The sequence below is a fragment of the Panicum virgatum genome, chromosome 4K, assembly GCF_016808335.1.
Source record: "Panicum virgatum strain AP13 chromosome 4K, P.virgatum_v5, whole genome shotgun sequence".
NCBI lineage: Eukaryota > Viridiplantae > Streptophyta > Magnoliopsida > Poales > Poaceae > Panicum > Panicum virgatum.
In genome coordinates, this window is record NC_053139.1 from 11,963,985 (window position 1) to 12,032,195 (window position 68,211).

The 68,211-nt window shown below is 47.4% G+C and overlaps 8 protein-coding genes and 1 non-coding gene across 19 annotated transcripts; 5 read left to right on the forward strand and 4 right to left on the reverse strand.

The window, feature by feature from the left end:
• Positions 1-11,725: 11,725 nt before the first annotated feature.
• Positions 11,726-15,411, reverse strand: LOC120705060 (agamous-like MADS-box protein AGL104). Its single transcript, XM_039989593.1, has 10 exons — positions 15,117-15,411; positions 14,954-15,007; positions 14,794-14,812; positions 14,596-14,660; positions 14,387-14,414; positions 14,244-14,305; positions 13,989-14,088; positions 13,804-13,861; positions 13,490-13,661; positions 11,726-12,391 (listed from the first exon to the last, which is right to left on the reverse strand). Exons 1-10 carry the CDS (start codon positions 15,299-15,301, stop codon positions 11,911-11,913), a joined length of 1,224 nt encoding a protein of 407 aa, XP_039845527.1. The 5' UTR covers positions 15,302-15,411; the 3' UTR covers positions 11,726-11,910.
• A 4,738-nt stretch (positions 15,412-20,149) lies between these two features.
• LOC120703133 (2,3-bisphosphoglycerate-dependent phosphoglycerate mutase 1-like) lies at positions 20,150-23,188 on the forward strand. Its single transcript, XM_039987144.1, has 9 exons — positions 20,150-20,487; positions 20,809-21,044; positions 21,154-21,377; positions 21,475-21,593; positions 21,701-21,857; positions 22,132-22,233; positions 22,331-22,450; positions 22,768-22,815; positions 22,905-23,188. The coding sequence occupies exons 2-8, from the start codon at positions 20,810-20,812 to the stop codon at positions 22,810-22,812; spliced, it is 1,002 nt and encodes a 333-aa protein (XP_039843078.1). The 5' UTR covers positions 20,150-20,487; position 20,809; the 3' UTR covers positions 22,813-22,815; positions 22,905-23,188.
• A 290-nt stretch (positions 23,189-23,478) lies between these two features.
• On the reverse strand, positions 23,479-24,582 carry LOC120701889 (syntaxin-22-like). The gene has a single exon (XM_039985696.1). The coding sequence runs from the start codon at positions 24,580-24,582 to the stop codon at positions 23,479-23,481; it is 1,104 nt and encodes a 367-aa protein (XP_039841630.1).
• Positions 24,583-24,737: 155 nt separating this feature from the next.
• TRNAM-CAU lies at positions 24,738-24,823 on the reverse strand. Its single transcript is given in 2 exon segments — positions 24,738-24,773; positions 24,786-24,823. It is a non-coding gene; the product is annotated as a tRNA-Met (tRNA).
• Positions 24,824-32,190: 7,367 nt separating this feature from the next.
• Positions 32,191-34,412, forward strand: LOC120701890 (type I inositol polyphosphate 5-phosphatase 5-like). The gene is made up of 7 exons (XM_039985698.1): positions 32,191-32,218; positions 32,448-32,547; positions 32,656-32,760; positions 32,852-33,673; positions 33,793-33,901; positions 33,983-34,131; positions 34,223-34,412. Exons 1-7 carry the CDS (start codon positions 32,191-32,193, stop codon positions 34,410-34,412), a joined length of 1,503 nt encoding a protein of 500 aa, XP_039841632.1.
• Positions 34,413-37,299: 2,887 nt separating this feature from the next.
• LOC120705063 lies at positions 37,300-39,459 on the reverse strand. Of its 9 annotated transcripts, none has more exons than XR_005687768.1 (5): positions 39,104-39,459; positions 38,711-38,970; positions 38,306-38,359; positions 37,740-37,904; positions 37,300-37,563 (listed from the first exon to the last, which is right to left on the reverse strand). XR_005687768.1 is itself a non-coding variant. In XM_039989595.1 (4 exons), exons 2-4 carry the CDS (start codon positions 38,942-38,944, stop codon positions 37,516-37,518), a joined length of 336 nt encoding a protein of 111 aa, XP_039845529.1. In that variant the 5' UTR covers positions 38,945-38,970; positions 39,104-39,459; the 3' UTR covers positions 37,300-37,515. The 9 variants fall into 9 exon arrangements, 2 of the variants coding, with proteins under 2 accessions (XP_039845529.1, XP_039845528.1); XR_005687769.1 differs by having other exon boundaries at positions 37,740-37,849; positions 38,283-38,359; XR_005687765.1 differs by having other exon boundaries at positions 38,283-38,359.
• A 4,421-nt stretch (positions 39,460-43,880) lies between these two features.
• On the forward strand, positions 43,881-48,771 carry LOC120703134 (transcription termination factor MTEF1, chloroplastic-like). Of its 3 annotated transcripts, XM_039987147.1 has the most exons (5): positions 43,881-46,778; positions 46,877-46,948; positions 47,140-47,225; positions 47,312-47,418; positions 48,433-48,771. In XM_039987147.1, exon 1 carries the CDS (start codon positions 44,060-44,062, stop codon positions 45,257-45,259), a length of 1,200 nt encoding a protein of 399 aa, XP_039843081.1. In that variant the 5' UTR covers positions 43,881-44,059; the 3' UTR covers positions 45,260-46,778; positions 46,877-46,948; positions 47,140-47,225; positions 47,312-47,418; positions 48,433-48,771. The 3 variants fall into 3 exon arrangements, with proteins under 3 accessions (XP_039843081.1, XP_039843079.1, XP_039843082.1); XM_039987145.1 differs by having other exon boundaries at positions 47,140-47,418; XM_039987148.1 differs by lacking the exon at positions 47,312-47,418.
• Positions 48,772-49,642: 871 nt separating this feature from the next.
• LOC120703135 (40S ribosomal protein S15a-1-like) lies at positions 49,643-51,847 on the forward strand. The gene is made up of 4 exons (XM_039987149.1): positions 49,643-49,797; positions 50,751-50,885; positions 51,169-51,329; positions 51,434-51,847. The coding sequence occupies exons 2-4, from the start codon at positions 50,753-50,755 to the stop codon at positions 51,530-51,532; spliced, it is 393 nt and encodes a 130-aa protein (XP_039843083.1). The 5' UTR covers positions 49,643-49,797; positions 50,751-50,752; the 3' UTR covers positions 51,533-51,847.
• Positions 51,848-64,405: 12,558 nt separating this feature from the next.
• LOC120703136 (ethylene-responsive transcription factor RAP2-13-like) lies at positions 64,406-66,456 on the forward strand. Its single transcript, XM_039987150.1, has one exon. The coding sequence runs from the start codon at positions 65,055-65,057 to the stop codon at positions 66,087-66,089; it is 1,035 nt and encodes a 344-aa protein (XP_039843084.1). The 5' UTR covers positions 64,406-65,054; the 3' UTR covers positions 66,090-66,456.
• Positions 66,457-68,211: the final 1,755 nt, after the last annotated feature.

Below are 68,211 nucleotides of genomic sequence, written 5' to 3' on the forward strand. Positions count from 1 at the left end.
TCTTGCTTTGTATGCCTTTCAAATGCTTTGTGTGATGTTTTCCTTGAGTTCATACATTTGCATTGTGGCATATCATTTAGGTACGCTAGATGCGCGACGCATGGAACTAAAGGACAAAGTTGAAGCCGAGCTAGAAGATGATGTACTGGTGGGCCGATCCAGAAGATGGAAGTACCGACTTGAGTCATGCTTGGGCCATAGATGCTATCAAGCTGTAGCAACTGAAGCCCCGGCCCAAGGTCGGAAGGGCCCAAGGCCTTGTTTCTACTAACACCGACTTAGTGTTAATCCCAGGCAAGCCCCGGAGTATAACCTTAATTTCAGTATTCAATGTTATATATATATATATGTATATGTATTGTGCATTTACGTTTCTAGGAATTAATTGAAACCCTAGATGCATGATCCATAGATTCCCTCAGTTACCATACTAGTGGGTAAATCGTTAGTACTGTCATGCTTAATCAGGATTCGGTAGAAGTCGAGTGATTCCTGTCACTCACGAGTTATAGGTTCTTATTACTTACGACAAAGTGGCTTGAAAGTGGTTAATGAGAGAAAGGAAGGAATTTGAGACCGGGCGGAGATGAGGTTGGTTATGGATATGGAATGGATGGAAAAATAAGCCTCCGTCTGTGTCGATTGAGGACCGTACCATTGTTGGCAGTGTTGATCGAGGATTGAACATTACTAACCACATGCTGGAAGTAGGAGGTAGTCGAAACCAGTAAGATCAGTACCATATGTGCACCGGTAGGCGGACTTGATACTGTCTTCACCAGTGGAGCTAGTATAGAAACTCATGGCCGACCCTTCATTGGTATCGGTAGGGCTAGCAGTCCCGGGTCGCAGGGCAGTTCGGCTATTCGGGGTGCATATGTGAAGGGTTGGTGTGTATAGTCCGACGGGGTATATACGTGCTGTGTTGGTTAGGTCTACCTTGTAAGGTTAAATCGGATCGATTCGCCGTGACTTGCGGATATTAGAGCCTTGATCTCTTTGTCACATCGTAGTAAGAATTGGAATGAGAATGGAACGATGATGAGATGAATATGATGATGTTATGGTTGAAGGCTTAATGTAGTCCACCATGCTTGTTCTAGATGTTGGTGCAAACCTAATTAGTATTGTATAATAAACTTGAGCTAAAATACTTAAAGTAAAGATCCACTATTAGTAGCTTTTCAGCAAAATAACTCCAGAGTCAAAAAACCATGCATGTCTAGGAGTCGGCTAAGTATATACCACTAGTCGGGTAAGTCTTGTTGAGTATTAGTATACTTAGGGTTTGTTGTTATCCTGTTTTCAGGTAATTGCTGCTGGTTGAAGCTATCTGAGATTCACATCGGTGGCCTCGATGTGACGTCCTCACGTCTTCGTAGTATCGTGGTTTTTAAAATCAAACTTCTATCTAATTTCCTCTGCATTATAAACTCTGATGACTTGATTTAACCTTATTTTGTAAAGCTCTGTTTTGTGATTTAAATTTGAGAAACTTTTGTCTGCTTGTAATCATCTGTGCTCGCCTTCGGGTGAGACTTCCAGTGTTTTCGATCCTTAACCCTACAGGCTGCCGAATTACACCGTTTTAAGTGCGCGGTGACTTGATTAACACTTAAGATGATAGTTAGCGCACTTAATCTGGTTTAACTTAGGCGGTTCTGTCACATTTTGATTTGCAAATGGCCATCGGTGGTTATTAATTTTCTTTCGGGTAAGTACATTCATATGTTAGCCAGCGGTCTCATTGATTGTCTTATATATGCAGTTTCAAGGTGAAGGCTCTTCCAATCAGGATGCTAATGCTAAGTACTTCCTCCGTCCCACAAAACAAGTCACTCTAGGAATTCTAGCACAAATTGACAAGAATATAAAATAATCATGTTTGCCCCTATTTAATACTCATTTGGCACTAATTGATTCTTGCATGTACATACACTTTCTAAATAGGGTAAGATGGTTTGTATTTTTGGACAAATTTTGAATCCTAGAATGACTTATTTTTTTAGATGGAGAGACTAATGACTGCTAATGCTAAAAGGAAAGGCTCTTCCAATCAAGGTGCCCTGCACTGAGTGAGATTTAACCCTAGTACTTTAGGATATCCAATCCGAATCTGGTTTTTTGAAGGAAGCACTAGCTAAAAAAAGAAACACTCATATCCTAATTACCTTCTCCTTTGAAACCCACCACTAGACTAGTAGACTTGCCTCTAACATTAAAAAAGGAAATTACCTTCTCCTTTGAACCCACCACTAGACTGGTAAACTTGCCTTTCTGGCACGAATAATACAATAGATTTGCGGGCCGGGCTATGCATTTTTCTCTCACCGGCATGCTCAAGTTCCCTCGCGCGCCGCGGGAGAGCCGGCCGCCAATCCGGGCTCGAAACGTTGCCATGTTCTTCTTGATCGATCGACCGGTCACACCACATCCACAGTTCCGTCTCGTGCATCAACAGAGACCCAGCAGGGCAGCAGATGATGTCGCGTCGTCACTAACCTAGCTCGCGGTTCGGAGCCGGATTAAATTGCTGCAACTGGCTTAATTAGCTAGCTAACTAGCGGCGCTCGCTTCGATGGGAACGAATCATGGGATTAGCTTTAGCGTAGCTTTTACCTTTGCATCATCGTCGTCGATCGGCAGCTCGTGGTGGGAGGGGTGTCTGGTGCTCCGTGGCTTCCGTCCTGAGGCGGCTGTCCCCCAGCCCGGGGAAGCCATGGATGATCCCTACGCAGCTTTTTAAAATTTATTGACTGTGTGGGTGTGATTTGGGCTCGAGCGCTTATGTGACGAGGCATGGCGACAAATGGCGCCACGACGAGCTAGTGTGCACAACTTGTGTGTCATTGTTGACGGCATATGTAGTAGTACTTGTTTTTCCTCGGTTATTTAGGACGGCATGTCGACATGATTCCTAGCACATCTCTCTCTCTCTCTCTCTCTCTCTCTCTCTCTCTCTCTCTCTCTCAGTATATGGTTATAAAACTTTATGAAAACAGTAAAAAAGTATATAGTAAGTTAAAAGTATTTTGCAAGATAGACATGTAATACCATTTTAAGTGATAGATTGTAATGTTTTTTTACTTGTGTTAGTATGTGAAGTTTTCGATATTTAACTTTTAACATTCTAAGATGTCGTCATCTATTATTAAACAAAGGATCACATGAATTTCGCCTTTGAAAACACTCGTGGTTGCTTTGGTTTGCGGATGGGAGACAAGGACCTTCTTCCTCCCCCGTACGGCTACAACATCGTTATTTTAACTTTTGAGCAGAACATCAAGCAGAGTGACCTCACCTAAAAGAGAGGGTTGGTAATTAACGGGCAATTGGACAGTTAAAAATTGAAGAGATGATGGAGAATGATTGCGGTGAAACATAGCTCTAGCTATTGTATATTGCAGTCCCCACAAAGAAACATAGCTATCATAAGCTCTGCATTATTAGACGTTAGCTGTTGATTGATTTCCCGTTTTGTTAAAATTTGCAATTTGTAATCGCTAGAATTGGCTTCTTATTTTATCGTTGCAATTGGGTAAAAAAAATGAGAGTCTCGCTGGTTATGCATTGCAGCATGTTCGTGAAATCTAGTGGTTGTGGTTGGCTTCTATCTACAACAAAACGGGAACTGCTGGCCATCACGTAGTGTTTCAATGTGCTAAACGGCCGTTTTAGGCGAATATTATGTGTAAGTATGTATGTTTGATTAACTGTGAGCTCTAATATATGAACAACATTATTGCGCATGCCATGCTGATGATTTTCACCGGGTGATTCTTAAATCCACCTCTTTTAGTATCTGTTAACTGTTTTCATGAGGAGAAACATAAAAAGGCACTCATCCCCTGTTTACACTCTCCTATAAATTGAAACCCACTAGAGTTCTAGCACACGAATAGCACACTAGCTTTGTGCACCTTTCTCGACATCCTTTTCAAAATCTTACTATATACTCCTACTGTCTCGCAGCTAAAGGAGGGCGCAGCAGGAAGCCGAGCCGATGCAACCCGTACGTCAAGTTGGAGCACTTTGCTGGCGCTGGTGGCGATGCTTTCCCCTCTTGCCAGGACAAATTCACTCGGGAGAGGGGCCAATCCGGGCTTGAAACGTGTGCTTGGTTGCATCCTCTCCTGCACGGTCACACACCACAAAGACTGCTGGCAAAAATGAACCTCGCAATTCGAAACCTGATTAGATTATTACTGCGGCTGCTTACCGGCGCTCACTTTGATGGGAATCATACGATTAGCTTAAGCGTAGCTTTACTTGGCGCCATCATCGATCGCCAGCATCAGCTCGTGGAGGAGTGGAGTGTTTGGTGCTCCATGGCTTTCGTGCCGTGTGCGTGCCCCCCTCATGATTCAGAAGCTGGTCGAGCCTTTGTCCCCCGGGCTCCGCACCCATGGGCCAGGGCGTGCCCTGCCGTGGATGGGGAAGCCATGCGTGGATCCCGTTTTAAAATTGCTACTAGTCTGATGTGCCATGGTGTGGCGACAGATCGCGTGGAAACAAGTTGTCGCATAGCTCTTTCATTTCTTCCTTGTGTGAAGCATGCATTTTTGTTTCCTTGTTATTAACTATTAAAGGATGGCATGTCGACATGATTCCTATTATGTTCTTAAAAGCTATTATAAAAGCACTATAAACAAAACTCTGCTTATATTGAAAGCAAAATGATGGGCTGCTAGAAATGGATGGGTGATTGTGAGAGATCGAGGAAACATTGCTGCTACAAGCTCTGCGTTGTTAGATTTTATTTGTTGCTTCGTCACGGTCCCATTATTGCTGCACTTTGCCACTTGCAATTTTTTTTAAAGATTACATAGCATGCACACTCACCCCTATAAATACACGTATGCAAATCCTACCCATATGAACATCTTCGAAGATTGAACTAGCAAATCCTCAAAATTGATATATAAAATCACCACAGACGCCTAGCTATCTGCAGGAACATAAAAGAACAACGCCGTTAAACCCTAGAACATTCACTTCCACGGGGAGTCGAACTCAGGACCAGAAGTGCTACTGAAGCTCCTGTAACCACTAAATTACAGGTAAGTACTTACCGTGTCATTTCCTTGATGATACCCTGATACTAGAAATAATAATGTCAGGCATGCACGTACCTCTTACAACGGCTCACTACTGGAAACCTGTTATATGCCGTGTGCCAGAAGGTTTGCCGAGAGCCACAACACGGGCACTCGGCAAAGAACCTCTTTGCCGAGTGCATGGAGCCCAACACTCGGTAAACCAGAGGCACACGCCATAATCCATATTTACCGAGTGCCGGCGCTCGGCAAACAAATGGCACTCGGCAAAATATAGATATGCCGAGTGCCTCGGAGCGGGCACACGGCAAAGCCGGCGCACGTGCTCGTCATGCGCGACGGCCGTCACGTCCGTTTGCTTTGCCGAGTGCTTCCCGTTTGGCACTCGGCAAAATGAGATTTTGTCGAGTGCCTTTTCCAGGCACTCGGCAAAGTCCAGTTTTACCCAAAAAAAAATTGTGGCCGACAGGGGAATCGAGCCCGCAACCTCCCGCATACCAAAAACCCACCCTTACCATCGCGCCGTAGTTTGTTTAGTGTCCAGTTAGGGTTGCGGTTCTTTAAATTATATATTTAAGTTACTGTAAATCGCAAGTTTGAGCGTCTAAAAGGATTCAAAAAAAAACTTTTGAACTACAAAATTTCATATCTTACCTTAGATCTTCAACTTTCATTTTGGTAGAATCTTCATACGAGGTGAATTTGAAATTTTGAATTTTCAAATTTTAAAAGTTCAAACTTAGTTTTCTTTGACAACATGATTTCGAAATAAAAACTTGTGAACTGCAAAGTTTCTTATATTTTCGAGATCTACACATTTTCTTTTGGCTGTTTACCCATCCGAGGTATTTCAAAAGAACTTCAAAATTGAATTTGTTTAAATTCAAACGTAATTTGCGCCGTCAGAATTACTTGAAACAAAAAAGTTTTGAACTACAAAGTTATCAATATTGAGAAGAGGAACAATTTTTATTTTGATATTTTATGCATTCGACAAAATATTGTTGAGATAGTTCACTAATTTTATTGATCTCTGTGTTGATTCTAGAATCATCTCCCAGAGCTATCCGATTTGTGAACAATTTTACGGTCACTTTGTGAAATGAGAAAAAGTTATATAGAAAAGTTGTAGATGTTGACAAGGCAAACAACTTTGTAGTTATTTTTTTTAATTGAGTTTATCTAAAGGGTGTAAATTGCATTTGAAAAATTAATATACCGAGTGTATAGGAAATGGCACTCGGCATCTAGGGATATGCCGAGTGCCAAAATTATGACACTCGGCATACCTAAGTATGCCGAGTGCCTAGGATCCGGCGCTCGGCATATGGTTAGTATGCCGAGTGCCCAGATTCCGCACTCGGCGTAACTGGCACACGGCATTTTAGTGGAAATAAAACCCCCGCGGCCACACACTTAGCCAGTTTTCCTATTCGCACCCCCGCCTCCCAGCCCGCCTCCGCCCCCGCCGCCTTCCTGAACGGACCGCCCCCACGCCGTCGCCCCGCGCCCGTGTCGACGCCGTCCCCGGCCCCGTCGCCCCCGTCCCCGGCCCCGTCGCCCCGGCCCCCGCACCGCCACGCGTCGTCCTCCACGGGGTCGGCGGCCGCCGCCGGGCTTGCTCCTCCCCGACCCCTGACCCCGAGCCTCCTCCCCGACACTGGCCAGACCCCGGCCCTCCTCCCCGTTGCTGGCGGGCCGCTGCCACGCGTTCTCCTCCCCGGCCCCCAACCCCGGCCCCCGACCGTAGCCATCCTCCCCGGCCCCGACGCCGGCGGTCTCCCCATACACTGCTGCTGCCTGCAGTGAGGTAAGGTTTTTTCTTATATATATATATATATATATATATATATATATATATATATATATATATATATATATATATATATATATATATATATATATATATATATAATTAGTAATAATCTATATTAGGTAGTATTAGTTAGAAATAGTTAGAATTGGTTATTAGTTAGTTACAATTAGTTATTAGTTAGTTAGATTTAGTTGGATTTAAATTTAGTTGTAATTAGTATTAATTGAAAATTGGTTAGCCGTATATGTTGTTGCCGGCCATCGTGCCGCTCTTTTGTTGCAGGTTTTGTAACCTCCCCATGCAGGGGAGGTGCTGCCAAAATTTGAAGCTGACATTGGTGATTTTGCAGGGCCTAGGGGCTACCTGATTTTGCAGGGCCTAAGGGAGGTGCTCGACGAGAAGCTTGAACCGCGAGTCCACACCAAGCCGGCCACGCCTACACCGCCGACCCGCTGTAAGCACCGTCACCGTCCATCTGCATGTTATTGTTCTGCATGTTAATGTTCGTAGATCATGAAACATAGTTAGGTGTCTCCCGTTTAGAATGGATACAGTTGAAGATATGCATATCTTTTCATATCTATAACTGTATCTTTTCTAAATTGTCCACATTTTTTGGACAGCCCGAGGATGCGTAGATGCGGTCAGTTTTCATGGTCCGCTCCTATCCGAGACTGGGTTTCGGCATCATCTCCCCGGTGTTCTTCGGATACACAAACTTCCTTCCAGGACGTGTATTTGGAGAACAGTGGGGAGGTGCTGCCAAAATTCTGTCTCGGATAGGAGTGGATCATGGAAGCTGATCGCATCTACGCATGGTCGGGTGGGATTAGGACATATCTTCACCTAGTAGAGTCTAGACCCAACGTCTACACGCACAGGTTAGTAGCGCAGCCAGTTTGCCGAGTGCTAAATTACTGGCACTCGGCAAAGATTTGAAAGTTTACCGAGTGCCAGGGTCAAGCACTCGGCAAAGCAGCCACGTGGCGGGATCCTGGCGCGGGCACTTTGCCGAGTGCCAGACGTGGACACTCGGCAAAGTTTCAAATTTTGCCGAGTGACTGCCGTTAGGCACTCGGCAAAGCGCCGGCCTAGGGTGGCGCCACGTGGCTGCTTTGCCGAGTGTCAAGGCACTCGGCAAAGTCTTTGCCGAGTGCCCGAAATCCGACACTCGGCAAAGTCAACTTTGCCATGAGAGTCTTTGCCGAGTGTTACACTCGGCAAAGACTTTGCCGAGTGAGATCTGTCCTTTGCCGAGTGTAACTGACACTCGGCAAAGTTTGGAAGTCCGGCAGTGGCTCTCTACCCGTTTAATGTTTTGAATCACTTTTCGGCATAACAATTTTATGGTCAAGGTTTGCACAATCCTACCGGTGTGTACCGTATCATTCTCCATTGCACGCCACACGTACGGAGCGGTACGGTAGCCACGCAAGATAAAAACTTGCCTACTAACTTTGTTTGTTAGTATATGTTACAATTAAAGAGCTAAGTATATGTTTAAAATCCTGTGAAATACATGTTGACTTTTTTGTTAAGATCGGCACATGACTCGATTTGACCAAGTCATGCAAAGCTTGTACAACTGTATAATACACTTAGTACTAAGAGTTCTCATATGATTCCATCACCCTGGATCTTGTGCAATATATATGATGTCTCCACTTGGCTATATCCAATATGACTGGTTGGTATCTTTAATACCTGAAAAGACGCAACCCTAACAACCAATAGCTTTCTTTTGTTTTCCAGAGAAAAGGGCACTCGAAGAGTGCATGGAAGATCCTTGTGCCCTTTCTCACAGTTCAAGGGGCAGAGCATCTGAACTTATCATTGACTTTTCTGACAAGAAATCTCTCACTAAAAAATAGCCATGGCCAATGGGTCCTCCACCAAAATGTTCTGCGGGATTTTGCAAGGTTCATTTGTAAATTGTAATGAAATGTCTGTGAATATTCTAGGACTTTCATAGGAATAACAACTTATTTTCTGCAGGAACATTGAAAAGTTCCCGTGTTTGAAACGTAACCCAAATTATTTCATGGGCATCAGGAGGCCAGTTGGTATACATGGGTTAAATTTGATTTTAAGAGATTTGTCAACTGATGGATTGTGGGATCACTATAATCTGATAGTGATATATGAAAATATTGTCAAGTAACTTCAGAAAGGCATTGAGCAATCCAACGGATCGTGACAAACCTGCCAATTTCTCAATGATTTATGACATTAATTTTGATGTGACAACAGAGGAATTTCTCCACATTTCACGGTCCACATAGGGCTCATCGTATTTATTTAAAAAAATGGCTAATCGTGTGTTGTGAATATGTTTAACAGTGCGACAAAATGATAAATTATTTGATGCCCTAAACTGACAGCATGTACCCAAGATCCGAGATGACACGAGGGCACCATCTTTGCAAATACATATCTCGAAAAGGAAATAATGCAAAAAAAATTATAACATCTTCCATTTTCTTACTTTATTTGTCTCAATCTCTTTTTTCCTTGAAGGGATATGGTTTCTTCCTATTTTCATTTGATGTTTCCTTTACGTTTTCTTCTTCTTTTTTTTTGACCTTCCTTTACGTTTTCTAATTAAACCTTCACACATGTTTTGACCTTGTGTTGCTCTCTCTCTATATTCTTCTGTACATCATTTTCATGTGATTAATAATTAACATCATAGACATGCTTATTGATGTTGGCCGCAAGTTTCCTGGGAGTAGCAAAGGGATTCCCTTCATAATCCTTATGCTTAGAGTGAGAAATGGGAGCGGTGCTACCCAGACATGTGAGAGAGGAAGTTAATATACAATTTTATACAAAACTTATATATTTATACATTCAGCCCACGAAGGAACAAAGCTTACTAGCCCACCAAAGGAGAAACTTCCTCCCATCCATAGACTCGTGTAGTCACGTCTCGTGAGCGGCGAGTCACATCACATCGCCTCTTTCCTTGATTGCCTCGGGGCCGCATCCTGCTTCTATGTTGATATATGTTTGTGGGCTTCATTGATAGGCAACTTCGAGAACTGAATGACAGATTTGATGAGGTAAACACAGAAGTACTTTCTTGCATGGTAGCATTTAGTCCACTTAATTCATTTACTGCTTATTATCAAGCCAAGTTGGTTACACTTGCTACAAAGTTTTATCATAAGGGTTTCACAACCGAGGAATTATCAAAATTTTCATGGCAGCTTACTATGTATATTTCTCATGTTCGTAGAGATGAAAGGTTTAAACATTTGAAGAACCTACGTGAGGTTTTAGTTAAGCTTGTGGACATAGAAGAAGATGAACAATATTATATTGTTTACAAGCTTCTTAATTGGTGCTAATTCTTCTAGTTAGGAATAGTAGTCCTAAATGTGCAAAACATTCAATTGTATAGATCTCTAGAGTGCTCTGTCCGTTCTTCATTCCAATTTTGTCTCAAGTCAAACTTTTCATGTTTGACTTAATTTATAAAAAGTATAAAAATTTATAGTACCAAATAAATATAATTAAGTCTATCATAAAAAGTATTTTTAAGATGGAAGGAGCAAATCATCTTATGTTTTGAGGGCGAGTTAACTTAGTATTAATCGATGCATATAGTTTCCCTATAAAACTACCCAAATCGTTAGATGTTTGTAAACTAGTGTATACATTGTTAAGGGCATGTTTGGCAGTATTTCACTCCACCAAATTTAATTTTGCTCTAAAACCTTTGAGAACCCTATAGTAATGGTATATTATCATAGATCTTTAATACCTGAAAAGACTCGACTTTAATTACCAATAGCTTTTCTTCTGTTTTCCGCTAAAAGAGTGCAAGATCCTTCTTGGCTTTCTCATAGTTCAAGGGAAAGCATCTGGAGTAACTGCAAAACTCTCTTCAAAATAGCACTTGATATTTCTTCCCCCCAAAAAAGGATTTAAGATTTTGTTAAAGCCCCTTTAGAGTAGAAACTTACATGCGAATTTTATAGGATTAATTTTCCCTGGAACCCATTCATTCAACGTGGAAATGTAGAAATGTCTGTGCACCATTTGGAGCCTAAACTTTTTTTTTGGCAAAATACAGTATAGACGCAGACGTTCACTACACACACCAGAGAGATGCATACATGAGGGTATCACATTTGTCTCTTAGTTTTAATGCGCAGAGAACTGTCCGCTTGATGTGGGTCTGAAAAGGTTGTATATTGTGGGATCACAATCATTTGACAGTAACAAATGAAGAGGTTGTATATTGCAGAGCGATGCATACATGAGGGTATCGTATTCGTCTCTTAATTTTTCGTATGTAGAGAATTGTCGCTTTGATGTGGGTCTGAAATGGTTGTATATTGTAGGATCACAATCAATTGACAGTAACAAATGAAGATACTGTCAAGTAATTTCAAGCCGCCATTTCGCAATCATGACAAACCTGGCAATTTTCTCCGTGATTTATGCCATTAGCATCGATGTGACAACGGAGGAATTTCTTATCGTATTACGGCTCATAGTTGTCGATGAATTTAACAGTGCGACAAAAAAGGATGCATTTGATGCCCTTGGTCTTACATACTCCCAAGAACCGAGATTGTCACGAGGGTGACAGCCTTGCAAATGCACATCTCAAAAAGGAAATACAAGATTTTTTTCCCTGCACGTGCATGTACATGCATCGATCTGTCAACTACCAGATTTGGTCAGAATTTAGGTGCTGCTGAACTGAATTTTACTAATCTAGGAATAATACAGAATATTTTGGCTAGCGCGAGACATGGACTTTGATTGAGTACTTTAATTTGTTAACATTGTGAATGTCAAGAATCAAGAAATGATATCTAGTGATCAATTTGCAACAATTTACTGCTGGATTCCGTGGTCCTATGGACTTAGAATTAACAAATTACTCTAAACATTTGGTAAAAAATAATACTCTCGTCAGTTATTATGTGTAAGTTGCTCAATGATCAAGTCTACTAGCTAGTTCAATTTATTCTTATTTACGGAGGGAATTAAAATACATGGACTGATCGAGCGCGTCATCAGCTAGCCGATGGTGACCGTGCCGCCGGGCAGGCCGTGCTGCTGCTCCTGGGCCGCCGCCGCCGCGGCGTCCCCGCCCGGCGGCGGGACGACGTTGTTGGAGCAGCTCCCCGCCGACGCCTCCACCTGCTCGTGCACGTGCGGCGGCGGCGCAGGCGCCATCGGCGGCGCGAGCACGGGGGCGGCCATCGAGTCCTGCATCACAGCCTCGAGCTCGTGCACGCTGAACCTCGGCTGCTGCGGCACTGCCGTCGTGGAGGTCTTGTCGAGCTCGTCGTCCCGCACCGCCGCCGCCGCCGCCACCTGGTCGTCCAGTGGGAAGGGCGTGGACGGGATGAGCGCCGAGAGGAGCTCCGCCGACGTGTACGCCTGCTGCCAGTCGTCGCCGGGCCCGCCGCCGTGCTGGTCCACGTGGCACATCACCGCCACCCCCGCGTCGTCCACCCCCGCGTCCCGCCGCATCGAGTCGAAGATCGCCTGCTCTCTGAAACCAAAAAAAAGATAAAGTCTATTTTACAACCTCGAACTAGTCAAGAAGTCCGTTTTTTAACCTCAAACTACGAAACCGGGTAGCATAGGCCCTCGAATTGGCAAAACCGTCCGAATCACCCCCTCGATCACTGTAGCAAGCTGTTTTAAGAGCAGTTTTGCTACAGTAACATTTCCGAATTTCTGGAATTTCACACCTCTCAATTAAATAATAAAGAAAGCATAGTTAATATTGTCTAAAAATCATGATATTTTTTGAGAGGTAGATAAAAAGACAAGAAATTTATTTTGGCTAGATGTGCTACAATAGACATAAAGAAATTTGAATTATAAAATTTTAAAAATAGGTAGAATTCAAAATTCCTTGAATTTTTAGGTCGGCTAAACCTATGATAAAAATGCATTAAAAATATGATAATTCATAATTTTTTATTTAGTTTAGTTAGGTACTTTTTATTGGCCCAAGTTCTATAGAATATTCATAAATTAAAATTTGAGGAATCAAATTTGATTCAAATTTGAGCATTGCGAAGGCATTCAAAAACTTTCATAAAAACTTGGGCCAATAAAAAATACCTTATTAAACTAAATAAAAAATTATGAATTATCATATTTTTATTTCATTTTTATCAAAGGTTTAGCTAACCCAAAAATTCAAGGAATTTTGAATTCTATCCATTTTTAAAATTTTATAATTCAAATTTCATTATATTTAATGTATCACATCTAGCCAAAATAAATTCATTGTCTTTTTATCTACCTCCCAAAAAAATATCATGATTTTTAGACAATATTAACTATACTTTCTTTATTATTTAATTGAGAGGTGTGAAATTCCAGAAATTCGAAAATGTTACTGTAGCAAAACCGCCCTCAAAACAGCTTGCTACAGTGATCGAGGGGGTGATTCGGACGGTTTTGTCAGTTCGAGGGCCTATGTTACCCGGTTTCGTAGTTGGAGGTTGAAAAACAGACTTCTTGACTAGTTCGAGGTTGTAAAATAGATTTATTCCAAAAAAAATTATAACAAGGCCCGGCCCGGCCCATCATGTATGCAACTCATCTGAATCTTGCTGGCTGGCCCGGCCCGCACCTGAAGGCCAAGATCGGGTCCGGCCCGCCGAAGATGGACGGCCCCGCCCCCGGCATCCCGTCGGCGAACCACGACACGACGTCGCCGCCGACCCCGAACGCGCTGACGCCCATGTCCCCCGGCTGCTCGTGCTGCGGCGGCGCCGGCGGCAGGCCGAACACCTGTCCATGTTATAGTAGTGAGCAATTACCACACGTGACACATTAATCCAACCGGATCAGCTCCAGTAATTACGCGATCGAGATTGATCATCATCATCACTACTAATTAAATTTTTTTTAAAAAAAATGTGAGGCTGGAACGATCACGTACGTGCTGCATGTCGGAGGGCGAGGGGTCGAACGGGCCCATGTGGTTGCACAGCAAATACTTCTGCACGCAGTGAATGCGCGCGAGCAGGGTCAGTCGTCGATTCGATCGCGCGAGAGATCCGGGCCATTAAATTTGCCCTGCTGGAAATTAAATTAAGAGGTCGGCGGCGAGCTGATCGAGCACTGACCTTGCGCTCCTCGACGCGGGTGAGGGTCTCCATGAGGAACTTCTCGGTGGCCTCGACCTCGTTCATGGACGCCAGCGCCACCAGGTCCGGCTCGAACATCCTGAGATCGATGGAACGACCGAGAGCGTTGATGTCCATTGATGAGGTTAGAGCTTGCGCGCGCGAGGTGTAGTGTGTTGAGAGGAAACCAAGCGTTTGATTGGAGTTGGAGGAGGGAGATGATGATTGCTGGGGGGGAGCTTTTGTAAAATTAACCTGAGGCGCTCCTCCAGGGCCTGCACCTGGTGCTGGTACTTCCTGATCTCGTGCTGGAGCTCCTGTGCAAAATTACACGGAAGCGCCCTGATCAGGATCAATGGATGGTCTGCAGACTGCAGAGATGGTGAAGAGGTTATTACCTCTATGTTGGAGTTCACTGGTCCTTTGCTGCTCCCCAAAAATATCACCAAATAAATCATGGAATGAAGCAGAACAAAGTAAGAGATGAGAATTCAGAGGAGGGTTCAAAGCGATTGTAATGAGGTTAGCATCAAGAAATTGCCAATAGAACTGTTTCGCACGACGTAAATCAAAACAGAAGAAACCGGGGAATGGGTGGCACGCGTACTTGGGTGTGAGCTGCTCGGCTATGTCACTCTCGCACCGGAGTTGCGTGAGCATCTTCATCAGATACTGAATTAAGCACGCGCATGATCGAGACGAGGATGGCAGTCAGTAGTGGTTAACGAGCGAGGCTCATCTTCAAGCTCACATGCATGCATCACGATGAAACAGAAGGGAATGAGGAAATATGCTGGCGCGTCACCTCTCTGTTCCGAACTATTCTGCAGCACACAGCAACCGTCGAATGAACAGGTCATGCAGAACAAACTTGTGTGTTTATTTGTTGCCTTGAAAGAGAGTCAGCAGGTAAGTTTTCGCAAAGAGAAAAAGAAATTAAAGGTAAACTGGCAATTCATGCGTACCCTCCTCTGTCGTGCTCCGGGAGGTTGATGTACTTGGTGATGACGTCCTCGATCCTACAAAACCAGCCACGGCGACGATGATTCCGCCCGCCATCACTCTCGCCTCTCGATCGTCATCGTCAGAAAGGAAGGAAGAAAGGGAAGAGAGCAGAGGCGTGCGTGCCTGCGGCGGCCGGAGAAGTGGCTGAGGCGGTTGGAGGGCGAGAACATGATGAGCGCGATGTCGATGTCGCAGAGGACGGAGAGCTCGTAGGCCTTCTTGATGAGGCCGTTGCGGCGCTTGGAGAAGGTGACCTGCCGGTTGGTGGTGTTCTCGATCCTCTTGATCTGCAGCTTCACGCGCCCCATGGCCGGCGGCGGGTGGCGGAGGCGGAGGTGGGAGGAGCCGCGAGCGAGGCGCGGGAGGAGGAAGAGGCCGCCGCCGGAGGTTAATGCTTATGCGCGTGCTGGGGGAGGTCGGTGGGTGGTGGCCTCTGGTGGGCGGAGGGGAGAGTTTGTCGGGCGGGGCTGACCGGGGGCTCCTATATCTCTTCCGAAAGATGGATTACCAATTTATCTATGAAATTCATTAAGACTCACCTAAAATCCAATCGATGATCTATTTAATATTTTATTGAAAAATGTTGAATCAATATCTCAAAAATATTGAACCAATGTTGAACCAACATCTCAAAAATGTTGAACCAATTTTAAAAGTGTTGAATAAATATTTTTTCCTCCATCTTCTTCTCCGGTGCCGGCAGCTGGCGGCGGCGCGGGGTGCGGACGGCGCGCGGGGCCACGGTCGCGCGCAGGGCCTGCGACAGCTGGCGGGGGTGCGTGCGGCGCAAGGGGCCGCGGCAGCACGCGGGGCCTGCGGCCGTCGGCCGGGGCGCGTGCGACGGGCCGTGGCGGCGCGTGGCGCACGGCCGGCAGGCACGCGGAGGCACGCGGGGGGCGAGCGGCGCGCGAAGCCCGCACGGTGGCAGGGCACCGGTGCCGGCGGCGCGCGGGAGGAGCTGGGGAGAGAGAGGAAGGAGAAGGAGGGAGGGAGAGAGAAGAAGCTAGGATTTGGTTGGATCCAAAGGTTATAGTTGTTTTGCACGAATCTCAAACACTATAAGGTGGATATGAAAAATCTTGTGGAAGATGTATAGAATTCACCGGGCTGACCGGTCAGCCAGTAACCGCAACCAACAAACCACCGGCGGGACGCGGCGTCCAAAGACGGATGGCCCCGTGGGCTACTGCGAGCCGGGCCGCGCGTGAAGTTGCGGGCCGAGAGAGGGCCTTTTTTTCATTTTTATATTTTAAAAAACAAAATTTTAAAAATATATGTCGAATAGGAAAATTTTTAAAAATGGGTGTCTGTCGCCCACCTAATGGACGATAGGGTGAGGACCTAAATATAAAAAAAATTACATTTAGGTCCTGGCGCCTAGGGCGTATTAAATAGTAAACTTGTAAAATTGATATAAAATCGTAGAAAAATCAAAAAAATATAAACTCAACTGTTCTGGATTTTATGAAATAATATCTACAACTTTTGTTACATAAAGTTTTTCATTTTATCAATGTATCTAAATCAAGAAAAATAGTTCTTGTACCTAGAAAAATCTGAAATAATTCATTTGGTCTAGTTTTGCTTATCTAAAATTTACCAAACTTTTTTTATAACTCTTAGGAAATAAAATAATGGTACTGTAAAAGTTATGGCTTCTAATACTCAGTATAGCAAAATGGATAAATAACTCATTTAAACTAGACATATTGAAAGATCTAATTTAAAAACTTATTCTAGAAATGTTTTCTGGGCCTACCAATTTTGTACAAGCCTATGCTCACCATATGCAAAGATGACATGCATCCAAAGGATGGATCTTGAGATTTAAATAAAAGTGCATTAAACTGGTATTTAAAATAGAGCAAGATACATTGATCAAATGAAAAACTTTATGTAACAAAAGTTGTAGATCTTGATTCATAGAATCTAGAACAGTTGAGTTTGTATTTTTTTTATTTTTTCTAAGATTTTATATCAATTTTACAATTTCACTGTTTAATACGTCTGGGCGCCAGGACCTAAATGTAAATTTTTTTTACATTTAGGTCATGTCGCCCACTGGATGGGCGACAGCCACCCTGTCGCCCATTAGGGGGCGACAGACACCCATTTTTGAAAATTTCCCTATTCGGCATATATTTTTGAAATTTTATTTTTTTAAATATAAAAATGAAAAAAGCGCCGAGAGAGGATTAGCGTGGCGGGCCGAGAGGCTGGGTTAGATGGGGTCTGTTTTCTCCTCATTCTTCCGGCCCGCTCATCCCCAGCTTCCCCGGCCGGAGCCCGGGAGCGAATGGTTCGCCAGGTTGGGTGCCTGCGTGCCGCTCGTGCCATTTGACCACGGCCAGGTTTGGCTGGCGACCGGCTTGGGTTCGTGTTGGTTGGTGGAGGTGGGGACGGTGGACAGAGAGCAAACGAGCTGGAATCGCGAGCATCCGGGAGTCGCTGGTCAATTTGGCAACAGTGGCTTGGCATCCACGCCTGGTCAAATTCAACCCTTCGCTAAAAATATCATTTAGCAGTGTTAGCACACAGCAGTGATTCTTTGACAAGTTTTAGCGAAGAGTGTCGTCGCACAGTCACCAGATTGAAAATTTAGTGAGTGTTAAAACTCCTCTTCTTTTCTCGTAAATAACTCTGTTATATGAGGAAATTTTGTGATCTTTTTTCCTTTTTTTAATACTTCTAGTATTCGTACAATGTTTTGATTAAAATTGGTCTAGAAAATTCATTGTAGAAACCAATAAAATTGAGAAGAGTCCAAACCAAGCGACTATGAGGGCAAGTACAATAATGCAGACAGCTGTCGTTTTTTAGCACAAAAAGACAGCTTAAACGGATAGTTTGTACAATAAGTTGTCTGTTTAGCTATCTGCAAGATACTTAATCCATCATTTGACACAAAAATTATGGTGATCTAGTGCATACTTGATCATTATGATATTTTGTTGCATATATGATAGAATGCATAGTACACTGAAATAATTCGTATGAGTCTTGCCTATTGAAAAACTCGCTCCTTCATGGATGGCGGACATAAGCTTTATATGAGTCCAATTGCCAATGATTTAGTACATGAGAGAGCTTGAAATTTGAGGAAAAAGAAAAAAAACGATGAAGGAGTTCCGTTTTACCTTTTACTTGAGTCGGAGATGCATTATGGTGACCGGAATCTCGCCGGGATAAGGCGTTGGTGGTCTTTACCATGACTGGCGGACAGAAACTCACTGTGAGTCAAATTGCTGATGATTTAGGACATGAGAGGGCTTAAAATTTTGGGAAAAAGAAAGAGTACAACGACGGGTTTCCGTTTGAGGGGTTTCCGTTTTATCTCTTGCGCGGGGATACTTCATGATGACCGAAATATCGTGAAGGAGAAGGCGCTTGTGGTCTGGACAGAACAGGCCAGTAGATTGCAGGATGTCGCATGCATGGAGGGGGCGCTGGTTCAGGTTAAATCTACGGCGCAGCGGATCGTGTGCCTCCGCCATCTCCCCGCAGCTCGACATACAACAGCAGATTTGTAAACCCTGTGCATGTCGACGAGAAACTACGGCGCGTTGTACGTGCCCTGAGGCCAACACGTCACATGTCGGCCCTGAGAGGGCAGGCAGTCCTTGGGAGATCTCAAGGGCATATTCTTTTCTCTAGGTGCGGACACGTGCTCTTGCTTGGTCGTCGTCTTCGTCGAGGTGTACTGCGTTGTCGGTCCAACCAACCTGCTGCTAATTAAGTGATGAGCTAATCATAGCCTCGGGGTTCGACGGAAGTCTCTTTCGGCAATGATTTTTTTTCCATGGTGTCCAAAACAATTTCTTTTTCCATAACTATTACGGGTGAAATGCATGTAATGCAACATATCATATTCTCTTTTGCGTACAAGTACCAGTAGTGAAATGACTGTAATGCAGTTTCCATATCATCCATGACAATAATACGGTCAACAATTCTATTTTTACATACTATAATTTTCAGTGGGGCGCGGGGCTGAGGGGCCCCAGCTTGGGTCAAGACCGCCCACTGACCTTGACCCGTGGCCATCGCGACGCCAGCATGGCCATAAGGCAATGCGTTTGGCGTGGCGGTGGCGAGGAATGGTCGGAGCATCGCTAGCTGGTGGAGAGGGCCAGCCGGAAGGGGAGCAGGCGCGCGCACGGCATGCTCTCAGGGTCGGTGAATCTCACCACGACAACAAGGAGGCGAGACGATGCGGCGGTAGGGGCGTTCCACGAGGGCGGCGGCGGACAGGCGGAGCTCTGCCTGAGACCTGCGGGAAGAGGAGGAAGGGAGGGGGTAAGGCCTCAGATGGGTTGACCGAAGGGAGGAGTGGCTGCAGCCGCGAAGAATTGAAGGGAGGCTCCCCATCGGTGATGAATTTTGGTGGCGATAGCAATTGGAAAGAAGAGGGAGAAGCAGCAAAGGTGGGAAGGAGCGGTTTGGGTTTGGGAAAATAGCTGACAGGATTTAAAACAAGGCATGGGCGAGGGTAAGGACAGTTTTTGCGTTCCTTACGGTGGCCAACGGGTAGCCAACCAGAGCTTGAGCTGCTGCGGAAGAAGGAAGGGCGCCGCTAACAAGTGGGCTTAAATGAGGAAGAGGGTAAAAATGTCGATTTGATTTCAAGATTGAAAATCTTTAAATTTCCGAGCTCCAAAAATCACCCAAAATTTACAAAAGCAAGAGAAAATCACCAAGATCATTCTTCAACAACAAACACTCAAAAATCTGCCTAAAACATTCACAGCAAAATAAACAATACAGCACTTTTTGAATCTTCCATAAATATTATGCCTCAGGTTAAAGGTTACAAAATTAAGCAAAAATACTTTAAAATCATCATGGTAAGTCTAGTGTTTGAATAAAATATTTTTGGGGGCATAGTTGCAAAGCACAATTTAAACTTCCTTCACAAGCATTCATTCACACATGGTAAAATAAATAATCAACATATGCAAACATATGCACATGATGCTTCATTATTCTTTAATGAAGCTCATAATGATGTTGGTTAAATATTAATCATATTTAACATGTTTGGGTCGTGACAGAAACCATGTGCTGCACACCAAAAATAATGGCCATGCTTTCGTGCCACCAACCCATATGACACTCTTGTACCTAACAACAGCCCAACATTTACCAATACAAGCTAGCTAAACCAACCTGTTTTGAGGTGTTTCCACTTCAAATAGAACGAACATCCTCCACCGGCAACAGCCAATCAACGCACGCACCTGCCAAAGAAATCGGGAAAGGGACCAGCCTGAGAACCACCAGCCTTTTCCCTTGTCTTCTTCCTCTGGTTCCTCGTTGCTCCCGGCGATCCCCTCCAGCCCCAAAGGCCAAAGCTCTAGATCTCTCCGACGTGCTCCGCACTTGGTTTCGCCGAGTTCTTGGAGTCCAGGACTCGAGGTCTCCAAGAACCAGGGCTATAAGACTATAAGAGGAGGGGCCCGGTTCCATCTGCCTGGTGTCTCATTGAGTTCTTGAGGTGCGCTTCTTGGAGGACTCAGTTGTTCCATTTTTTTTGTTGGTCATTTATGTCCTGTTATTGCTCTGTTCTTTTGGAATATAAAGGCAGGGAAGGTTGTCAGTGAAGAGTTTGTCAATTTTGTTTTGGGTTTCAGGAACAGCTTTGATCCTTGTCTAAACTGCTGAATAAGGAGTTAATGCAATATGTTTTAGGATGAAAACTAATGCAATAGTTTTCAGGATGATCTTGAAAACTAATTCAAGATTTGCTCAGTATTGTTTCCTGAATTCCCTACTAGTACAACCCAGCTGACTGACTGTTTGGTTTCTGTTGGATCAGAATGGCTGGTGCTGTATCTCATCATGCACTAGCATCCACGCAATCCTACTGGTTGAGTGCCCAGAACTCTAGATTCCAAAAGAGGACAAGTAATGTGCGCTTGGTTTATGAAGGAAGTTGCTGTTCTGGCGGCCGGAAACTTGGTTTAGTCTGCGCATCGGGCTCGCAATTTTCTGTCGTTGAGCCGGTTCAGCTACCATCGGATGGCAACAGTGGCCACACCCCCAAGAAATCAAGTAACTATACAAAATTTATCGCAATCAACTCTTGTAGTGGTTAGCTACTAATAGCATCTTTGAGGCATAAAAATGTAGCTCTGTAAATCTGTTGTCTCTGTCATCACAGGTGAAAGTGCTCTTATATTGATTCGGCATGGTGAGTCTCTGTGGAACGAGAAAAATCTGTTTACTGGCTGCGTCGATGTGCCCCTGACACCAAAGGGTGTTGAGGAGGCCATTGAGGCAGGGAAAAGGATTTGCAATATCCCAATCGATGTGATATATACTTCATCACTGATTCGTGCTCAGATGACTGCATTGCTTGCCATGATGCAGCATCGGCGCAAGAAGGTCGTGTGCCATTCCTTTGTTAAACCTTTCAGCAATTTCTTTTGTCATGTGTATCAGTTGTGCTGAAAAATTGTGTTGATGATACATGTTTTAACAGATCCCAATCATCATGCATAATGAGAGTGAACAAGCTCACAGGTGGAGTCAGATATACAGTGAAGAAACGAAGAAACAATCCATTCCTGTCATAACAGCTTGGCAATTGAATGAACGAATGTAATTGTTTCTCCTGCTTATCCTGAATTTATTAATTACAGATAACTCATAGTAGCTTTTGACAGTTTCATCCTTTGAAACATCCGATCCCATTGTCTAATGTCCAGGTATGGTGAGTTACAAGGCCTTAACAAACAAGAAACTGCAGATCTATTTGGTAAAGAACAAGTTCATGAGTGGCGCCGCAGTTATGATATTCCTCCCCCAAATGGTGAAAGCCTAGAAATGTGCGCTGAGAGAGCTGTTGCTTATTTCAAAGAGCAGGTAAGGTCATAAACATATGACAACTTAATTGAATGATGCAATACTCAATTGGGTTATTAGCTCCTTTTTGGTAACTGTTTATGTTACTACTATACAATGAGGAGCGTCCTTATCATGAGTTCCCAAAACTATGCTGTACTTTATTAATTAATTCCTCTATTATGCACTTTGGGCGTTTCTTTTTTTTTTCCTATTGTGCTAGCTCCTCAAACTTAGGGCTTGAACACTTTGATTTATCCTCAAAAAAATCTAACCTATTTTTTTTACCCAATAGATTGTTCCTCAACTTGTGGCTGGAAAGCATGTAATGGTTGCAGCACACGGGAATTCACTTCGTTCAATTATAATGCATCTGGACAAATTAACTTCTCAGGAGGTACTAGCATTTACATCTTTTTTATCTTGAAATAAAACCTGAAAACAAAGAAAGTTGCATTATGTTGAATATGGAAATGAGACTGTTGTCCCTTCAGGTAATAAGCCTTGAGCTGTCTACGGGCATTCCTATGCTCTACATATTCAAGGAAGGAAAGTTTATTAGACGAGGGAGCCCAGTAGGACCTTCTGAGGCAAGCGTTTATGCTTATACCAGAGTAAGAGTTTTCCTCCTTTTAGTCTTTTTCTAAGGAAAACACTTAAAACTCCATTTCCCAACCTAGAACTGTTAGACGAAACAATTTGCTGAGCATAGTACATGTTAAAACAAATCGATTGTTCTAACTAACAAGAAATTTAATCCGTCGTATGAATCATGATCTTCACTAAATCTTTTCTATTATTTTCTACCTCATATTATTAATTGTACTACATATTAGTATATTACTTTATTATAAATGTCTTAGCTTTTTACCTTTTCAAAAGTTCACCATTTGATAATTTACAAGTGTTGTTTGTTGTAACTTGCTTGCAGACCTTGGCTAAATACAGACAAAAGCTTGATAACATGGTTCAGTAAAAGGTCAGTGAAAAATGTAGCAATTTTCTAGTGCTATCGAATATCTCACAATGTAATGAAACTCATGTTTTTTTTTTCTCATGACTTTCTAGATTTTCCACTTCAGTAGTGACTCAAATATTCATCAACTAGGACCTTCTTCCGCAACAGCGAAGCCCATGTAATTGGTTTAGAATGGGGTGTATGCTGTATGCAGCATCGTATATATGTTGTACATCTACATCATATCTGGTACATTAAACTGAGTTTGTTGAGGTGGAACGATGTACATTGGTTTTCCAAGTTTTGTTTCTCCAAACATGATGATAGACATTCTGCGTAAATATGTAGACCCATATACAATATACATTTTCAGGAAAAAGGATAAATTGCTTTACTCTTGATTATTTTGTTTCCTAAGAGTAAAACCCTTTACCGATCTTTGGGGAAAAGAGAATGCTTAATTGGAGGGCTTTTATTTATTTCATCAAATGTTTTTGCACGACAAAAAACACTGTAGTAGATGCCAATAGAAGCAAACTTCAGGCAGTTTTTCTGGAAATTCATTTGTGAAAACATACCTACAGTTAATCAATCCAGTACTACATAGCAAATTGCACATGGTTTTTACATCCCCCAAAACGAAAAGAATTTCTTGAGCCCAAGCCTCAGTATCATACATTCATACTACGCTATAAAAACTAACGCGAAGATCAGCATTAGGAGGCCAAGAACAGTGGCCAGCAAGCACTTCATCGGCCAGTTCGATTCCTGCGTCCGCGCGGCCCTCGTGAGCTGGCCTTCCCCTTTGCTCGTCTCCATGGCGGCCGTCTCGATGTTGGACTCGACGACATCGATGGCCCCTTGCTGGTCATGGACGAGCTTTGCTAGGTCCCTGAAGATCTCGTTGATCTCGCTGATCTCCTGCTGAATCTTGCATATCTCCCGCTCCCTCTCCTCGACGAGCGCCTCGTTGAAGGTGATCTCGTTGTCCAGCAGGGCCAGCTCGTGCGTCCTCCGTGATTCCACGAGCCGCTGCTGCTGCTGCTGCATCTGCGTGCCGCGTGGCTGATCGGCGCCGGCAGCGGCATTGTTCGACTGCGACGAGCCGTAGCTGGGCGGCGACGGGGGACGGAACATGGGCGGCGCGCGAGCGCGGCGGGCGGCGGCGGCGGTTTCCTGGCGGTCAGCCTCGATGATCCGGCCCTGCACCCACTGGAACTCCCCGAGCGCGGCCTGGAAGTCCATGGCCAGCCTGGGCCCGACGGCGGCCGCGGCGGCGGGGTCGGCGAGCCTCCGCGCCGTGCTCCGCGCCAGGCGCGTGGCCTCGGCGCGCGCCCTGCGGATGCGCTCCCGGACGTCGCCCCCGCCCCCGCAGGCGAGCTCGTCCGCGAGGCGGCGGAGCGCGGCCACCTTGGTGTTGATCTGGAACACGCAGTGCGCCACCACGGCCCGCGGCGGCGGCGGCGGGGGACGCGGCGGGAGCCCCGCCGCCTCCAGGTCGTGGAACACGTCCTGGAAACTCATCGGCGCGGCGCGGCGCGGCGGACGGTGATTGATCGAACTTGGTGGCGTGGCGAGCGAGAGGGCAGGCGTCCTTCTACTCTTCTCGTCCTTCAACAATTCCGCCGGCGACCTTGGCCGTGGGGTGGAGCTGTATTTAAGGACGGCGCGGCGGCGGCGAAGTCGGAGTGAGTCCGAGAGTTCGGCTGATCCTACGTCCGATACGGACTCCGGGAGAGCCTTGAGCTCGAGACGGAGATGGTCACCATTGCTCGCCAGCGTCACCATCGCAACCTCCGTTCACCTCACCAGAATAAAAACTCAAAAAAGGGACGAGAAAAAAAAAGACCAAGCTCAGTAAGGCTCCTGCCATCTGATATGGGTCAGACGAACGTGACGACCCACTCGTCACGGGAGTATATCATCATCACTTGGCATAAATTTGGGGTGAGAGAGGCTCGAACTCTCGACCTCAGGATAACTCAGCAAGCTATGAGACCTACGCGCTAGCCAACTGCGCCACCACTCCTTTGGTGTCAGGATGAAGAAACAGTTCTATAAGACCGGTTATCAACAGCTAATCCCCAAAGAATGCGAGTATGTCGCAACTTATAAAAAAAAAAGAATCGAGACGAGAATTTTGATTGTTTGCGAACTAATTCGCCCCCTGTATCGTCTATTGCCGATGTAGAATTCCAGAAGGAATAACCCATTTACAATTTTTTATCTAATTATATTAATTTAAAGCGAAAACCTCTTTTAACTAGATGTACCGTTAAAGGTCTATTGACATGAACAAATTAAACCTGCATGATATAATATCACCGCCTAAAGGTACGCTCATAGCGCAAAAGCAACGCCGTCTAAATAGAGCTAGTAGGATCAAGATAACAAACTTTGTTCGACGCCTAAATTGTATAATACATATGAAAATTGAGTTTTACCAATTTGATTATATGTGCTTATACTCTTTTTGCATGTTGTGATATGTTAATTAATGTATTTTTTATATATTGAACCTTTTTTAAGTTACGGAATATATAACTATGACAATATGGTTCGAAGTTATGTGGACTGAAAGAGTAGGGGTTAGCGTACTTGAGTCTAAGAAAAATCAATCAAACAACAAAACTCAGTATTATGAATTTAGATGTTACGATGTATTACAAATTTTATACAAATAGAATAATTTCATGGAAGCTTTGCTGGATTTCGCTGTTGTTGCCATCACTTCAATGATCTACCGAACGCTGTCCACATTTATCTCCAGCTAGCTTTTTTCCTGGCAATGGTCATTAGTTGTCTTCAGGGAATTTCCTCTTCTGCGCCTGTCTTCACTTTAATTCGGCCACCTAGGTCGTTGTTGGGCGGATGCTTGGCTACCCCTCTACACTAGCAGATGCTTTGCTGCTAGTGGCGGCGTAGCTCACTTAGGATTTTAGATGGGGCAAAACTTGTCTTGATTTTGGTTTGTCAAGGAGCCTCCTTTCAACCATAACTGCCATGGGGCTCTTTAATTTGTGCCCCTAATTAAGCTGGGGCAACTGCCCCATGGTGCTGTATGGGGAGCTCCACCACTGTTTGCTGCCATCGATTGCTTGATCTGGAGTATGCTTCGCCTTCGCCATCGTGTTGGACGTATCGCTTCGGGCGGGTGCTTTGCCCTCTTATTTCTATTGTTTGGGTGAATGCTTTACCACCTTCTGCTTGGAGATCTTAGACAACTTTGGCGTCGTTGTACCTATTTACTGGTTCAGATGTTGGGTCGTGTATAGATTTGATGGGTTTGAGTTTGTTTCCTCACGTGTTATTCTTGTTTGTGTTGGATCGCCTACCACTAGTTTGTTGGTGCTATGTAATCGCTTTAATAGTCTCTGCCTAGTAAAGTTTGTACCAGATGTATTGCTTTATCTTAAAAAAATACGTGCTAAGACATGTTTAAAAAGGAATAATAATTATACAGTTTGATTCTAATATTCCATCCTATCAGAACAAAACTGCCCTATTTGTAATTTCAATCCTCTTTAACAGTCTCTGCCTAGTATGGTTTATATCAGATGTATTGCTTCATTTTAATAAAATACGTACTAAGACACATTTTAAAAAAGAATAATAATTCTACAGTTTGATTGTAATATTCCATCCTATTTGAACAAAATTGTCCTATTTGTAATCCCAATCATGGAAACTTTGCTCTCGTGGGCCTTTTGGATCGAGAGAGGTCAACTATTCAAAGTTGTTCGAAAAAGGGTAAGGAAAAAAAAACCAAAACTTGTCTTGATTTTGGTTTGTCAAGGAGCCTCCTTTCAACCATAGCTGCCATGGGGCTCTTTAATTTGTGCTCCCTAATTAAGCTGGGGCAACTGCCCCATGGTGCTGTATGGGGAGCTCCGCCACTGTTTGCTGCCATCGATTGCTTGATCTGGAGGATGCTTCGCCGTCGCCATCGTGTTGGACGTATCACTTCGGGCGGGTGCTTTGCCCTCTTGTTTCTATTGTTTGGGTGGATGCTTTACCACCTTCTGCTTAGAGATCTTAGACAACTTTGGCGTCGTTGTACCTGTTTACTGGTTCAGATGTTGGGTCGTGTATAGATTTGATGGGTTTGAGTTTGTTTCCTCACGTGTTATTCTTGTTTGTGTTGGATCGCCTACCACTAGTTTGGTGATGCTATGTCTACCACTAGTTTGGTGATGCTATGTAATCGCTTTAATAGTCTCTGCCTATTAAAGTTTTGTACCGGATATATTATTTTATTTTAATAAAATACGTGCTAAGACACGTTTAAAAAGGAATAATAATTATACAGTTCGATTCTAATATTCCATCCTATCAGAACAAAACTGCCCTATTTGTAATCTCAATCCTCTTTAACAGTCTCTGCCTAGTATGGTTTATATCAGATGTATTGCTTCATTTTAATAAAATACGTATTAAGGCACGTTTTAAAAAAGAATAATAAGAGCGTCTCCAACAAAGTAGCTATTTTTAATTCTCTATATGACTCTCAATCTGATTCTCTAAACAAATTCTTCTTCATACGAAGAGACTTACTCCAATAGAGTCTCCATTTCCCACTTCAAATCCCAACAGCTCCACACACTGACGTGTGGGTCCCAGGCATCATCCTCTTCCTCTCTCCTTCCTCATCCTCCCAGCCGGCCTCATGCAGTCACGCTACTCTTCCTCTCCGCCCCGGCACGCCGGCTCTCTCCGCCGCCACCCCCGGCGACGGTGATCGGCCTCTCCCCTTCCCGTTCCGGCAGTGGCGGCGCAAGAAGCCGCGTTCGATTCGCCGCACTGGCCCTCTTTGCCTACTCCCCGGCGGCGGCCGCCAGCCCATCCCTCCCCTTCCCATTCTGGCGGCGGCGGCGTTGGAAGTCACGCGAAGACGACGGCCGCGCTCGATTCGGCGGAGCTCGAGGACACTGGACACGACGGCTCCGCGCGGCTCGTGGCAACAGGGGGCAGATCTCACCTGCGCGGCCGGGCGGTAGAGAGGACGACGGCTGGGAGCTCGCCGGCGAGGCGGAAGCAGCACACATGGAGGCTTGCTGCTGCCATTGGGGGACCTTGCGACCTCCGCCGCCGGCCGCTGGCGACATCGAGGAGGCCGTCGCGCCCTTGATTCGCAACGGAGGCCCAGCCCGTGTTATGCGTCGGTGCAAAGCGGAGGCCAGCTCTGCACGCGCCGCCCCCGTATGGCGGCGGCCGAGCTCCGCGCCGCCCGCGGACGGGGGAAGCCGAGCTTCGCACTGCTCGCGGACGGGGGAAGCCGAGCTCCGCACCGCGCCGCCTGTGAACGGCGGCGGCCGAGATCCAGGCGCAGGGCGAGGCGCGGCGACGGGACGGCAGGGCGGCGCGAAGGCACGACGGCAGCGGTGGGGCGAGGCGCGGCGCCAAGAAGGCGGGGCAAGGTGCGACATCGGGCGAGGCGCAGCGGTGGGACCCACGCGGACGCTGAGGTTGGAAGAGAGATGGCGAACGAGATTGGTTCTATTTTTTTGCCTACCAAGGGGGAGGAAATAGCTACCACGATAACTACCCGAGCAAAATAGTTAGTCTGTTGGATCCAGATTTTGGTGAAATTTCTCTATTTTTAGCTAACTCATCGGGGATACATAACTTGTTGGAGCTGCTCTAATTCTACAATTTGATTGTAATATTCCATCCTATCAGAACAAAATTGCCCTATTTGTAATTCCAATCATGGAAACTTTTGCTCTCGTGGGTCTTTTGGATCGAGGGAGGTCAACTATTCAAAGTTCGAAAAAAACCAAGCTCAGTTAGGCTCCAGCCATCCGATATGGTCAGATGAACGTGACGACCCATGTGTCACGGGAGTATATCATCATCACTTGGTGGTATATTTGGGATGTGAGGCTCGAACACTCACGACGTCAGAGCCGAGACCTACGCGCTAGCCAACTGCGCCACCATCCCTTTTGTGTCTAGACGATGAAACAGTTCTATAAGTAGTATAGCCATTGGCCAGCACCAGCTAATGCCTAAAGAAAGAGAGTATGTCGCAGCTTATGCAAAGAACCGAGACGAGAATTTGATAGCTTGGGAACTGATTTCGTCCGCTGTATCGTCTATTGCAGAAATTGAATTTCAAGAGGAATAATCTAGTTAACGTTTTTTTATCTAATTATTGCTTTTAAGAAAATGTACCATTAAAGGTTTATTAATGTAGTAGCACCGTTTAACTGTACATTCACGACGCAACAGCGGTGCCTAATCCCTAAATAGAGCTAGTAGGATCAAGATAACAAACTTTGGTGAAGAGCTAAATTATATAACAAATATGAAAAATTGAGTTTTACGAATTTGATTACATGTACTTATATTTTTTTAAATTAAATACACCAGCGGCCCTCGAACTTGTCCTAAGGTGTCACTTAGGTCCACGAACTCGCAAAATCGAAATCTGACACCCTGAACTTGTTAAGTTGTGCCACTTAGATCCATACCCCTTGAGATAGCACCATGTGGCATGAATATATGCAAAAATATCCTCCAAAAGTGCTATCTTCTACCTTCACACCCTCCCTCCCATTCTCTCTCTCCCCATGCCTCCCCTGCTTCCTCCGCAGTGCGTGGAGCCGCCGCCGCCCCCTGCCTCCTCGCCTTCCACTGGAGCTCGCGGCCACCGCGGACGCCGCCGCCCCTTGGAGAGCGAACCCCGCCGCATTGAAGACCTCGAGCTGAGTGAGGTTCTGCAGCTCGTCGACTTGGAAGCGCGGATTCGGGCGGCCCAGCCGCGTGCGCCGCGGCTGGCGGAGCTGCGCGCGGCGGCGGTGCTGGATGGCCGTGGCTGGGTGGACCTGCGAGCGGCCGTGGCTTGCGGGGTTGCGTGCGCGGCGGGGCGCGCCGCGGCCGGTGGAGCTGTGGGCGGCAGCGGGGCAGGACCGCGGCCGGCGCAGCTCAACAAGGTCGGCGGAGCTGCGCGCGGCGCCGAGGCACGACCGCAGGCCGGTGGGGCTGAGTCGAGGAGGTCGGAGACGAGTGCCGTGGAGTAGATCCTCCATGTCAAGGCCACCGTGCGGCCCCACATTGCCGCCGCCGTCTAGCCAACGGCCGCCCATATCTAGCCTTGGTGCTGCTGCCGTCCGGAGATGGGAGCCGCCGCGGCAGCCCACACCCGCTCACACCGCGCAGGGGGCCAGGCCGCCGCGTGGAGGGTGGCCGCGTCTAGGGGCCCACCGTAGTGGCCTGGCCCCGTGTGCCGGCGGTGGTGCCCGCGGCAGCTCTGGTGGCGAGCTGCTCCAGGGTCGATGAGCCGGGACGACTGGTGGGGTGGCTCGGCGAGGTCACAGTGGAGCCCGATGCCAGAGGAATCGACCGGAGTCGCGGTGGTGGTGGCGGATTTGCCCGGCGGCCAGCTCCTCTATTTCGCGGGCGGCGACGCTGTCGGGCAGCAGGAAGGTGACTCCGGCGCGGGACAACCTGGGCGACGGCCGAGGAAGCTTGGCGGGGTCTCGACAAGGCCTCACGCGTGAGGAATCGGCGCGGCAAGCCGTGCCTGCGGCGGATTTGTCTGCGGGGGCGGCTTGGTTCCAGAGCAGAGCATGGCGGGCGATGGCGCTCCGTGGCTGGGCCGTGCGGCGCGCGGCGGCGATGGCATCTGGATGGATGGTGCGTGGCGGCCCCTGCTCCGCCATGCCGCCGTCTCGAGACCGAGCGGAGGGAGCGGCGAGCCAGGGTGTCGAGACCGCCGTGAGAGGAGGAGCCGGCCGAGGCAGAGCATGATGGCGGACGCGAGCGAGAGCTTGGCGAAGGCCCAGAGCCCCCGGGGCACACGCGTAGAGCGGCTGCGCGACGGCGATGGCCCAGGACGTGACGTCGTACGCCGCGGCGGCCCCGCACAACCCCCAGCCGAGGACACCGACCAAGAGCGCGAGCATGGCGACATGCGCGGCACCTCGGGCGCTGCCGCCGCCAGCGCAATGAGCGGCGGCGCCCAGAGCCCCCGCGCGCTCCTCCTCCCGATGCCGGCGGTGAGAGAGAGGTGAAAGAGATGAGGAGGACGTAGATACATGAGACGAGAAAATTTAAGGGTTTTTTTTTGCATATATTCATGCCCCTTGAATGGTTATGGATCTAAGTGGCACAACTTGACAAGTTCAGGGTGCCAGATTTCGATTTTGCGAGTTCGTGGACCTAAGTGACACCTCAGGACAAGTTCGAGGGCCGCTAGTGTATTTAACTCTAATTTTTTTACATGCTGTGATATGCTAATTGATGTAATATTTAATATATTGAACCTTTTTTAAGTTATCGAATACATAACTATGACAAAGAGCGGGATTAGCGCACTCGAGTTTACGAAAAATCAATGAAGTAACGAAACTTCAGTACTATAAACTTAGATGTTCCAATGCATTACAAACTTTTTACAAATATATGTATCACAAACTTTTTAAATATAGAATAATGGTTCTGCAGTCCGATTCTAATCCATCCTATGGGAACAAAACTGCTCTATTTTTTTTGAAACACAGTACAAATGCACACGCACAGAAACACACGCACATCCATCTTTATGAATATACGTACACAAACCTACCCTTAAGCACCTTCAAGAACTGAGTCGGTAGATCCTTGAGATTGACGAAGTTACCACTGTCACCTCGCTATCGATGAGCACGTCGCCTATCACCAAAAGAATAGTGTCAGTTAAATATCAAAATAAATCTAAAAAAATACATGCACTAGTGTCGAGTTGAGAACTCGAACTTTGATAGATAGGTTGCACCACGAGAAACCTTACCGGGTGAGCAATGTTCAGTTCGCGGAACTGGCTTTATAACTCACTCGTGGCAACTTTGCTCTCGTGGGCCTTTTAACTGCCTTTATAACTCACTCGTGGCAACTTTGCTCTCGTGGGCCTTTTGGATGGAGCGAGGCCAACTATTCTAAGGATTTTCTTTCGAACTTGTACTGAGTCTTAGAATTTGTCTCTAAACTTTTTTTTTAATCCGGCCTTGGAAACCGGAGAAAAACGAGCAAAGAAACACATGCCCTGCGTCCCTGGCATTTCAAGCAGCCTTTCACACAAGTCCCTCCCCGCCACCCAATTACCTTCCATTTCCCCTGCCCCTTCTCCATCCACCACCTGCTCGCCCCCCACATTTTTCTCCCGATCGCGCGCTTGGATGAACAGGGCTTCCTTCACGTCAAACCCGGAGCTGCAAAAATGGCGGAAACCACCGTGTTCGCCCTCAAGCGAAAGAACACGTAAACCGCAGCGAGGAAACAGGTGAGCAAGGTCTCCTGTCGTTACGAACAAACAGTCGCGCACCATGGTGGAAACGGAAATTAGATTGCTCATGTGCATTTCTGATGCTGCCTGTGTCTCCAATTCTCCCCCAGAGCACCACCAGCGGGTTCACCATGAAAGGCAGGGACTTGAATGGTTCAGGTTAGTCATTGTCTAATTGAGTTCTTGCATGATCTTTCAGTTTCATTTTTTGAAGCTCGTATTTGATTCGCATTCGCCCCTGCTTTCACAATCCATCTACATGATATGTGCTAATTCATTTGGAATCGTCACAAAAATACTTCAGACAATTTATTAAGAACACAAGAATTCATCCAGAGAGATTTTACCATGGCGCGGTAAATATTCTTTCTACGGTTTGATGTTTCAGATCCACAGAGCTTGAGTGCAGCACGGGCACGGTTGAAGAGTGCGAGCCTGAACTACGTGGATTTGCCCAACAGGCAAAACGATGATACATGCCAGTACCAGTAATTCACAACGCCCAATTGATTTCTTATGATCTGAATCGTTTATGATGTGGATGAATTCTTGTACAAAACGATGATGCGGCGATGACCTCTGCTGCATGGATGCAGGATGTTCGTGGCTACCTGGAATGTTGGAGGAAAGACTCCGAATAATCGGCTGAACCTGCAGGATTTTCTTCAAGTTGAAGAATCCCCTGACATTTACGTCTTAGGGTACGGCCACATCTCGTATCTCGAAGTGTTTAATGTGATTTTGTTTGAATCGAATTTTTGTTTGAATTTTGATTGCACACTTCGCGAGTAGGTTTCAGGAAATAGTTCCCCTGACGGCCGGCAACGTGCTGGTCGTGGAGGACAACGAGCCGGCGTCCAGGTGGCTGGCCATCATCCACCAGGCGCTCAACGAGCCCCAGGAGCAGCCCGACGATGACGACGACCCGCCGCCGCCGGAGCCGCCCGACGGGCGGCGCCACCACCACCGCCGCCGCGACTCCTCGCTCTTCTTCCAGACGCCGTCGCTCAAGGTGCTCAGCAACAGCTACCGCGTCGACAGCGCGCTCGTCAAGACCTGCAACTGCTCCGCCGAGCCGTCCTCCATGCGCCGCAAGGCGGCGGAGGTCCGCGCGTCCGTGTACCGCGCCGAGGCCGAGGCCGACGCGCCGTCCACCAGCGCCGCCGCCGCCGCCGCCGCCGGCGAGGCGTCCACTAGCGGGTGCGGCGACGCCGAAGCAGACAACGCGGATGGCACGCCCACGGCGGCGCAGTGCGAGCCCGGCGGCGGCGGCGGCATGAGCTACTGCCTGATCGCGAGCAAGCAGATGGTGGGGCTGTTCCTGTCGGTGTGGGTGAAGCGGGAGCTGGTGGAGCACATCGGCCACCTCCGCGTGGACTGCGTCGGCAGGGGCATCATGGGCTGGCTCGGCAACAAGGGCTGCATCGCCATCAGCATGACGCTGCACCGCAGCAGCATCTGCTTCGTGTGCAGCCACCTCGCCTCCGGGGAGAAGGAGGGCGACGAGCTGCGCCGGAACGCCGACGTCGCCGAGATCCTCAGGAGCGCGCACTTCCCGCGCGCCTGCAAGTCGCCGGCCAGCCACCGGATCCCCGAGAGGATTCTCGAGCACGAGTAAGCTTGCTTTGCTTTACAAGCGCCTCTGAACCCTGAACCGCCCACGATCTTGCAGTGCTGATCGAGCTGCTAATGCAATTTGCAACCTTGGATTGGTCTGGATTTTTTTCAAGCAGCCGGATGATCTGGCTCGGCGATCTGAACTACCGAGTGTCGCTGAGCTACGAAGAGACGAGAACCTTGCTGGAGGAGAATGATTGGGACACTCTATTGGAGAAAGATCAGGTATGAGCTATACGATCGATTCAGAGGATTCAGAGGATTGGTCAATTTTTTTCACCATAATAATCCGAACAACTCGTGCAGCTGATGGTCGAGAGAGAAGCTGGAAGGGTGTTCCGAGGGTGGAAGGAGGGCAAGATCTGCTTCGCGCCGACGTACAAGTACACGCAGAACTCCGACGCCTACGCCGGCGAGACGGCCAAGTCCAAGAAGAAGCGGAGGACGCCCGCATGGTACTCGATCGATCATATCGTCCCAGCGTTCTAATTCCGCAGCCCGTGTGGTGTGTGCTGCCGCAGGCCTTAGCGCTGCATGTCAGTGTAGGTGCGACCGGATACTGTGGCACGGCGACGGCATCGAGCAGCTGCAGTACCTGCGCGGCGAGTCGAGGTTCTCCGACCACCGCCCGGTCTGCGGCGTGTTCGCCGTCGAGGTGGACGCCGACGACGGGAGCAGGATTATGAGGAGCTACTACTCCGCGAACGCGCGGATCGGGTACGACAGGCCGGCGTAGGCGCGGCGGCGTCTGCGAACCCCCCTCTCGCTCGTTCCCAGTGGAATGTTGTCGTCAATAGGCAGGTTGAACAGAAGATTGGAGAGGCCATTGTACGGCTGTGTAGTACTGTTTGACACTGTATTTTTTGTCTGAGTCCCGTGGCTGCCTGAGAAGAGCTAGAGAACGAAGCCACGAAGGTGGCCTCTGGCTCGAACTCTAGACGCAAGAAGAATTGATGGGGGCGTGGTGGAAGCTCAGAACAGAGCTCTTTCTTTCCATCTTGGGCTTGACCAAGAGCCTTTGTCACCATTGTGCCACTGCTCCGGAGTCCAGCGGACGCCCCGGGTCCGTCTTGCTGCAACCGGTGATTCATTATTCAAGATAGAAGTCATATGGAAATTTTAGGCATAGTAGAGTATTTACTAGCATTGAAATAGTACACGTACATACTAACCATTTTTTACATAATTTGGACAGATAAATACTTGTATATGTGGTTGAAAAACTAGTTTTTTTATTTCTGAATGGTTAAATGTCTATCTATTACCATATATCTCTCTATGTTGTCTAAATTTCTTTGCGGTGCCACATTAAAAATGCTGGCCGATCCTACAAACTGTTCGACACCAAATCTTTCGATGGTACGTGAGATATCAGAAATCAATGTTGTTATTCCTTTTACAAAGGCCTTCACCAACAGCCGGCGGCGTCGCCGGCTAAATCAGTTTTTTTTTAATCGATGAAAAGGGCAGAATGCCTCTCGCTAGCGCTGCAGTTCTCGCTAGGCGAGAACCCTCTCCCCCTCACACGCATGCGACCCGAGGTGCTGCTGCTACTGTCCCACCCAGCGAAGTCGACTGATGGCTGCAACCGATGGAAGAGGCCAAAGATCCAAGGGGCTCGAGGAAGTGATTGAGCTGTTGGTGATTGTGCTTGAGCCATTGATCATGCTGTGTCACGTGTCCATCGACAAGAAGCCAAATATGATATCTTATCAATCTCAAAAGTTGCTGGCCCAATATCTTGAAGTTGCTAATTGATGGAGCGACCGTGTGTGTGCATTAATACATACCATTGTGCGTGTATGTACATATATATAGGTGCTTTCATCGATGATAATTGGAATAAAAAATTTAAACATTGTGAAAACAAAATTTGGAGGACAAAGTTAAAAATGGGGGGAGGGGCGGGTCAAAACTTAGAGACATAAGAGTTAGAAACACTGTTTTCAAACAACATAAAGAAAGAAAAACACAAGGGACCCGAAAAAATTGTAACAAAATTTTTGGATAAAACCCATTGGATACAACAAAAAAATTTAAGGAGGAAAATTCAAGAAACAAAATTACAACAAAGTTATAAGAGTAATGAGAAGTTTCTAGTAAAAAAAGTTATGTATAAAGGTGTAACAAAAAAATTATTGATCAGTTTTGTACAAATGCCATTAAGAAATGTTATGTGAAAAAAGTTCATTACATAAGTTTTGCAAAAGATGTTGTTTGAAATGTTAGTAACAAAATTTTCTTATAAAATTCTATATAGCTAGACTTTTTTATCCAATCCAATTATGATAAGGTTTGCTAAAAGATTTTACTTAGAAAACTTATATGAAAAACTCATCGAGGAAAACTTTGCTTTGAGAACCTTTACAGGAAACTTATCAAGTAAAACTTTCTAATTGACCTTAGGTATTAAAGTTTACTTGGACCTCTTCATTAAAAGCTTATCATTAGGAACTTATTTGGAATTTTTTAAATAAATTTGTGAAGATGACATAGTAAGTGGACCTCATTTAGAATAATTTTCTAGCAGCTTACCTAAAAATCATGGACCAAAAACTTTTTACAAGAGCCTTTGCTCGAAAAACTTTCCTAATAATTTTTTAAAGAAACCTCTTTAGAATAAATTCTGCACTGAACTTTGATGAATAAAATTCAGTTCGGCACGCAGCTGTGACATTTGATTTGTGGACTGTCAAGAACTCCAGATCCCTGTGCCTGTGCCAACCCATACTCTCCATATCATTACTGACTTGCTACTGAAACTGAAATGACAAAGAAAGAATATATTCTAGTATAAGCATATCCACACAGGCACATCACAGCTTTTCCTACCACTATTTTTTCCCCTTGAACTGCATTTCTCTACAAGTATATATGTTAACATGCAATATATGAAAATGGTTCAGTAGTCGTTCATACAAGCAAACTAGCGGATTAATTCTGAAAGAATGCATTGAATGTGGAGGCTCAATCGTCAGTTGGAATAATTCTGGTTTGAGACGAGCACAAGTGGATTAAGAGCTACTAGAGCTTGGCTCAGTCAAAGCTGAAGTAGCCCCAATTTCAGCTCACTAGAACCTCAAGCGCGTGTTGCGCGCCCTATCATAGATTCAATTTAGCGCTTATCGAATCATGATTTCACTTGAGCACCTCCCAAATCATTCAATTATTAGTAGAGCAAAATCATGTAGATATAGACCAAGGTAAATTGGAAATGGGCGTAGGCAGAGAGTGAACAAAGGGGAATAAAAGTAGGCATAGTTCATTATAAGAACATCCGCATGTCGAACACCTCATGCACAATGAAAGCAGACAAAGAAACAAAAATGGTAGGACAAATTCACCATAAGTTTCAACAAAAAGGGAAAGTTCACCGGGAGGAAAAATTCATGCCGAACGTCTCATGCAGATAACCCATTTTTGCTAAGTAATAAGATTCAAGAACAAGCACAATGTAGATAGAGTCAATGACATTTCACAACAAGCACGATGTAGATAGAGTCAATGACATTCATAGAATTTTCATAACGAGATGTTAGTGACTGACAATAAAAACAAACCTTTCGACAACAGGCAACGGTGCAAACATCATGAGAAAAGAGAACCGGCCAGACATCAAACAATACCCAAAAATAAGGTGAGTAGATTTCCACTTACTTCGTGTCCAAGAATGGACTTGACAGTACATGAATTGGAAGATAATAAAAGAAAAAATTAGCATTTTAGCCATTTATACATTAAAATTATGTCACAAGATGCAAATAATTATGGGATGCATCACATGAAAAGATAGAATCTTATTAGATAATCAAATGGGGCGATCTCCGCTTCATCTGGCTTTAGAAATCTAGGGTAATCATCCTGCTTGCGTGAGGAACCATCTCAGCCTGCAAGATAATCATCGCAATTTCTCTTAGTAAATCACACAGAAATCAGAACAACAGATAATTTAAATTTTGTTATCAAGCACCACAAGGAAGACAAAAGCAGCGAGCGAGTGACCTGCTAAGACATAGAGTTCTAGCTAAAGCATGATCATCATTAGTGTTTCAGCAAATCCTACCTCCATAGTACTACATTAGTACGCTGGCAGATAGAAGAGGTCTTTAAGCACTGGCGTGATGGATAGCTCCAGCAGTATTGACACACTCAGTTATTGGAGGGATAGACACCCTACTAATTTATGCAGCACCAGCAAGCAAGCGAATGAGAAACTCCTATATATCATCTGGAGCAAATGATGAACATGGACACAAGATGAAACCCATGATCATATTGGTTGTCAATATTGTTGGTTGCACAAGAAAAAACTATAGTTTCCTGCACTGCTATATAATAAACACAACAATTGTTTCAGTTCATCAGAGAAGTTTGCCGTTTAAGGAGCTACAATGCAATGATACAAACTGAATAAGAAAGGCAAGAGGGCTTGTTGCTGACTCAATTTATTTGGAAAGAACCTAACTGATAGTTAATGGTATACTGTAAAACATGCATCATATCTGTTTTATGAAACAAAGATGGTGTACTGTTCCTCACATTGCTTCGTATTGACCCTCTATCAAGAAAACATAAAATTTAATATAAGTTTCACCTCACGCTATACCTCAGTAAAGGGGAAGAACTAACCAGCGCAATCCTCTTTGAAAGACCACTTTTCTTCACATGCTCCTTCAAAACAACCTACAATTTGAGGCAGTCAACAATTCATTTCAGCCTATGTTATTGAATTATGTATGCCACTTATCAAAGATAAGGGTTGGCATTGTATACTAATTTATCCTGTTCATTGTTAAATCATCTCGCCAAAAGGCAGTGGCAAACTAACCAAACCTCCACATATTTGGACTCAACATATCCACCGCTCACTTATCTAGAGGAATAAAATGAGGGATAGCAATAGAGTGTGTCTTATAACAGGGAGGACAGAACTGGAAGGCAAGCTTGTCGTGGTTGCAATGAACACATGGTGAGAAATATCAACAAAATGATAGAGCTCTAGGGAATATCAGCAAACACATGGTAAGCATGTACATGGATGGGAGTAGCAGGTGAAAGAGTCTTTCCAGGTTCATGGCGCCAGCATCCTGACAGCCTTACAATCTTCTGGCCGTCGATCAACCGGCCCATGGTGTCGTCGGCCATGGCCGCCGCTGTTGCCCACCACAGCCTCCACGGCGCATCGTGGGAAGGAGAGTGGCAGTACCGTGGTAGGGGTGGCACGACGTTGATTAGTGGGGAGCGGCACAGCGACATCCTCCTCAACATGAAGTCCTCCGATCCATTGCCTGTGGCTGGGGAGGTAGTCAGGTAGAGGTATTGAAGTGAAACAGAGGGGAAGAGAGGGGAGGGACGGACTGAAGTCTGAAGGACACCAGGTGAGAGAGCTGAACGGAGGGGGTGGGAGGAGATAAGGTGGGGGCCCACCTCATGGCATCCGCCCTCCCCTCTATTTGCTGCAGGCACACCTCGTGGAGATGGAGTGACATGGCGATGAAGCCGGTCACAGGAGCGCGATGAGGACGAAGAGCAGGTGCATGCACGGTGACGAAGGAGCACTTGACGGCGGTGGCGAAGATCACGTCAGAGATGAGCAGGAGCTGCTGCAGCAAGGAGGAGCCAGCCCAGACGAGCGCGCCGGTTAGCACCACGACCGCAGCGTTGGCTGGCTCCGAGGACAACAGCTCCCCCCACTGGATCTCGGACTACACCGGGAGGGGCGGGCCTTTCCGCTCCTTGTCTCCCTCCGCCCGAGGCCTGCCGTCCCCGCTGGAGGCTGCGCGGGCTTTGATTGTAGCTGTAAGGATTACCGGGGTGTCCGACCCTAGAGGGGGAGGGGGTGAATATGGTCACTAATCGCTTTTTGTCCTAGGGCTCAAATTACTTGCATAAGATAACCCTAACATGTCCTACACATGCTAGTTATGACTAAGGTTTATCTATGCTACTCTCTACTTACCCCTAAAAACTTGCAATCTATAGCCAATCCTAATCAAACTAACTAGGAAAGTAAAGGCATGCAAGATAGAGTTAATGCAGAAGCGTAATACAGTAAAGAGGTAAGTGCAAGAGGGCTGCAAACTCCCGAGTAGACACGGTCATGTAACGTGGTTCGGCACAAATGCCTACGTCCACGGGACACCGAGGCTCTTCCGATCACGTCTTGCACTACGCCACCAAGGCGATGCCGGCAAGCAAAGGCAAGTGCCACAAGACACTAAGTCTCGTGCACCGCCACCATCTCTCTCGGTCACCCGGCCGAAATCCACTACGGAGCTTCTCCACCAAGGAGGGGGCCTCCTCTTCCCCCGCACAAAGTGTCGTTGCCACTTCACACCAAGACGGAGGGTCACACGACAGATCACAAGTTGCTTGCCGCAGCAAGGCTTCTCTCAAGGGAGCTCTCGCAAGAACTAATCCCTATTACAAGCACTAAGCACTCTCACAAGTGTGCTTAAGCCTATATGATGTATAATGAAGCTCTAGGATGGTTGGAGATGATCTTTTACTCTTGTATGCTTGTATGGTCTCCAGCCACCTCAAATGACCCGGCCTTGGGGGTATATATAGGCAGCCCAAGCAAATATAGCCGTTGGAGAAAAGCTGCCAGAAAAACACTTAACGCCGGTTAATCCGACGTACCTCCAAAGACATCACCGGTTCAACCGGTGTATGTAAACTGCCCACTTGAAAACTAGCCGTTGGCAATCAACCGGTGTATCGTCGGTTTAACCGATGTATCGTCGGTTTAACTGGTGAGTGTAACTCCTTAACGTTCCATGAAAAATCACCTCTCTGGACAACTGAACCGATGAGATTGACCGGTGCATCATCGGTTCAACCGGTGTATGTATTTTCCTCGGTCTTCATCTGTCAATGCACCGACGTATGCAATTTCTTTAGCGTCGGTTAATCCGGTGTAAAATCCTAACCCGCAGACCTTCTCTGTGATTGCACCGGTGAGTTCATTTTGCCCTACGTCGGTTTAATCGATGATAGCAAAATGCCTCAATCCTTATCCCTTGGACCGACGCTATGCCTATCTTCTCTTTGTCATCACTTGAACCTAAAAGCCTGGGAAAGTTCATTTTAACAATCATATTAGTCCAAGTGTTGTGTGTGTCATCAATCGCCAAAACATTATATTGAAATATGGCATGAGAGGCCATTTTCGCTACAGCAGCGAGCGATAGGAAGGAGGCGCTCACCGGGCGGCGAGTCATGAGGCGCGCAGGCGAGAAGGGAGGGGCGACGCAGGAAGGGGAGAGAAGAAGAGAGAAGGTAAGGTTCGATCGGAGAACACAAAAAAGCTGGACTGCAGGTTAATTCTTATGAAATTGGAGGATCTTCTTGCATTGCAAAAGTCTGAAAGACACGTGGCGATGCGCGGGAGCAAGCGGAGCCGGAAACGCGGAGAGAGCAGGAGGAGCTACCAGTCATTAAGAAACTCGATGGGAGCCGAGTGCTACTTTCCCATACAATACTTGGCGCCTGTTCGGCTGACCGCATGAATAGTGTAATGTTGGTAGAATGAATAGTATTCTATGAGAGGAAATAAGCTGAAACAAGACAAGCCGAACAACCTCTTGATCTTCAGTTAAGTCAGAACTAAAGCAAGCTAAGAACGAGCATGTCAGGGGTCATGAGGAGCTTCCCCGGCCCCCGCGTTGTCTCTCCCAGGGAGGCGACTCGGGCGGCTCCCCCGTCACCTCCCTCCCAGAGCTTCCCTCCACCTTGCCGCCGCCGGAGCAGGCCCCCGGAAGTCCGGGTGCCTGCTAGGAAGGCGGCGGCGGGGTTTCTTTGGCAGTAGGTATGCTCCCGCTCGAGTGGAGGTTGCGGCGGCGCTGACCTTGGCTGCGGCAGAGACGGCGACCCGGGTCGGCAGATCCGGTGCCCTAGGGTCCGGATCCGGTGCCTTCGGGGGTGGATCTACGGGATGCGGCTGCGGTTGGCGACAGTCTACGTGGTGGATCCAGGATTGCCGAACTGCGAGTGTGCAAGTTGGGGAGGAGAAACTCCGGGCGAAAGCCCTCACCAGAATGCCAGTGGACATGACGGCGGCGCCACTTGGCGTCGTTTCCCCGCTGGGGGCGTCACGTCGAAGCTCCAACCCTCCTGCATGGGCTTCTCTGGGTGCAAACCCTGTCCAGTTTCTGGATGAGTGACGGTGGCGCCATCGGCGTCGTATCCTTCTTGGAGGCATCATCTCTAGAGACCCATCTCAACCCTTGGCGTCTCTGGTTTAATAGTCATGGGTGGCCGCAGCCAGTGGCAGCAATTCATCGCTTGGCAAGCTCAACGGGTGTTGTTGAGCCCATGTGGTGGAGGTTTTTGCGGCTTTGGTGGTGGTCGAAGGTCATCGCATGATCGTCGATTGTGGCTGCTTGCAGCGGACCATGGCGGCTGGCGTTGCTTGGCAACCGTCAGTGCGGCATGGGACTGCGTCGGAGGACGGCGTTTGCGGCATCGTCATTGTGGGACGACTTGGCTGGCAGCGGATTGCGGCGGGTTGTTCAGCTTAGTTGGGCTATTCGGTGTGGTACATCGTCGGAAGATGGCGCTGGCGACTTCTTCGACTCACTGACTTGGCAGCGGGGATTTTGAGCGCGGGTGAAGCAAGGAAGTGAGGTCGACTTGCGGCAACGACTGCGGTTTGACAGAGATCCGTGAAGGCGGGGCAATTTCACCCACCACCTTGATGGCAATTTAAGAAACGGTTTCGTGATGTGGAGTCTGAGGTGGGCGTGCGAGGTCCCTGTGTGCGGTGTTTCCCTGAGGCGTTGAGAGCGGGGTGGTGTCCAACAGCGGATGTGGCGAGGCCCCCCGCGCGTTGTGATATCGCGGTGGCGACTGAGAGGCAGCCTATGAGAGGTCCGGATTCGGTGGTCTCATCCTGTCAGGTGGTGTGTGGTGTTGCAGCGGCACCACGGCGGAGGGTCTCGCATAGTGATGGTCTTCTTGGTGCGATGCAGTCTGCTTCCATTGGATCCCTTTCGACGTAGGGTTGCGTTCACAGGTTTCAACAACTACTTGGGCGGAATGTTGGTGGTAGCCGCGTCCGTCGAGGCGTTTGTTGAGGTCCGTATCGATGTCCCAATCCGACTGGGCCGAGTGGTCTTGCGGAGTTGCGTGTGCGGCTCACGTCGATGTCCCAATTCGACCGGCCGGAGCTGAGTTGTCGTTGGTGCGTGTTGATGTCCTTATTCAACCCGCTGTTTGTGTTTCTCTCTCTCTTTTTTCCTTTTTGTTGCCTGGTTATGATCTTCCAGGAACATAACCTTGTATTTTTCTGCTATATCAATAGAGACGTACTCGTCGAATGGTGTTCGTTCAAAATGAGCACTTTTGACAACCTTTTTATTGCAAGTTTGTATCGTTGAAATATTGGCATTCCAAAATGAGCTTGTTTAGCCACTACTCACCTTGCATTTAAATGAGTCGTTGTAAAAGTCTTGCCTCATCAAGTGGCTTTGGGTTCTTAAAATCTCATGTTGGTAATGCTTGTGTCAGGGTTGGGGATTCAATTATCAATTGTAGTATTCCCTAAAAAAGATTGCAGACCGCGTTTGGCAAAGGAAAAAAAATTGAAGAGGCACCCTACATTGAGCGAGATGTTGTAGATGGAGGGGTTATTTGGATCGGAAGGGCTACAGTTTAGCCCTGTCACATTGAATATTTGAATGCCAATCAAGAGAACTAAGCATGATGAGCTAATTATAAAACTAATTACATAATTGCTAGCCGATTCAATGAGATAAATCTATTAATTCTAATTATTCCATAATCAATGTATGTTTACTATAGCATCACATGAGCCAATTATAGAATAATTAGATCTAATAGATTAATCTCATGAATTATTGGGAGTTATGCAATTAGTTTTATTACTAATCTACATTTAATACTTTTAATTAGTACTATCTCTGTTCCAAATTATAGTTCGTTTGACTTTTTATCCTAATTTTGACCACTCATCTTATTTAAAAAATTTGCACAAATATCATCAAATTTAAGTCATTCTTTAAGAACTTCTATTAATAAAACAAGCTACAATAAAAATAATAATATTTTGCACAATTTTTAAATAAAACGGATGGTAAATATGAGAGAAAAAATCAAACAAACTATAATTTAGAACGAATGGAGATCACATGATTAAACTTTAGGCTCCGCTAACTAGAGCTACTCTTGGGCGGGCCGCGCGAGCCGCCTGGGGCCGTGGGGCAGATTGGGGAACAGAGAGGCCCGCTGCGTCGCCTGCCCCGCCGCCGCCGTGCCGCATCCCTCGCCGCCAACCGCTCGGAGAATCGGCCCTGCTGCCCGACTCGGCAGGATCCGTCGCTCCCAAACTGGCGTCGTACCGCCGCCTCCTCCGCCGCCGCCATGCTGCTCCTCCGAAGGCACCTCCTACCTCTGCTCCACGCGATCTCCCCGCTCCGTTCCCAAATGCACCACCGTGCCTGCCCCCTACTCTCCATCTCCACTTCCGCCGCCCCTTTCTCCCTCGAGGACTACCTCGTCGCCGCTTGCGGCCTCGCCCCAGCTCAAGCCCGCGAGACGGCCGAGAAAGCGCTCGATGAAGCATCCAGACAAAGTAAGAAGAAGACATTCGTGGACCTCTCCCGGTCCCGCCTCGGGTCCGCGTCCAACCCGGACGCCATCCTCGCCCTGCTCTCCGGCGTCGGCCTCACCCGCACCGACATTGCTTCCATCGTCGCGGCGGACCCGCTGCTCCTCCGCTCCTCCGTGAAGAACGTCAGCCCTCGCCTCCTCGCCATCCGCGACGGCCTCGGTCTGTCCGCTCCCCAGATCGGTCGCTTCCTCCTGCTCGGCTCACGCGCCCTCCGCTGCCGCGATGTCGTTCCCAAGCTGGAGTACTTCATCTCCTTGTATGGCTCATTTGAGCGGGTCCTCGCGATCATGAAGAGCAGCAACAGCATCCTACTTTCGGACCTTGAGAAGGTGATCAAGCCTAACATCGCGCTGCTTCGCCAGTGTGGTCTAAGTGTTCGAGATATTTCCCAGCTGTGTTCACTCAACACGCGGTTGATTTCCTTCAGTCCAGAGCGTGTCAAGGAGTTAGTACTACGTGCGGAAGAGCTTGGGGTGCACCGCAGCTCGCGGATGTTCAAGCACGCAGTCAGATGTATCTCAGCAATCAACGAAGAGAAGCTTGCTGCCAGGCTTGAATTTTTGAAGAGTACTCTTGGTTGCACCGAGAGTGAAGTTGCAACTATAGTGTCCAAGCAACCAAATATTCTAGGATACTCTGAGGAGGGTCTTCTCCGCAAGATTCAATTCTGGATCAAAGTGGTTGGAGTGGAGCCTCAGTACATTGTTAAAAGGCCTACCATGTTATCATACAGCCTGGAGAAGCGGCTACTGCCCCGGCATTGTGTCATGAAGGTCCTGCAGAAAAAGGGATTGCTGAGTAGTAAAATGGCCTTTTACTCATTTGCTCTAATTGGAGAGGAGACTTTCAAGTTGAAGCATATCGATTGTCACAAGGACTCTGTTCCTGGGCTTGCAGATGCTTACGCCACAGCTAGTGCTGGTGTTGTGCCCTCTGGAATCAAATTATAACATCTGAAAATGTTCCTATCCTTTTCGTTGGATGGTGTAAATGCAATTCATACTCATTAGAAGCTGTTGATAGTGCAGGCATTCTCAAGTCTTCTTTCTGCACTAGAACTACTACTGATCGCTGGCTGCTCATAGTCCAAGTTTATGCAGCTAGTGCCCTGGCATTTTGTCATTAGATAAAACGTGAGAGGAGGCTTTCAGATTGAAGTTTGTTGACTGTCGCAAGGTCTCTGTTCCTCACCTTGCAGGTTATTATGCTACATCTTCTGCTCGTGATGTGCCCCCCAAAGTCCCACTATCTTCCTGAAATATTTAATATTCTTGATAAGGTGGATGGTCGATTTTAGAAGTGCAACTGTCCATGGTTTGTTTTAGCAATAGAACTACTACTGATCTTTGACTGGTCACTGTCCAAGATTAAGTTGTGATTGCCTATGAGGAACTGGTTTGAGTTGTTCTAGATACTTGCTGACGAGTATAGTCTACTAGTCATTCTTCTTCCAAGCACGTGACTTGAATTATCCTCAAAATTATCTCTTCTTCAGCAGAATGGTCGTTATAGTACTAAAGATGCTAGTAACATGATGGTATTAGCTTCCAGTTTTGTCCAAGCATTTTTGTTTAGCATGTTTATATCTAGCTGATGTTAAGTACCTGACACTAGCTTTGTTTTTTGAATGACCCGTAGCTCATTCTTGTAAGATGATACCTGACACTAGCTTTGTTTTTTGAATGACCCGTACCTGACACTAGCTTTGTTTTTTGAATGACCCGTACCTGACACTATTGTGGATACTGCAATGCTGTGAAGTGTGACGATTATGAAATTTATGATTCCTAGCATCCTAATATTCAAACTTTTGGTTATTGCTCCATGCACAACCTTCATTCGCTATCATGCCTTTTTGTTTTCTCTCTCTATAATTCTATTCAAACATTGAAGCCGGATATGATTGTAGTCCTTGGGGACATCTCAGCAAAGGGTTCAGAGTTAACAGAGCGCAAATGGATATCTGTTATTGAGCAGTTCGAGGGCATATCGGGGCATCACTCTAGTCTTCCTCTTCTCATTTCATTAGGTGATAAGGATGTTGGCACTTGTGCCAATTTGGAGAGAAAAATTGTACACCGCAGGGCCAAACATTTGCCTGGATTGGATTCTTGCGGGTATGGTGCTTTTGAGGTTAGTAATGTGAGTTTTGTATCACTAAATGCGGTTGCACTGCTCTGTGGCAACCATGACTTGTGGTGTGGCGCTGAGAAGTTTATGGAGAGGGAAAGCCATCATTTCCAAACTAAGAATCAAGGAGAATGTTACCCTTTGGGATGTGAAAAAAGAGAAGGTTCTACTGACATCAGCTGGAGGCAGAACAGCATGGAATCTGGGTCTGGTCCTGTCATTTTGCTACATTTTCCACTGCATAGGTTTGATGCAGAAATTACTGGTGTTCCCACATCTTCAGAGGCAATAGTCTCAGATCATTCATTATTTCGTCAGTTTTCTCAAGTTCAAAATAAGGTAACCATCGATAGCATGTGTATTATGATTGGATGCTTAGTCCATTCCTCCTATGAAATCACCAGTATGACCGTGAATTTGTGTGATTACCATATCAGGAGGCTATATGATCACCTGCATATCCTCCCAGCGAATTCAACTCAGTATATTCTTCAGGCACTTAAACCAAGGTTAGCCTTCAATATCACCACGAGGCTTGATAGCTGCACCTCACAAGTGCATTGCTTTTGGGTTGAACTACTTGTTATAAGTTGACTATGTTTTATGTTATGTGTTTTTAGTGGCTAGCATAAAAATCTTTGTTGAGTTTACTTTCTTCAGAATGGCATTTGAAGTTCTAATATTGTTTCTCTTTCTACAGGATTATATTTAATGCTCATATTGGTAGCTTCTCAGACTTTCTCCATGCTGATGGGACACGTGAAGTAACAGTACCGGCTATGACATGTAAGACAAAAGGTGTACTTGGTTTTGTCATTACTGCATTTGACACTAAAGGGACTGTGACTCTGAGTTGTTGTTTGTTGGCCAAGGAATGGCATGTAATTATGGGATACTTAGCATTCTTGTGCCTGACAGCTCTTTCAGTTAAATTGTCACATTGATTGGAATGAAATATTGAATTGAATCTTTTCTCAAGGTATGTTTTGATCCTTGCAAACATATTACTCTCCATGATGTGTTTGTCCTGTCTGGTTTGCAGCCATCTAATTGAAACATCAATAGTTTTTAGAGCAATCCAAGTGTCACATTTTGAACTCATATGATGAGGTTGATTGAAATCTCTTCCTTCTTTACTGTAGTGCCAATAGTCTATCATCTTTTGACCATCTTAGTTATGCTCAGCTGGGATGTTTGCTCAGGCTTAGCTTTAACTCCACATGATGTTTTTTGCTGTATCCTGGTAGACATACTACTTAAAGCAGAACCCATTTGATCGGTTTGTTGGTGTTATCCTCCTTGTATCCTGGTAGACATACTACTGAAGCAGAACCCATTTGATCGGTTTGTTGGTGTTATCCTCCTTGTATCCTGGTAGACATACTACTGAAGCAGAACCCATTTGATCGGTTTGTTGGTGTTATCCTCCTTGTATCCAGTTAGTGCAAGAGAGCAAAGATTGGGTGCTTGCTGTCTGCAAGGTCTTGGTTTGCACTTTGGATGCCTACGCTGAGAATGATAGGGTTTCTGTCACGTGGTTAAGAGCCAACCTTTACCATGTATCATTAGAGTGCATCCTGCTGGTCTGTGTTGCTCATGTTCTGTGGCATCCTGCCCCATGAAATGAGGTTAGGCAAGGAGGATACTTTTAATCCCATAGTTTATACCGTGGTACTATTATCAAGCTTCTGCATTTGCTAAAGTCACTGCGCACCACAGTAGTTGGTGGGATCAAGCAGGCTTTTTTTTTTTTGCTGGGGTGGGGTGGGGGTTAACATCTCAGCAGTTGCACATGAATATTGTACTGTCTCAAACAAGATTTATGTAAGCAGTTTTTTTCTGTGATTCTTTTAGCTCAAGAAGTCAAGATTGAGTATTATTAGGACATATGGATTTAGTGTGATGTGTATTACTCATGATGGGAATTTTTGATTTTGTTACTGTATGGAAGTTACTCACATGGAGCATAATATATATTTAATGGACATGGCAGGTTCTCAAGCTCAATCTGGCAAACTGGTATATAAATCGCTGCCATCTTCTGTGGTGGCCCAGAGACCCAGAGACCCTGCAGTCCTGCAGACCAAGAGCAGTGGCTACTTGCTTCATCTGCAATGGTAGCTATGAACTGGCTCCGCTGTATGGGAGTACCAAGTCAGGTCTACGTCTACCTGCCTTGTGTCATGTGTGCCTCCTGATCTGTCAACTATAAAGGTTGTGATGCCATTTGCCTGCTGAGAACACGGCCTCTGGAAGTGGCAAGCATCATGAGAAGCCCTCTAGTCTTATCGCAGCATTTAACAAAATGACAATTGAGCAATTTATTTAGCCAGGAAAGTCGGCCCCAGCATGTCCAGCGTACCAATATGACTCGCCTAAGTCAGCAATGAAGGCATTCATGTTCTCCCATGCAGTTCTTGAATCGAAGAAAGCACTTTCTACATGCTTCACAAGCTCTCTGCGACTCTGCCCCTGTTTTGAGTCTCTCAGGTAACTTGTGCGCGCGTGGGTGTAAGTTGAACTGTTCCCTTCATGACTTGATGAAAAGTAGGAGCACGTTTTGCTCCTGTGTATCTGTTGCATTCATGCAACTAGGAATGAGGAACCTGCCTACCTGGTGCTACATCTACACGAGTGTCAGTTTTAGAAAAAAGATACGATGATGTTTATACTGGGTGCATGTAGCTATGTTGCCTCATCATCGATCTGTGCATATAATTTGTAGTTGTAGCGTATGATGAACAATCTCTAGTAGTACACGGAGTCACAGATAACAGATTTGATCCCTGGCAGAGCTGCGTGTTCTTGTTCTCTCGCCCTCCTGTCCTAGATGATACTGTAAAATTTGTGCTTCATGCAGGCTTCGCCGTGTTTTGCATGGTGTGACAAGCTAAACGAATGAAACTAACAATCTTGACCAACATGTTTTTATTTGAAAAATCAATCTAATCCTGACCAGCTTCATTGAAAATCCAAAATCCTGACCAACTTGGAATTGAACTACCTGATTCATAGACAGCTTGAAAACGCAAGGAAAAAGAAGGGGAAAATCGCTTGAAAATGGCCAAGAAGGTAGAGATGACAACGTGGCCCATTTCTTGTTCCCTTCGTGGGCCATAACGGAAGAAAAGACTCGCCCCAACGAGCCCATTATTCTCATCGTCTCTCCAACCCACCAGGCCGACATTTAGAATGACAGGTGGGCCCATATGCGTACCGTATAAGAGCCAAGAGTGAAAACGGAACCCTAGATCCCACAGCTTCACGATCCCCTTCGGCCGCCACCCCCCTCAAGTCCCCAAGATCCCCAACCTCTTCGCCTTCATTCCTTCCGCCGCCGCCGAAGCCCCGCTCGAAGGTACGTCCTCTCTCTGCCCCCCATTCTTCTCCGCCTCTGGTATGAACTCGTCGTAGGTGTGCATCTTTTCCGTCGGAGCTGCTCCCGTAGTAGAGCCGTAGAGGTGAGATTGTTTGCAAGGTTCTTGTAGTGGCTGTACGGGAGCTGCTCCACTACTGCTGTATCGCTTAGGAGAAACCTTGTTAAGGTTGCCTTGGTCATGCTGATGCATTTCTGTGTTAGAGAGTGAACAGCAAATATTTTTTTATGATTATATATACAAAGCTGTTGGTACCTTGCTGTCTTTTGCGTTGATATGGTGATTGTTTCATTATTATTAGGGGTCGAACCGGAGTGGTGGTTTTGTTTCAGGCTTTCAGCGTGTTGTTGCTTCGTTATTTGTCGTTAGCCGGCGAAATTAAGCTTTTCTTTGGGGGGCATGCGTGCTCTACAGAACTTGAACCCTTTCGAATTAGAGTTCACTTTACAAGTTGAAACTAGAACATGATGTTTGATAGGCTCGCTTGGTTACAATAGCCCTCTAACTGGAGAGCTGAGACTGGATGTAGCCAACTAGCCACGTATTGGTCCTCACGAATTGAACATTGTCCCTTCGATTTTATAGAGTATAAGTAGTTGTGACCTTGATGGCGCCTGGGCTGAATTGGCTAGCAGATAGCTGCCACACATGTTCCTGAGCTGAGCAGGGCTCAGGGCTGTTACGTGCCAGTACTCCTGCTTAATATCGATCTGAAGTCAGCAGCTTTCTACACTCTTTGTTGACACAAATCTTTTCATTTCATTACAAAACTAATGTTCTGCCTAATATTTCACATAGTACTATAGTATGCTACATCATTCTATTCCTAAAAGAAGCACCTGATAGCTGCAATGCCCTCACTTCACACTGATAATGAACTTCACCAATTATCATATAGTCTGATGCACTTTCTCTTTTCTCATATTTGTGGCAGAAATGGTGAGAGTAAGTGTGCTCAATGATGCCCTTAAGAGCATGTACAATGCTGAAAAGCGTGGCAAGCGCCAGGTCATGATCAGGCCATCATCGAAGGTCATCATTAAGTTCCTCATCGTCATGCAAAAGCATGGTATGTTTCATATCATTCATCGTATATGCTGCTTCCTTTCATGCGCAGGATTCACTGTTTTAAATAGCGGGCTATAGCGGTTTTCGCGGAGCTGCCGCTATGAGCACTACAGTACAAAATAGCGCGCTATATCGGGCTATAGCGGCGCTAATAGCGTTTTGAGGATCCTTCCGCTAAATCCTATAGCCCGCCATTTAAAACATTGGCAGGATTTTAAATTATATGGTGAGGCTGTTGCCAACTCAGAACTCACTAACTGATGATGCTATTCTTTTCACTGCAGGATACATTGGGGAGTTTGAGTTTGTTGATGATCATCGTTCTGGTAAGATAGTAGTTGAACTCAATGGAAGGCTCAACAAATGTGGTGTGATCAGCCCACGCTTTGATGCTGGTGTGAAGGAAATTGAGTCCTGGACAGCGAGGCTGCTCCCCTCACGTCAGGTATTTCATTGGAAGCGACTAATATCTTTTGTGCAACCATCAATAAGCTATGCAGCTTAACCTTCGAACCATGTTTTCTAAGAACCTCATTTTTTGTGTTGCAGTTTGGCTACATCGTTCTAACCACCTCTGCTGGCATCATGGACCATGAAGAGGCGAGGAGAAAGAATGTGGGAGGGAAGGTCCTTGGCTTCTTCTACTAGGAAAATCTAGTATCCACATATCAGATTATCCCAGTAATTGTTAAGTTAAAAGAACATAGTTTTGTAGCTGTCTAGAAGCCAAAAGCACGCAGAGATCACCTATTCTGCATTGTCTTGTTCTGGATTTTGTTGACCCATTTAGTTTTTGTCACTAAGTTGTTGCTTGGCCCCCTTTTTAGCTTGTGCATCAGTTGGATGCAATCTGCTGGTGTACCTGGTATGTTAGTTCTGAATCTTGGTACTATGATGCACTCACTTGAGCGGAGTGCATGTGGAGCGATTTGCTGATTCATCCTGTATCACTGTATTTCCCAAGTCCCAACTGAGAGTGTTGATGTTCTGTTGCATGTGAGATGGTAGGCAGGCTGATATGGTCAAGAGCTATTGTCAACTAAACTCGTGACTGTTGAGGCAGCTGCTGGTTGATCATACCAGGTTGAATTGGCTTATTCAATCTGGTAGCTGCGAAGTACACTAGGAATTCCTCTGAAGTGAGCAACAGCAGAACACACAGGGTCTAAACATCTGGAAGAACTTACATGGTTTCACTTCAGCTGTTAAGCCATGCACCATCATCATTTCACCAATTATTGCAGATGCAGCGAGTTATTTATTCAGCCAAGTTACTTATGAGATGAAGTAGATGCCCTGGTTTCTTTTCGTAAAAACAAGGAGGCAGGTTGAAGAGACCCATCACATTAGGTAAGTCTACCCTACTCTCTCTGAGTCATTTGTGACAGTGTGATCTGATGGTGACAAAGCAGTGTTCGTCAATTTGTACTGCTCTTTCTCGTGCCGTTTCGTCAAGGGTACCTACCTTGTTTTGTTACCCAGAGGAAGAATCCTTGCGGATGGGGAAGAAGACTTTTGTGTCCGAGTGTGAATTGTTTACCTTGACGTGCTGGACCCTCCAGGGAAGATAAACTTATAAAAGCTGGAGTCTTCTCTTCAGTCTTCACTTATCCCTCCGGTAGCTTGTGATGATCCATTGCTTGCCATGATCATGAAACCGATGAAGATAGCTTTGCACATTTACTCAAGACCACGACAAGTTAGTAGTGGATTCATTTGCACACCCAATTATGTGCGACCTGATTCAGTCAAATGAAACCTTGGTTTATCATTGTCAAGACTTGAGAACCGGGTTTTAAATTGAACCGGTTGGTAGAGCCACAGAGCTGAGAGGTGAGAGGACGCCCACCTAGATTTGAACCGGCACGCTCACCATGGAGCTATACTTTCCTTCAAAATCTGGTTTCAGCGTGATCATGGACAACCAGCATTCGGTGGTACTGCTCTAACTAAAAAATTTCAAAGCCCGGAAATGCCTCCTTCCCTTGGTTGAAAGAAAGACCCTTCAAAACTCAGTTAAAAAATGGAAATCAGAGATACACAGCTTTCAGTTTGCTTCTAAAGAGGGTGATTTGTTTACCAAGTTATTCCCGGGGCTTAGAACTTAGTAGGTTTCTAAGTTTCTTCAATAGAAAAAAAAAATTATTAGTGGGAACCAAATTGTAGCCGAAGAGAACCTGGTGCTACACTCCAGGACCAATTTGGGGGGTCTGCAGTGTCCGAAGCTTTTGAACCTAGTCACTATATGTACTGCTGTTAATTTCAGTAACCTGATGCTATTATGGCTGCCCGAACTATTCATCAGATAAATTGTCGTGTCCAATAAGTCAAATTCTTATGAAAAGGGCACCGCAATGATATTAAAAAAAAACTAAGGAACGGCTTGCATGCTGCACACCACACGTAATTGGCAGTTGACATTGGACATGTAAAAAAACAGTGGAGCGCCGTTACTGAGCAAAGTAAACGAGCCACTGTTCTGCACTGGAAAACGTATCGGTGAATTCCTCCAAAACGTTCCACTCCTCTGAACTTATTATCTGCACCGCAACAAATAAAGGTTCTGATTTCTGAACTTCGTCAGAAAGACAAGGAAACACTGAACCTGCACCTCTCTCCTGCACACACCGCACCACACTCTGACCCTAATCCGATGCTGGATGCCGATCCGAGCTGGCGTCCCGATGCGCTGCTCCCGGCCCGCGGAACTGGAAGAATCTCGCGCGGTAAACGCTTTGATCACTCATGCAAGGTGCATTGCAACCAACTAGGCGCCCTGATTAAAATACTGTCGCCGAGTCAGAGAGCTGGAGGGCTCTGACTCTCCGATCATCTGATGAGGTTTCAGGATTCAGAGCTCGCTCGCAACCACCGGTCGCAGGGCCGTAGCTACCGCATCCGCCGATTAAAAATACCCCGCCCGCGGCCCGCATGATCAATGCATATACTGCAGCGCAGCGAGGGAGCCATGGGTCTCGTCTGCACGCGACGGCGATGCTTGCCTGATCCGCGAGCTCTGACCTTGCAGCGTTTGTTTAACTGCTTGTCCTCGTCAGGGCGACAGCATTCCGGTGCTCCAGCTGCGCACGGGATTGCGGCGCCGGCGAGTAGCCGGACAGGGAGATCTCGCGCACGTGATGATGGGGAGGGGATGCGAGATGCTGCTGCGATGCGGGGACGGAGCAGCTAACCGCGACACGCACTGACTTTAGAAACAAGCCGAGTCTCTGACCTGCTTCAGCAACAAGCTTGCGATCGCGCGAGCAGCTGCATATGCCTGCATCATCAGAATTCAGAAGCTCATACATGTACTCCAACTTGCGTTGCAATTTGCAAACGATATGGCTCGCCATGGCGCTTACTTTGGCACTACTTAAAGCGTCCAGTTGCCCTGCCGCTACGAATTCCGCGCGGATTTCGTGGGATCATGTTCAGGCGCTGCCGCGGCGCGAGCTGAGGAAGAGCTTTGACGGGGGGAGGGCAGGGAGCGGAGGAATCGTTGGTACGTGGGCGACGAGCTCGCTCCGAGGAAGAGAGGGGATGGATGCATGGGTTGGAGGCGGGCTCGCTGGCATTCGCTGCTCCTGCTCCCGGATCCGGATCAAATCATTCCCTTCGCCGTATCACTTCTCCACGTGGTCTCTCCTCTCCTTCGATCGTCTTCCTCAAGCAGTCAAGCGCTCGCTGCCTGCAGTTCCCGATCGAGCTAGCTCGTGCCCAATATAATTGTCCTTGCTCGTCATGCTTTGTCGTTGTGGGGTTCCATTTGACCTGACCATACGTTCGTTGGAACAAGAGCCGGTAGTTTAGAGGTAGAGATAGTCAGCGACACACACTATATTGTGTACTGCGTCAACTAGCAAATTTCAGTGGGCAGAATGCAACAGGACGTAAAAACACTTTTTTTTTAACATGCAATTGGATTTGATGTGAAACTCTACGTCTCGAGATCTTTTAGTTCTAGCTAATCCATTTTTTCTCTTATTTTCTCGTATCACTAATAAAAGTTCATTTGAACACATGAAGTTCAATATGATATCTACGGGAAAATGTTATCTTTAAAAGAGAGCCATATAATATGAAAATATTTTGTTGTCAATATATGCAAACTAAATTTTAGTTAGGCGGTGCGGTGATCAAAATCCTAGCTAAAAAAGTTTGGCCAACAACAATCCTGATGATTATACCAATTTTGTCTGTGGCAACGCACGGACATAATTACCTAATATTTGAATAACTAGATAATTAAAGTTGAAATCAAAGGGTTAACTGTGTAACAAATGATTATTTTAGAAAAACTGGCTTGGAGGATATCATCAATTTGCAACGTCTGTGTAGATTATTGTCGATGCGTTGCTATAGGGCAATTTACAACAGTAGCTATTTGACGTTGGATATGGCGACCCCGGCAATGACATTGTAGGAGAAGAGTGCTTGTAAAAGTCTATTTTACTCTTGCTGGTTGGTGGAGCCACCCATCATTGCCTCATTATATTTTTCTTTATTTTTCGTACAACAGTTTTGTTCAAAATGGTTCCACTCTGTATAACTATGTAAAACTACGGAAAACAACAAAGGGTGCTGGTGATGATGATGCTTGGAGTACTATCATTTTGCGTTAACTTTCTTCTTATCGGATAAGTATTGTATTTTAACAAATGAAGGGTCATCCAACAATAATCTATAAATTTGGGTGGTTGGAGAGTCAAACCACATTTTTTTCAAGTGTATATATCATCATCAAACACCACAGTGATAATTTATATGGTCCTATAGAGCCATTTTTTATTTCATGAAGTTTTTTTCAAGCACTTAACACCTAAACAATAATATCTATAAAAATCATAAATAACATATACATCTTTTCTTATGATGCATTGTGGTAAATTTCTATTGCGGTTGACATGGCAGTTATATTGCATCGGACTTTTAGTTTGTTGATTTTGGGTTGTTGCTTAAAAAAAAATCTCCGGGTGCTAGCTGCTAGCCTCTTGATCTAGAATGAAACAACAAAGCTATGTCAACGCATAATTTGTCCATTGGAAACAGCATGCATAGACTTGCGAGGGAGATAATTTATTCTGGAGAAATTATGAGAGATAGTTTATCTGTGCAAACATGCATATCATGCAACTCCTGATGTGACCTCTCAAACAATTTCTGACCATCCATTTGATCCTTCATCGCAAAGTAGGCTCACCTCAGCCAGAAAAGGCGAGAAAGAACACAGGACAAGCAAAAGAAACCAAAATAAAGGGACGTGCACAGATGCAGATGACACAGGACTGAAACAGCTCCCAGCTGCTGGTTCATCTGGAGTTTCAGGATGAGAGGATGACACAACCTTGAACTGTTCCATCCCTATCTCCTCGATCAGCATGCATAGTGTCGCGGGATTTCTAGGGTACCCACAGCCGGGTGGCGGAACGCACCCGCCTATTCCCAGAGGGTGTGTACTCGGGAAGGTACTAGGCGATTGGGCTAATCTGGCTCTGAGACAAGCACACAAGAACACACGATCTAGAGTGGTTCGGGCCGCCGGAGCGTAATACCCTACGTCCACTGGAAGAGGTTTTGATCTTGGTTGTGTATGAATCTATCCTCTGTCGGGTCTTGGCTTATTCCCAGCCTGAGTTTTCCTTCTAGCGGGCGCCCCCTTTTATAGACCAAGGGGTGCGGATACATAGGACGTTGGGGCCCCGACAAGTGGGCCCAACGTGACTGTGCAGCATACTGCGCAGAGTATTTAAATGACTACAGTGGTTACGAATCTTTCCTCCGGTATGCTTCCATGCCCTGCTGACCCTCTGACGAAGGGTGGTCTTCTCTTGTCCCGTCAGCTAGGTGCCCGTTGGGGGAACGTAGCTTGCGGCGTGACCTGTTGAGGCTATTATGTAGGCGTCATAATGGGTGAAGCCGAGCCGTCGTATCCATCTGTTGTGGCAGACTGACAAGCGCGGCGTGGGCGGCGCCAGCAGCCCCACCATGCATCTTGGTAATACGCGATCAATAGTGCCCCCTGGTCAAAGAATCGCCTCGGCTTCTGCTACATCAATGCGGACGTCCTCCTACCGCAATGAATACAGCGGTAGGTGAACCTTAATATGGAGACCAAGCGGCTTTATATACGTGTCTGTGCTTGCAGACACGTGGCGGCTCCGGACCACCCCGAGGCGGAGTGTCGATTCCTTCCCTTGGCGAGGGGTCCGGTTACTATACCGGGGGTCCGAGACCCCAAAGGGGGGTCCGGGATTCCGTGGGGATCCGGACCTCCACGGGAGGTCCGGAGCCTCCGGCTGTTCGGGCTGAGCGCCTGCTTCTTCCGGAACACGTGGAGCTCCCGGACCTTTCCCAACCAGAGGACGGGTCCGGGACCGTTGTCATGTGAACTGGGCTCCAGATCGCAGGGGTCCGGCTGTTTGGTTGTAGTTAAGGATGACCACAAGGCTCTTGTCTAGTCTAGACACAGCAAGATGGGGTACCCCAGTCCTGGGGTACCGACAGTGGCCCCCGGGCCCACCTCGGGAGAGGTACGAACCCGCGGGTGGGGCCTACTATTGTGATGTGTTTCCACGCAAACTTAATTGCGTCGGTGTGCTCATGCAAAGAGCGGGTGCCCCGGACCCCTGAGGCCGGTACACCGGTTGCCTGGTTCAGGTTCTAGAGCGCTCTCCACAGGGCGACGAAGGTGTAGGCTTAGGGTGCGGAACCAAGCTAAGTGGCTACACGGACCTCGGATCGCTCAGGGAGCAAGCACCACTTCCCGGAACCAGCTCTTGAGTCGACCGTGGCGAGCGGTCTCCGCCGGAGCGGGCCACCGGAGTGGACTTGAGTCGACCGTGGCGAGCGGTCTCCGCCGGAGCGGGCCACCGGAGTGGACTTGAGTTGACCGTGGCGAGCGGTCTCCGCCGGAGCGGGCCACCGGAGTGGACTTGAGTCAACCGTGGCGAGCGGTCGTTGCTGACGATCTGATGAAATATATCACCGGATCTGAGAGTAAGGTGTGAGAAACCAAGCCTTATACTAGAAGGGAGCTCGGGACCTCTAAAGACAGCAGTCTCGGATACTAGAGTACTTGTAACAGGGTAGTGAAGTACGTAAACTCAGGGTACATTATCAGGCTAAGCTACGCGGAGCCTCTCTACCCCAGGATACGAGTACTACTTCTCCGGAGCAGGTCCTTAGGGGTCCGAACTGCCTTCCAGCTTGAAGGAGTGTCCCCACCTGGCCACAAGCCAGCAACTTAACTTGGATTGTTAGCAATAAAAGGAAGATTCCGCTTAAGAGAAAAGAATAGTTAAACCAAGGCGAATAAATGTAATCAAGGTGGAGCCTAGATAAAACTGAGAAAGAAAATCTTCTTTATTATTGTGGTTGTCACGGTATACATCAGAGGTCGGGATTACGAGGTCGGACCTCTACCGCTCCGGACCGTTGCTTGCCTGTTTGTGCGATAGGGCCAGAGGTCGGGTTTACAAGGCCGGGCCTTGACCGCTCTAGACTCACACGTAGGCGCCACGTTATTACAAAGGAGGAATTTTCTCAGTCCTATTTTAGGAGTAACCTTCGGCTGCATTCTATACAGCATGTCCTTCTCTGATTGGAAGTGGTACCACTACTCCTGGGTTCTTCATGGTCGTCGGAGGTGAAGGCGCCCTGGATGTGCCTGAACTGCATCATCCAGCATCACCTCGGGAGCTCGGGGGGCTACTCCTTGCCTAAGAGCTGTCATATGCTTAGGTAGCATGAGACAAATTCTTTGGCTTTGAATAGAAGAGGCCCCCTGCCGCCGCCGTCCGCCACCGGGAGCCGTCCCGCCCGAGAAGGGCGGTCGTTCGCCGGCTTGTCCTTGGTGCTCGCGCCAGGGGCCCCCCACGCCTGGCGGGGTCCTGTCTGCAGCAGCACCAAGCACCCCGGGTGGTGCCGAAGACGATACGACGACACAGCCAACTTCCTCCGGGATGGCCGTCGGCTCCAGGCTCCATGTTGAGAGAAATCCTTGAGCCGACGCCATGCCGCCGCAGAGGAAGCATGGCCGTTGCTTGAGAGAAAACCTTGAGCCGACGTAGTGGCGGCAGCGCCCAGCGGCACCTCCGCTGTGCGTTGCTGCGCCGGCTCTGAGGTGTCGCAGTGGCGACGCACAACAAACGCCGCTGCCGTGCGCCGCCGCACTGTGGGCGTTGGCACCCTAGTGCCATGGCATGTGGCGTGGGTGACGCCCTGCCTTTCTTCATCTTCTCGCTCGCCGTTGCAGATGATGAACACAGCCCTAGAAGCCTGAAGATCCAGCCAGCGCCTGACCTCCCCACGGATGGCGCCAAATGTCGCGGGATTTCTAGGGTACCCACAGCCGGGTGGCAGAACGCACCCGCCTATTCCCAGAGGGTGTGTACTCGGGAAGGTACTAGGCGATTGGGCTAATCTGGCTCTGAGACAAGCACACAAGAACACACGATCTAGAGTGGTTCGGGCCGCCGGAGCGTAATACCCTACGTCCACTGGAAGAAATTTTGATCTTGGTTGTGTATGAATCTATCCTCTGCCGGGTCTTGGCTTATTCCCAGCCTGAGTTTTCCTTCTAGCGGGCGCCCCCTTTTATAGACCAAGGGGTGCGGATACATAGGACGTTGGGGCCCGACAAGTGGGCCCAACGTGACTGTGCAGCATACTGCGCAGAGTATTTAAATGGCTACAGTGGTTACGAATCTTTCCTCCGGTATGCTTCCATGCCCTGCTGACCCTCTGACGAAGGGTGGTCTTCTCTTGTCCCGTCAGCTAGGTGCCCGTTGGGGGAACGTAGCTTGCGGCGTGACCTGTTGAGGCTATTATGTAGGCGTCATAATGGGTGAAGTCGAGCCGTCGTATCCATCTGTTGTGGCAGACTGACAAGCGCGGCGTGGGCGGCGCCAGCAGCCCTACCATGCATTTTGGTAATACGCGATCAATAGTGCCCCCTGGTCAAAGAATCGCCTCGGCTTCTGCTACATCAATGCGGACGTCCTCCTACCGCAATGAATACAGCGGTAGGTGAACCTTAATATGGAGACCAAGCGGCTTTATATACGTGTCTGTGCTTGCAAACACGTGGCGGCTCCGGACCACCCCGAGGCGGAGTGTCGATTCCTTCCCTTGGCAAGGGGTCCGGTTACTATACCGGGGGTCCGAGACCCCAAAGGGGGGTCCGGGATTCCGTGGGGATCCGGACCTCCACGGGAGGTCCGGAGCCTCCGGCTGTTCGGGCTGAGCGCCTGCTTCTTCCGGAACACGTGGAGCTCCCGGACCTTTCCCAACCAGAGGACGGGTCCAGGACCGTTGTCATGTGAACTGGGCTCTGGATCGCAGGGGTCCGGCTGTTTGGTTGTAGTTAAGGATGACCACAAGACTCTTGTCTAGTCTAGACACAGCAAGAGGGGGTACCCCAGTCTTGGGGCACCGACACATAGCCTCTTGCTAACAAAAAGATATTATAGATAATAAATCTGTTCGTGCAGGATAATCGAGTGGAGGGTGTTGGTGAACGAATGTTTGCACAATAAAGTAGCATGCAGGATACGTTTTGTGGTTCCAGAGGCTTCGGCCGGTTATCTTTGCACAAACATGAATGATGGAGGTCAATCTGCAAAGGAGGATGTCACAATCTGCACTACCAGGCCGTCCAGCTTAGGTACGACTAAATGAGCACGCTGTTGCTTGATGGCTTTGGGCTAGAGGTCTAAGGTATGTGATTCAGCCAGCTTTCCTGAGAGGAAGGGCAAAGCACGCTACTGTTTGTGCTTTGGCCTTCTGCCTGCCACATGTAATGGGAGGTGTGAGATGGATCAGGGCAGTGGCGGATCCACAGGGGGGCTGGGGGGCTCCAGCCCCCCCCCCTACGGGTTGCAACCTCCATTGGAACAAGAGGAGCTAGAGGAGGAGAAAGTGAAGGAAGAAGAAGAAGAGGAAGAAAAAGGCTTCAGCCCCCCTATGGCTGTGACCTGGATCCGCCACTGGATCAGGGCACAGGTCGTGACGGTTGATTAGGCCTGGTTTGAGCAGCCTAACAACCGTTTCAGAACATAAAACTGCCCACCTAATCATAGCTGGAACCACCAATTTAATGCCCTACCGCTTAATGATATTTATTCTAACTTTCTCTAAAGTCAAATATTCTTCTTATTTTTGCCTTTGACCATAAGTTTACAAAGAATTAATAGTAAAGTTTAACATTTACAAAATTAGATATGTTTTTAGAATCACCACGCATGAGAAATACTCTCATAGGATATATATTTGCATGTAGCCAAACTACATCAGTTTAGGAGTTGATAGTCACAAAGTAGAAACGTTTGGCTTCAGACAAAAGCTAGAAAAAATAATAAAATGCATTCATTTTTACTAGCCGTATCAGGATTAGAAAACTCATTTCTGACCATCAGTTGCTAGGAATCGATGTATGAATACGTTCTTGTAATTTTTATTATACACTATATAATCGTTGATTAGAATTTATAAAGTTGGGTCCGAAGTTACCATTTTAAGCGTTGGAACGGAAAAAAGGGTAAGTTATGGCCTTATGTATGGGGCATACCGGAAAGTATAGTAAAGGGTATTACCAGATTAGCACTAGTTCAATCACAAATATTAGGCCAATTTTAATGAGAGTTTCATAGGAGTGTCATGAGCATTAAATTTGCTAATAACATGACAGAGTTTTGAGAGAGAATGGGGAGTGTCGTGAAAAGAGGAATGTCATCATCAGATACTCCATCAGCTCGATTATATAGTTCATGATATTAGTAACTATGCCGATAACACTGACTTTTAAGACGAATCACCCCTAGAGCTCTTGTCCTTCCACAAATAGTTTTCAGTGGAAAAAATAACCACTTTGGTCCTTCAACTTTGCTCCAAGGGTCAAGTTAGTCCCTCAACTTTCAAAAAGATTAATTTGGTCCTTCAACTTTTGTTTTTAGGTCAAATTTGTCCCTATACTGATGTAATGCTCTATAATACCATGAGAATAATGCTAAAAAGTCATCTTTATCCTTGTCTATTTTCTCTCCTTTATAATTTGCATGTTTAGCAGTGGTGCAGCAAGTTAATCAAACAAGTGCACAGTGGCGGAGCCAGCACTAGACCCAAAAAACCATGGAGCCCCCCTTCATTTTTTAGAAGAAAAAAGGAGGAAGGAGGAGAGGAAGAAGAAATCAGCCCCCTTTAATTATTTTTGGATCCGCCACTGCAAGTGCATGATATTCTTATATGATCTAGATTAAATTAGTGGACGCGTCGATCATTGGACGCGCACGAACGAACGTGCCCCCCGATCCGCCGGGCAACGCTAGGCCCGAAACTAATAACTCGCGCCCTGCCCCGCGCCGTGCTCGCCATCGCTCTCGCCCTGTCACACGCATGTCTCGCCATCGGCCGGACACACGCATGCGTCGCGCGCCCATGCGCCTCCCATCCTCGCGCCCGCCCGCCGTTTCGAATCGGATCCTGCTCGTAGCCCCGCCGTGCCGTGTCGTCGGTGTCACGTACGGGGCGTGGGTTCGCTCGCTCGCTCCATCGCGGCCATAGCTCTGCGGGGAGAGCGAAGCGGCACGCACCCACCCACGCCTCGATCAGGTTCCGGCCAGAGCCGCTCCCCCTGTGTCGCCGTCACGCCATCCACCTCGGTTGATCGGGTCATGCTCGGGCGGGCGCGGTCCCCGTGCGTTTCCGCGTGGGCTCTCTCACGCGCGCGGCGTTGCTTTCGTTGCAGCAGGACGCTAGCTAACTAGATGTGTACCTTCGGCCGTTCGGCGCCGTCTTGGTGCCTATTTCTTTTTTTCCACGCCCTTTTCAGTGCGGAAAAAAGGAACACCCCTTCTACTTCTTTTACCGTCTACCGCCACGTGATTTCGCAGCCTCCGGCGAGCCGGCGGCGACGGCGGACGGCCGGGAAACCACTGGAGGATCGCGCGCTCTCGCCGGCTCGTTTCCGCGTGCAGGTTCCACGGCGCGGCGCCGGCGCCGGAGCCGCCGATGAGCTAGGTGACCACACAGACGAAGACGACACAGGCCTCCCGGGCGGCGGACCACGCCGTCGCTCTGTGAAAGCTGCCTGCGACTGCGAGTTGTTGTGGGGGCTCCTGTCAGCTGGCGGTGCGTGCGGACTTGTCCACTGTCCACATGGCACGGCCACGCGTCTGACGAGGGCTTGTCAGAGACTCTGACTTCTTTTTTCCCTCGGTATCGATTTCTTTGGTGGTGCACGGGTTTCATGCCCCCGATGGGGGTCGCTCCAAACTTGTTCGGGAGAAAACTGCTCTTTTTTCTTACAAGTTTTTCGATTTTCCCCTCACCGATTCCAACACGCAGCCTGCTCGAGGAATGAACAGAAAAAAATTCTTTCTCTCTCAATGAATTCCCAACCGAACTTATGCAAAATATGAGTTTTGATAAAGAGAAGACACTCATCGCGAACAAGCAGCTGAGTGAAACAAGTACAAATAGTCAAATTCATATTATGAATCATGTTTTTTTTATTTTTTGAGAGAAAGGTGAGAAGCAGCCTATTAGATTCTTTTCTACACCTCATGGGTTCTCTAAGGTCAGTCTTCGTGAAGTTTCATGAGAGTTTTATAGACATTTAATTTTGCTGATGTGACGGTATATTTGAGAAAATAGAAGGGAGAATATTATGGGATGCGAAAGGAGTTTTATTCTCATGATGCTCATCTAGTTCGGTTACCTAGTTTTTGTACAATAAAATCATATATTGAGACTGACCTAAGATATCATGTGCTGTTTTTAGGATGGTGGTTGATTAGAGCATTCATTTTAGACAGAAACCAGTATTATTGAAACTAGTAAAGGGTAAATTATAGGAGTATTCTTTAGCACAAAGCAAACCCATAGCATCTCGCTTCCACGGTTCCACCAAAACAACCCAATACAAGGAACGAAATTCCATCGGAATTTCTCTCTCGCTCCTTTTTTCAAGTTTTCTCAGGGTGTGTTTAGATCCTTGAAAAGTTGAGAGAAAAAGTCACATCGGACACTGTAGCATTTTTCGCTTGTTTGTGGAAAATATTATTCTACCATGACCTAACTAGGTTCAAAAGATTCGTCTCGCAACGTACATCAAAACTATGCAATTAGTTTTTTTATTTATCTACATTTAGTACTTCATGCATGGGTCCTTTGCTATATTTAATGTTTTGATGTGATTTCGATGTGATGGAAAATTTGGAATTTTTGTGGGAACTAAACACACCCACACTTACTTTCATCTCGTTTCATTCTAAAAACTCCCCAAGACCCCAACGCAGCAACCCACATGGCGCCACCGTAACTCCACTGCTCACTCGGAAGCCATGCTCGCGCCAACACGGCAGGCCGGGCCCACGCGCCAGCGGCAGCCGCATTTATTCACCGCGCGAAGTTCCGTCCACGACTCCGCCACGCCCCCACTTGCCGAGCCCCGGCGACTGACCTCCCGGCGGCGCTCTCCTCCTATATAAACCCCGGCGCCGGAGGCCCCCATTCCCCAAGAGAGACGCATCCGCCCCCACCACCCACTCCCACACGCACAAGCCTTCCCATCCCTCTCCTCCCCATCCCCTCCACCTCCAGCAACGCCAACCCAACCCAGAACCCACTCCACTTCCCCGGTGAGGCTGAGCGATCCACCAACACCACCACACACCACAACGGCGACGACGACGGCGAGCCACCGCGGGCACGGTGGCGACAGGTTTGTTCTCTGAACCCTTCTCGTAGGAGCTAAGCTAGGAAGAGGAGGCCTTTGTCCGGGAGCCTTTCTTGCTGGTGCTATTTGATCGAGCAAGGAAGCGTGACCCGGAGAAGACTGGAGCTTCATTTCCAACTGTTCGTCTTCGTCTTCCTCGCAGTAGGGAAGAACAGAGATCCGGGGAACCTTTTTTCTCTCCTGGATTAATTGCTGTCTGTTCTTCGTAGAACTTTCTGGTTTTCTTTTAGCTTCTTTTTTTTTTCTTCTGTCTCTTTTGTCTAGCAAGCCGGAAAGGGGCTATTTTTAAGCCCCCTTTCAGGCTGCACCAACCAAACCATCCCTGTTCTTCGCTTTTACAGAAGAAACAGGCCACCTTTTTTTTCAAATTTCTTTTTCAGCTCTTTTGGACAAAAAAGGTTTGATTTCTCCCCCTGTTTTTAGCTCATCTTCGTAATGGCAGCCATAGATTTGTACACAAACCAGCTGAGCTCCTCCTCCTCGTCCTCCTCGGACCAGGAGCTCATGAAAGCACTCGAACCTTTTATCCGGAGTGCTTCTTCGCCCACCTCCTCCACCTCCACCACCACCTCCCCCTTCTACCCCTACACCTCTGCTTTGCCTCAAGATTCGTACTACTACACCTACCCTGCCGCCTCCTCCTCTTACACCGTGCTCCCGCCACCGCCGCTTGCTCCCACCACCACGTCCTTCTCGCAGCTCCCGCCCCTGCCGCCTTCCTCCTCGTCGTACACCACGCCGGCGGCGCCGTACCCGACGTCGTCGGTGGATGCCGCGGCGGGGCTGGCGCTGAACCACCTGGGCCCGGCGCAAATCGAGCAGATCCAGGCGCAGATCATGTTGCGGCAGCAGCGGGGCCTGGCGGCGTCGCTCCTCGGCCCGCGGGCGCGGCCCATGAAGCAGGCTGGGGCAGCGCCGCCGTCGGCCGCCGCGAAGCTGTACCGCGGCGTGCGGCAGCGGCACTGGGGCAAGTGGGTGGCGGAGATCCGCCTGCCCAGGAACCGGACGCGGCTGTGGCTCGGCACCTTCGACTCCGCCGAGGACGCGGCGCTCGCCTACGACAAGGCGGCCTTCCGCCTCCGCGGCGACGCGGCGCGCCTCAACTTCCCGTCCCTCCGCCGGGCCGGCGCGCACCTCGCGGGCCCGCTCGACGCCTCCGTCGACGCCAAGCTCACCGCCATCTGCCAGGGCCTCGCCGCCGCGCCCGCGCCCAAGGCCGCCGCCGGCACCGTCTCCGCCCCGGACTCGCCCAAGGCCTCGGCGTCGACGACCACGACGGAGGGCGACGAGTCCGTGCACTCCGCTGGCTCGCCTCCTTCCCTCCCGGCGTTCCAGCAGCAGCAGCCGGCGACGCCGCTCCCGGAGATGGCGAGCCTGGACTTCACGGAGGCGCCGTGGGACGAGTCCGCCGCCTTGCACCTCAACAAGTACCCATCCTGGGAGATCGACTGGGACTCCATCCTCTCGTGATCAAACCCAGCAAGCAGATGCTCAATCACGCGCTGTAATTTTTGCCAGTGGATTCAATTAATTATTAATCCGCAGCCGCCGCGGGATCCGATGGAATATTAGGCATCGGCCGCGGCGGCTGCGAGTAGGGTTTAAGGGTCTCGTCGAAACGTAGCGGTCTCAGTGAGGAGAGGGTTTAAGCTCAAGCTTGGAGTAGTACATCAAGTGTTGTATTAAGATTATTCATTAGTGTCAGTGTATGTAATGATCTCCTGGTTGCTTGGCCGGTTGTTTTTTCTCCGGCAAGACCAGTTGAGGTTGTAAGTGTTATGAATTATTATGTAACTGTTGGTTACTACTGTACTTGAATTTTGTCTGATCACTGCAATGTTTGCCTCTGTTTCATGGTTCCAACAGTGCTAGTTCGCTGTTGAAGAAAAAAAAAGTTAGCTTTTGCAAAAGTTCCTTTCTTTTTGAAAGCTTGCCTGCCTAAAGTTCTTTGGTCATACATAATTTACGGCGGTTACGTAGTGACTCGATTCAGAGAGGTCCATTGCCCTTGGTTCCATGCTCCACAAGACCACAATCCTTGTTCTGCAATCCAAAAGCACGTGTTCATCAACGATCGAACTAGCTTATTGTGGCTGGTGGAGTATGGTGTGGAAATTTCTTGAGTAACTCAATTCCTAGCCCTGAGTGCAAGGGACATCGTAGCTTGTTATAAGCATTGGAATGCAAAAAAGTATGGAGCAAGGGAAGTTAGGAAGAAAGGAACGCCTGGTCAAAAAAGCGGCATTCTTCTTTTGCAATCCTACTACTCTTTCAGAAAAGCTTAACGTTTCAAATTAGAGTTGCGCGTGCAGACTTAAGAATCACTCGAGCACCATGAAAGAGCCCCAATTCCGAGTTGAAAAATTACACGGGCATTGTCGGATCGCCTTCTGGAACCTCAGTGGCTTTATATCTTCAGAAAGGGACCTGAAGGTCGTCAGGAACGAGAGGGAAAAAAAAATATTGTTCATGATCCATGTTGATGGAGAACTAGTATCAGTATAGCGGTGCCCCTGCGCTAAGAATTCTGCATGTGTTTCCTTTATTTCCTTGGAGCAATTGCAGCTGTGTGTTCCATCAAAAAAACCTGTCACTGCAAACACTCCTGTGGCCTTGGAGAATACGCAGGACAGCCAGCTATCGGACGGCACAGTCGGCGTTTGTACCGGTTGGTGCGTGGGAACGCGATGATGATGAGCTCCCGGCAATGAAGAATAGGAAGAGTTGGCTTGACGAAGTGGAAGAAACAACTTGGGCCATCGAATCCGAATCCGACAGCCGTGGATGGTCGACTGAAAGTTGCTTGAGATCAGGCGCCTGGAATGGAGCCCCTCCTTTTTGTTTTTGACGCAGCAGCCCGTAGGAGGACACCGATCTGGTGATCGGAGTAGGAACCAGAAGCTTGCACACCTGGTAACGAATTCCATGGGGAATCCAGGGACGAGACGAGATGAGATGATTTTACACTGTGGAAGTGGAGCGGAACATATGCCCTGGCTCCCGTTTTCCACGTTGGCACCAGGAGCGCGAGTGGCAGCAGCCGATCCCAAAGAAGCCTTGTGAGTAGATTAATTCATCCAAGATTGCCAACGGATTCGATCGGTGACCGGAAAGAAGGAGAAAAGGTCGCCGGGAGCATACGGTGCCGTTCACACCACGTCGTCGGGAATCCGCCGCCGCACGCAGCGGGACAGCGCCGCGCCGCCGCGGCCTTGCGAGAGGCAGGCTCTGGGCTGAAGTGAGCCCAAGCCCATGTAGGATGAGGATGGGCTGTGGCACAGCGGGCTCGTATCCAGCACGGAAGCGTGCTCGGCGCCAGCCTGAATGGAGTGTATGGGCTGGGCGTGCTCGGCGCCCAGCCCATGTAAGGCCGGGAAGCACGGGCTTTCCGTAGGACGAAAACTTTTCCTTGTTTGGCCAGAGTAGCCCAGGGTGAAGCGTACTTATATTTCTGGGCCAATAAGCGGGCCAATACTACTCTGCTGGCTGTGGTGACGGGCTCGCTAAAAAAATAAAAACAGCCTTCAGGCGTAGCACGCACTGCGTAACAACCTTATCGTCTGTTGGCTGATGCCGGACGCCTGTGCCAGCA

Bases quoted from the DNA above. Each gene is read 5' to 3' on its own strand.
- LOC120703135 (XM_039987149.1), top strand. From the start codon at position 50,753: ATGGTGAGAGTAAGTGTGCTCAATGATGCCCTTAAGAGCATGTACAAT. The intron at 50,886-51,168 runs GTATGTTTCATA...TTTTCACTGCAG, and splicing joins CATCGTCATGCAAAAGCATG to GATACATTGGGGAGTTTGAG. The intron at 51,330-51,433 runs GTATTTCATTGG...TTTGTGTTGCAG, and splicing joins GGCTGCTCCCCTCACGTCAG to TTTGGCTACATCGTTCTAAC.
- LOC120705060 (XM_039989593.1), bottom strand. From the start codon at position 15,301: ATGGGGCGCGTGAAGCTGCAGATCAAGAGGATCGAGAACACCACCAAC. The intron at 13,862-13,988 runs GTCAGTGCTCGA...CACTGCGTGCAG, and splicing joins CCCGCGTCGAGGAGCGCAAG to AAGTATTTGCTGTGCAACCA. The intron at 12,392-13,489 runs GTGCGGGCCGGG...TTTTGGTTTCAG, and splicing joins GACCCGATCTTGGCCTTCAG to AGAGCAGGCGATCTTCGACT.
- LOC120705063 (XM_039989594.1), bottom strand. From the start codon at position 38,944: ATGTTGAGGAGGATGTCGCTGTGCCGCTCCCCACTAATCAACGTCGTG. The intron at 38,360-38,710 runs GTACATGCTTAC...CTCAAATTGTAG, and splicing joins CACCTGCTACTCCCATCCAT to GTTGTTTTGAAGGAGCATGT. The intron at 37,564-38,282 runs GTATAGCGTGAG...ATTATCTTGCAG, and splicing joins AGTTCTTCCCCTTTACTGAG to GCTGAGATGGTTCCTCACGC.
- LOC120703133 (XM_039987144.1), top strand. From the start codon at position 20,810: ATGGCTGGTGCTGTATCTCATCATGCACTAGCATCCACGCAATCCTAC. The intron at 21,594-21,700 runs GTAATTGTTTCT...TCTAATGTCCAG, and splicing joins TGGCAATTGAATGAACGAAT to GTATGGTGAGTTACAAGGCC. The intron at 21,858-22,131 runs GTAAGGTCATAA...TTTACCCAATAG, and splicing joins TTGCTTATTTCAAAGAGCAG to ATTGTTCCTCAACTTGTGGC.
- LOC120701890 (XM_039985698.1), top strand. From the start codon at position 32,191: ATGAAAGGCAGGGACTTGAATGGTTCAG. The intron at 32,548-32,655 runs GTAATTCACAAC...GCATGGATGCAG, and splicing joins GATGATACATGCCAGTACCA to GATGTTCGTGGCTACCTGGA. The intron at 34,132-34,222 runs GTACTCGATCGA...ATGTCAGTGTAG, and splicing joins AAGCGGAGGACGCCCGCATG to GTGCGACCGGATACTGTGGC.
- LOC120703136 (XM_039987150.1), top strand. From the start codon at position 65,055: ATGGCAGCCATAGATTTGTACACAAACCAGCTGAGCTCCTCCTCCTCG.
- LOC120703134 (XM_039987145.1), top strand. From the start codon at position 44,060: ATGCTGCTCCTCCGAAGGCACCTCCTACCTCTGCTCCACGCGATCTCC.
- LOC120701889 (XM_039985696.1), bottom strand. From the start codon at position 24,582: ATGGTGACGCTGGCGAGCAATGGTGACCATCTCCGTCTCGAGCTCAAG.